At 43.2% G+C, this 72,089-nt stretch overlaps 2 protein-coding genes across 2 annotated transcripts; both read right to left on the reverse strand.

Moving 5' to 3' along the window:
* Positions 1-7,437: 7,437 nt before the first annotated feature.
* LOC311135848 (POU domain, class 2, transcription factor 3L-like) lies at positions 7,438-31,814 on the reverse strand (the record flags this gene model as incomplete). The annotated part of the gene is made up of 8 exons (XM_084169876.1): positions 7,438-7,446; positions 7,657-7,821; positions 8,417-8,550; positions 8,710-8,851; positions 10,245-10,421; positions 12,983-13,071; positions 13,323-13,434; positions 31,803-31,814. The coding sequence occupies 8 exons, from the start codon at positions 31,812-31,814 to the stop codon at positions 7,438-7,440; spliced, it is 840 nt and encodes a 279-aa protein (XP_084026002.1).
* Positions 31,815-41,641: 9,827 nt separating this feature from the next.
* On the reverse strand, positions 41,642-51,727 carry LOC311135526 (out at first protein homolog). Its single transcript, XM_084169536.1, has 4 exons — positions 51,446-51,727; positions 44,990-45,124; positions 43,552-43,732; positions 41,642-43,347 (listed from the first exon to the last, which is right to left on the reverse strand). Exons 1-4 carry the CDS (start codon positions 51,674-51,676, stop codon positions 43,070-43,072), a joined length of 825 nt encoding a protein of 274 aa, XP_084025662.1. The 5' UTR covers positions 51,677-51,727; the 3' UTR covers positions 41,642-43,069.
* Positions 51,728-72,089: the final 20,362 nt, after the last annotated feature.

Consider the following 72,089-nt stretch of genomic DNA (forward strand, 5'->3'; position numbering starts at 1 on the left):
TAAAAATCATACAATGTGATTTTCTGGATTTTTGTTTTAGATTCCGTCTCTCACAGTTGAAGTGTACATATGATAAAAATTATAGACCTCTACATGCTTTGTAAGTAGGAAAACCTGCAAAATTGGCAGTGTATCAAATACTTGTTCTCCCCACTGTATATATTTAGACCTGTTGTGACATATATTGCGTTATTTTATGGCTGGTTATGGCACCTACATAAGTGTCAAAACCCACAAAAAGGCAAAACATTCCATTACACCATAGCCTACTTGTTTATGTTATATAACATTTTCTGAAATGTACCATATTCAATTATTATTGTAATTGCGCACACATTGATGTCGGACATGCACCTACCCCAATGCTGTTTCTGATGACTAGGATGAACACAGAAACAGATTACAGGAGCATGACAAGACACTGTCTTTTTGACTGATGACTGACGTAAGGGCGTGTACGTGATAGGCCTATCTTGCTTATATGATTATGATGGTCATAATGCTTCTTGACAGTGTCATAAAGTGTATTTTCTCAGTCCAAGTAAAGTGACACAGGATGGTCCTCCCGAGTGGCGCAGTAGTCTTAACTGTGTCACTAGAGATCCTGGTTCGAATCCAGGCTCTGTCGTAGCCGGCCGCGACCGGGAGACCCATGGGGCGGCGCATAATTGGTCCAGGGGAGGGAATGGCCGGCAGGGATGTAGAGCATGGTGTTTGCAACGCCAGGCTTGTGGGTTCGATTCCCATGGGGGGCCAGTATGTATGCACTCACTAACTGTAAGTCGCTCTGGATAAGAGCGTCTGGTAATTGTCATAATGCTTTATGACGGTGTCATAAAGTGTATTTTCTACAAGTTATTTAAAATATGATGGGGAAAAAAACATGACTGTAAATAATTCATTACAACAACAACAACAAATAACTCAATATATGCCACAGCAGGTGTTTATATATGGGTCATGAAAGTATTATGACCATATTATGACAGGTTATGACAAGTTATGGCAGGTGTTATGACAAATTATGATATGGTTATGACCGTGTCATAACTTGCTATGACACTGGGTGTCAAGTAAAGTGTTTGTTGTTACCAAACAAAACATAATGTACATGGGCAGCTCAATTCAATCTCATCTCATCTCAACACATACAGCTGTATAGGCTACATGCAGTAGTGGCATAGACATTTTCCGGTGTTCAAATAAAATTGCAGTGGTTTAGACTAAAGGCTCAACTTTAGAACTTTAGAGTACAGTACTGTAAAATACCAGGTAAAGTCCCTTTAGGCTATATGCGCCCAGTTTTCTGAATAAGTCACTTATGCGTGGGCAGTAGTTTAACAGTTGCTGAATAAACATATTGTAAGGGCAGGTTTAACTGAATCCAGCCTTCATAAACACTACATAAATGTGTTACAAATCATCTATAACCGTATGTCATGCTTTATAAAGGCTTCATAAATGTGGCATAACTGTGTGACATAACCACCAATGGCAAATTCCGTTTTCTTGGTTTTGTTTTTTCAGGTTTCCCCCATTTTTTCTGCTTTATCCCAGTTTTTTTCACACTTTTGTAATAGGAAAACAAAAAAAATGATTTTCTGTGTTCACAACAATGCTTAAACCACATTAGGGGATGACTTTTGAGGTCTGGAAAAATCTAAGAAACGTAGATTTTTTTGTGTAGTTGCCCTTTAATTCAGTGAGCATGCCCTGCAGTGTTGTTTGGTGAGCAGAGTTTCTGTAGTGCAGTAAGCACATATGTAATGTGATTTGGCCGCCAATGGAATGGGTGGAGTAAAAGGCCAGCAACACTCTGTATTATTCAGAGCCCCATGAAATTCTACAGCTCCTACTGAGTATTCCCTACAATACTTTAACTGCTGCACCCAGAATAGCCAATATGTATTTCATATAAAGTGATTCGCATTGGGGGCAATTATTTTACCTTGGAACATGTTTTAAAACCCAAATGTAATGCAAATGTTTTCCCTGCAAAAGTGCTTTATTACAGACAGAAATACTCCTCAGTTTCATCAACTGTCCGGGTGGCTGGTCTCAGACAATCCCACAGGTGAAGAAGCCGGATGTGGAGGTCCTGGGATGGCGTGGTTACATGTGGTCTGCGGTTGTGAGGCCAGTTGGATGTACTGCCAAATTCTCTAAAACAATGTTGAAGGCGGCTTATGGTAGAGAAATGGACATTAAATTATCTGGCAACAGTTCTGGTGGACATTCCTGCAGTCAGCATGCTATTTGCAAAACTTGAGACATCTGTTTTGTGTGACAAAACAGCACATTTCACAGTGGCCTTTTATTGTCCCCAGCACAAGGTGTACCTGTGTAATGATCATGCTGTTTAATCAGCTTCTTGATATGCCACACCTGTCAGGTGGATGGATTATCTTGGCAAATGAGAAATGCTCACTAACAGGGATGTAAACAAATCTGTGCACAAAATTTGAGAGAAATAAGATTTTTATGCATGTGGAACATTTCTGGGATCTTTTATTTCAGCTCATGAAACATGGGACCAACACTTCACATGTTGCGTTTATATTTTTGTTCAGTATAATAATACGAATTGAATGGAGTTTACCACCTTTCCATTTAGAGTTTCTGGCACAGCACAGAAATGCCCTTATCTAGATGGTGTGACAAAGGCATTTCCTAACAGACCTGCTAACTTTCTTTGTTGTTACTTTAAGGTTGGAACCAACATGCAGTACCTCCAGCAGGAAGAGAGGCAAGAACCATTCGTCCGCCAGCTCAGGGACAAGCTACACTATTCACAGTCCTGTGTAATGTTCAATGCAATTGCGTTGCTGGACTTTTTGAAACTTTATGTATTTGTATTGTTTTAAACATTTACAAATAAAAGGAAATGTATGGTTTAAACATGTCTTTAATGTTTAGTTGTTTTAGCTGTTAGTAATAATTCTCTAAGTGTTAATACGTTTGCGTTTAGATCATTAAGCCTTTATGTATGTGTTATGAATGACCAAAAGGGTCTGACTTTAAATTAAGTACAGCGTCATGAGATATAGAGTCTTTATGGATGTGTTATGAATGTCCGAAGGTGTCTCACTTCAAACTAAGTATTACAGGACACTACATAAAGTGTCAATAAATAGGTTATTAATGTTCTTCTTTATGAAGGTTCTCTCATGATCCACAGGTTACTGTCGGGTGTGAGAGGTATTTAAATAGGTTGATGGACCTGCAAAACTTGCATTTGTGTGCGTGTGTGTGTGTGAGTGTGTCAGAACCAAGATGATTTGGAGTAGTCCAACCTGAGACTACTGCACCAGGTATTCATATTCTGTTCCCATGCTGGAGACCAGGGCTTGATTACAACCTGTTACAATAATGGAAACATTTTGTGGCTGATATTTCAGCGGGGAGTGGGTGAATGTGTCAAAGACCTGGCTGGGCCCAGTACTGCACGGTATGGCTAGTTTTTGTTGTGTGCGTGTTTGTGTACTGAGGAACGTGTAACTTGGTTCCAGAAGAAAGACACTTTCAAGTTCTTTAGGTTGGGGGCTTCATCAAGGTAAGTGTTTCTTGGTGTAACATCGTCCCCAGGCTATTGCACACACAGCACATATAAGCCTGGGATATCAACCATTCAAAGTTGGCCTTAGTGGGAGTGACCATAGAATTCTATAGGAGTGACCTTACTGAGTAAAGTATTTGTCATTTTCACTACTTAACACAGTCAAAAAGTCATAATTATTGCTAAACTCTGCCTATTTCCACAACGTATCTTCTTAGAATTTGATTTGAAACCTAACCCTAACTAAAAAGGCCAAGTTTGATGCGTTGGTCCACCAGAATTTCCGCGCATTTGGGCAGAAGTGTCTGAGATTAGGAGTAATGTGACTAACATGACATCACTTTAGAGCGTATGCCATCCTTCAGCACAACATGTCACCCTTTATAAAGCACATGTTTATATCATATTCGACATAGTGGGTTATGTCACATTTGACATCGGTGATTATGTCACACAGTTAGGACACATTTATGAACCCTTTATAAACCATGACATACGGTTATAGATGCTTTGTAACTCATGTATGTAGTGCTTATGAAGGCATTATGAAGCGTTTATAATTTGAACATAATTTAAAGCGGGACCAAATATTGCATATGACATTTGACATTATGTGTGTCTGATGGTTTGTATCCATTTCTGTTTCCCTTCATTGACATCGGTAGTTTTAGTTCTCTTCCACAACAGGCAGGATTTCTCAGTGGTGATAGGGCATAGGGTTCCATGTGTGATACCACGACCTGAAACACAAACATAACAGGTTCATCGCTCATCTGTACAATGCCATGTTGCCATTACAGCATTAGACTCATCTTCTGGGTGTCTCTCAAATGGCACCCTATTCCCTACCTTTGACCAGGCCATAGGGCTCTAGTCAAAAGTAGTGCACTATATAAAGTAGGTATTGGGGTGGAATTTGTTCAGATGTGCTTGGCTGTGGTGGGGGGTGAGTCCCTTACCCTGGTGAGCTGAAGGATTGGTTGACCTGGGAGGTCAGAGCAGTGGAGCCAGACGAGAGTGTGCCGGGCGACGGCCCACGACTAGGACTATTAGGAGAGGAACTCGATGACACTAGAGCACAAATGAATACACTCAATTTAACATGCACACTCACTTCACGAGAAAGCTTGAGACTTCATACAGTGCGTTTCGTATGGATGAAGGTTTTATAGGTTTGATTTCTCAGACAGTGTGGATTTCACACAAATGTATCTATGCCCTTTACTTTTTATTAAATACAGGTCTTAAGTACTACAGACTACAGTGGGTTCCAAAATTATTGACACCCTTGATAAAGATGAGCAATAATGACTGTATAAAATATATTATTCAAATACTGAGCTATATTGTATGCTAAAAAACATTTATACTAATACAATTGCTCAGAGAAAGAGATTTTGTTTAACAAGTTATTTTAAAAAATCTTGACACCCATAATGATTCTTGTAAATAAAGTAGTCAAAAGTGTAGTATTTGGTTCCATATTCCTATCACGCAATGACTACATCAAGCTTGTGACTCTAAAAACTTGTTGGATGCATTTGCAGTTCGTTTTGATTGTGTTTCAGATGATTTTGTACCCAATAAATATGAATGGTAAATAATGTATTATGTCATTTTGGAGTCACTTTTATTGTAAATAAGAATATGATATGTTTTTAAACACTTATACATTAATGTGGATGCTACCATGAGTATGGATAATCCTAAATTAATCATTAACCTCTACGGGATCGGTGTCCCGTATACAGGATGGTTGAGCTAACGTGCACTAATGTGATTAGCATGACAGTTGTAAGTATCAACAAACTTTCCAGGACACAGACATGTCTTATATGGGCAGAAAGCTTAAATCCTTGTTAATCTAACTGCACTGTCCAATTTACAGTAGATATTACAGTGAAAAAATACCATGCTATTGTTTGAGGAGAGTGCACATCAACAAAAAACGTATCACTGCAACTGGTTTGATACATTCACCTCTGAAGGTAAATAATGTACTTACATTCAGTAATCTTGCTCTGATTTGTCATCCTAAGGGTCCCAGAGATAAAATGTAGCATAGTTTTGTTTGATAAAATCCATTTTTATATTCAAATGTAGGCACTGGGTTCTACAGTTTGAACCCCTGCTGTCTCTGGCTCCACACCCACCCCGCCCGGCCATCTAGATGTGTGAAAGTTAGTGTATAAGCTAATGATCCATCATGTATGACATTCCCGGGAGTGTGTAAACTTACATTTTGTATTACCATATAATTTTTGTATGTTCTCTATAGTTATGTAGTTGAAAATGTATCAATTGACCAATTGGGCATATTTGGGCAGACTTGATACAAAATAGTCCAGTATTGACATGCTACACTGGATCAATCTGAAACTTTGTACACACTGCTGCCATCTAATGGCCAAAATCTAAATTGCACCTAAACTGCAATATTATATTGTGGCCTTTCTCTTGCATTTCAAAGACGATGGAACAAAAAAATAAATAGAAAACGCATGTTTTTTTGTTTGTATTATCTTTTACCAGATCTAATATGTTATATTCTCCTACATTAATTCACATTTCCACAAACTTCAAAGTATTTCCTTTCAGGTCCTGAGCTACAGGCAGTTAGACTTGGGTATGTCATTTTAGGCGAAAATTGAAAAAAAGGGTTCGATCCTTAAGATGTTAATCATGGAGAGTGAAAAAGTTAGAGAGTCAAAGTTCTTACCCTCAAGACATGCTAGCCTCCCCTGTCATTGGTCATGGTGAGAGGTTAGCATGTCTTGGGGGTATGAACTTTCTCACTTGATGTAATCATTGCGTTCTAGGAATATGGGACCAAATAATAAACTTTATTTACGACAATCTTTAGGGGTGTCAATCGTTTTCACCCCTACCTTTTTGAGAAAAAAGTGTTACTTGTTAAACAAAAGCTCTTTCTCTGAGAAATTGTATTAGTATAAAATAATATAATCTCTTCATTTGTTGGAGCATACAATATAGCATTCAAATTATTTATTTGATACAATCATTATTGCTCATCTTTATCAAGGGTGTCAATAATTTCGGACCCCACTGTATATGAAGTAGTCTTAAATACAGATTATATGAAGTACATATGGTTACACTTGCCTCCTCCTGAAGCAAAAGGGCTGTATGATCTGGATGTGGAGGCCTGAAACAGGGTGTTACATAAAGGCTAGTGAAAAAAACCACAAGACAATGTACTGAAAATGTTGTAGTGCACATAATGCTTTACTATTACACTACTCTTTTATTACACAAATCTTTTAATATACCAAAACGTATTGTTTTGAAAACGGCCTATGTGCTATCAATAGGATTCAGAAACATTTATTCTAGTGTCAAAATTGACTACAAAGTGTAAATATTACGATTTTGGTCATCAAGTCAGTCTCATCCAAAACTGATATTTGCGAGATTATAGGAACAAATGGAATGTCACGGAATGATGGGTACCGTAACAGTTTTTATTGGGTTGGGTTTATTTCAACCCTGCCCACATGCCCACAGCTGGAAGCACCCAAGTAATCATCAATTTGGAGTGCAGCTGCACGTGACCCAATCATAATGCCCATGATATCCCTATGGGGCTTGTTAGGGACCATCAGTAAATTACACAATGTACATGAGACAATATTTTAAAAGGTCAATAGCTCTGAATTTCAATGACTTAAAAACCTCAAACCAAATATTAACTGTAGAAATTCATATAAAAATATTGAAAGCATTTACAACTAAAAGATGGGCAACATGAAAATATTGTCCCATTTACATTGTGTAATTTATTGACGGTCCCTAACTAAAATCGACTTTGCCACAGTCGCACAACAGCCGCCTGAAGCAAATTGGCGAAAGCACTAGCTAGCCTATGCTACCTAAAGACACAAGACCTGGTTAGACTGTTTCAAGTTATCTAGAAGGGTGTGTGACTGTAACTGTGTAGTGTTTTGGCAGAGTGTATAGGCTTTCAAACTGACTTGAAAATATAGAGCTACTGTACATATTCAGAGCTGGCCACTTTAACATCAGGAAAAAAACATACAACATTTCCCCAAAACATTATAACTGAGAGATTTAAGGCTAACCATTCTGGAGTGGAAGTTATGTGGTTTCATTGGTGAGGTGGACATGGGGCAGTAGATCCTCTTCTCCTTCTGTCTGCGGTTACAGAACCACACACGCACCACCTCCTTCTCCATAGACAGCTGCTCTGAGATCAGCATGATCTCCTCTGAGTTAGGCTTGGGGTTCTGAATAGAAACATTTGTATATTGGTATTACTGTAGGTGCTATAAGCATGAATGAACCTTTATAATGTCTTATAATAGGGCATATAATATGTAGCTGCTCTGAGATCATTGTGATCTTCTCTGAGTTGGGCTTGGCGTTCTGAAAATAAACCTTGGTAGCTAACTATAAAGCCTGCAGGTATAATGCTTATTACTTATTATAAGCATGCATGAGCTTCTATAATGTCTTAAAATAAGCCATATCATATGTATCACCATTGCAACTAACTAAAAATGGCTGCTATGTAGTCACTCAAGTGTCACAACAATGTGCATGATGGAGAATTGTTTTGCTCCCTGCATGGAAAAGCATTTTATTTTTTTCTACCCAATTTCGTGAAATCCAATTACGATCCAATTACGATCTTCTCTCATCGCTGCAACTCCCCAACAGACTCAGGAGAGGCAAAGGTCGAGTCATACCTCCTTCGAAACATGATCCCCCAAACCGCGCTCCTTAACACCCAAATACGACTTATATCAACAGTTCCTAAATTATGTATTTATGGTTGGAAGTGCAGGGGACAACATTAGGTGATGGACAGAGTTAACTCACGTTAAGGAAGCGTTTCTCCAGGGTGAGCTTGATGTTGGTTTCAATGCTTGTTCTCTTTTTCCTTTTCCTTCCATAGCCTTCGATCAGGGGTGGTAGAGAGGCAACGTTGGCCATAGAGTCAGAGGGAGAATTCTCTGATGTGGAAAGAGATAGTGAACATGATTTACCAACATACATTTTATCTAAAAGGAATTTCTAGCCAATACAATTAAATAAATATCCTCTTGACGTAGAAATATACTGTACAAGTGTGTAAAGACATCTACAAAATATATTGTTATACACTATAATACCTGCGTCGCTCAGCCACTTCTCCAGTAGCGGCTTCAACTTGCACATGTTCTTGAAGCTCAGGTTGAGTGCCTCGAAGCGGGAGATGGTAGTCTGGCTGAAGTCATTCCCATACAGCTTCCCCATAGCCAGGCCTACATCACCCTGGAACACACACGCACACACACACACACACACACACACACACACACACACACACACACACACACACACACACAGACAGGATATATTTGAATCTGATTACGGCAAACCTTCAAATAATAATGTTATTGATCTCCTTTAAGTATTTTGACTACAGAAAACGTAAGTCACTTCAGTACTGTCTTTGAACTGTGTGTGTTTCAATAGTTGATTATTTCAAAGTGAGCAGGTACACCAAGTACAGAAGTTAGGTGGCATATCAGTAATCAGAGTGAGGCAGTAGCTTCAAATCCCAGGGCTGACAGGAAAATATCTGGTGGGAGTGAGAATCGGAATATCAAATCAAATCAAATTGTATTTGCCACATGCGCCGAATACAACAGGTGTAGACATTACAGTGAAATGCTTACTTACAAGCCCTTAACCAACAATGCATTTTTTAAAGAAGTGTTTAAAAAAAAGTGTTAAGTAAAAAAATAAAAGCAAATAACTAAAGAGCAGCAGTAAAATAAAATAACAGTAGGGAGGCTATATTCAGGGGGTACTGGTACAGAGTCAATGTGCGGGGGCACCGGCTAGTCTAGGTAATTTAGGTAATATGTACATCTGGGTAGAGTTAAAGTGACTATGCATAGATAATAAACAGAGTAGCAGCAGCGTAAAAGAGGGGGGTGGGGGTGGGGGGGCAGTGCAAATAGTCCGGGTAGCAATGATTAGCTGTTCAGGAGTCTTATGGCTTGGGGGTAGAAGCTGTTGAGAAGCCTTTTGGACCTAGACTTGGCGCTCCGGTACCGCTTGCCGTGCGGTAGCAGAGAGAACAGTCTATGACTAGGGTGGCTGGAGTCTTTGACAATTTTGAGGGCCTTCCTCAGGTGCTGCATATTGCCATTGTGCCCTTGAGCAAGACATTTAACCCCTAACCTGCTCCAGGGGTGCTGTTCTGTGGCTTCTAGCCACCTGTGTTAGTGTACTGGTATGCAGGGCCGTTTCTAGCATTTTGGGGGCCCTAAGCGAGATTTGATTGCTAGACTAACTTACCTAGCAATCTATCAAATGTTAGCTGACAAGGATTTATTGAGTGACTGTCAGTGACTGACATAACAAGAGGAAAACTGCTGATGCACTACCAAATTTCGAAATTGCACGTTGTGTATTCTACTATCCTAACTAACAATAAGTTGAGACCCCCACTGACTTCCTAAAAATAAAAATAAAACTATCTTTATTGAATTTTTTGGGGGTTCGGCTGCGGGGCCCTAAGAGGCTGCTTATTTCACTAATGCCTAGAAACGGCACTGCCGGTATGTGTGGTATCCAGGGGTTAGGGAAAAAACAAAACAGCAAAAAGACAAATAAAGCTGTATTGTATTTTGAGCCGGTGGCCCTCAGTCTGTACCTGGGTGAAGCCCAGTTTGATGCGTCTCTGTTTGAAGGCCTTGGCAAACTGTTCCAGCTGCTCTAGGTCACTGGGATCGTCCTGCTGGGGGGCCCCGATGTGTTTGGGGACCTGCAGGTGGGACATGTCCAGGTGTCCTTCCATGACCGACGACGTCAGGCCCGACCGACTCATGGCCTTTAAGGAACACAGTGGTGAGGAGAAATATGGTTAAATGGATGATAAAAAGTGTGAAAATTATAGCAGTGTTAGAAACCTTGTTCATACGGAAATTGAACATGTTATTGTGTTATGCAAATGTTCTCTTCATTTTTCCTCATTAATACACTGAGTTTACAAAACATTAAGAACACCTGCTCTTTCCATGACATAGACTGACCAGGTGAATCCAGGTGAAAGCTATGATCCCTTATTGTTGTAACCTTTTAAATCCACTTCAATCAGTGTAGATGAAGGGGAGGAGACAGGTTAAAGAAGGATTTTTTATCCTTGAGACATTTGAGACATAGATTGTGTATGTGTGCCATTCAGAGGGTGAATGGGCAAGACAAAATATTTAAGTGCCTTTGAACGGGTTATGGTAGTAGGTGCCAGGCGCACAGGTTTGATTGTGTCAAGAACTGCAATGCTGCTGGGTTTTTCACACTCAACAGTTTCCCGTGTGTATCAAGAATGGTCCACCACCCAAAATGACATCCAGCCAACTTGACACAAATGTGGGAAGCATTGGAGTCAACATGGGCCAGCATCCCTGTGGAACGCTTTCGACACCTTATAGAGTCCATGCCCTGACTAATTGAGGCTATTCTAAGGGCAAAAGGGGTGTGGGGGGCAACTTATTCACGGCCGGCTCGCTCATTAGGCAGGATTAGGTGTCCGCCTATGGCGGCAGATTGACGAGGGCGGCATTTTCAAAGTTAAACTGACCAAGACGCACCTCCAACAACACATAAAACCTCACATAGGCCTAATTTTGTTCCCAATCAATGGCTATTTCTCTCAACCAGCGGCATAAGGGCTTTTTGGTGAGCGTTGATGCCGCCATGTGATAAGCAGTGCCCACTGTCAAAGGCAGGGGCGCAAAATATTTTGCTTGTCCATTCACAGCGCGCCTCTCCAGGGTGCTGTTGGAGAGACACATCACTGCGGCACTCCACCAACGTTCTGTCAATAAAATCATGTAACATAAATCATGTAGCACGTATAGGATATGGTAGAACGAGTATGTGGCCTTTTCTGTAGCCTACAGGCTGGAGATAAAATGTATGACAATGTAATGAGACTGACACTTTTTACATCATGCAGGTTTCTCCGATCAAATAGCCTAACCTAAATGGCACCCAATCAAATAAAAAATGCACTGTCATGTTAACAAACAACATATCCCAAAACTAGGACAGGACAAAGTAAAATGGAAAATATGGACAATCACAAATGAAGTACAGGACTTTCACATCATTTTCATGATCAGTTGTTTCAAGTTTGTATCCGTAAATTTTTAACAAGCTGATCATAGCGAAAAAGAACACATTGCAAATAGGCTCACCATAACTCCTGATAAAGTTGAGTAGCTGATATTCAGAGCTTAAATAGCCAAATTGATTAGTCACAGGAATCAGGAATAATAAAGCCAATGCAACGACCTGTTTTACAAATGGTGGGCCTATCACATGGATGGGCATTCATAAAATTCCATTGCGGGCAGACATGGTAGTCTACACCCCAGTAAGCACGAGCCAACGTCTTTTCTTGGTCCTGTCCAGACCTGACATCATTTTTTTGTGTTTTTTTTACAAACGGTAGGCTTACCACATAGATGGGCATTCATAAAATTCAATTTCAGGCAACACTGTAGGCTACACCTCAGTAAGCACGGACCGAAGCCGACTCCTTTTTGGCATCTTTTTTTGGTGCAGTCCGGACCGGCCTTTATTTCCACATCCACGGACATTGGTCTTTTGTCCGGTCTGGACCAAATCTGACCAATCATAGACATCTATGTTTGGTTCAGATTTTGTCCTGTCTGGACCAGCCTTGATTTGGCCCAAACATAGATGTCTATAAATGACGACTTTTCAACTTTTATTCAGAACCAAAAATTAGCTTGATTTCAACATCCGAAAAAGACATATTTTCAACATCTGGAAAATGCGTATTTTCAACAACCGGAAAATAAGTATTTTCAACTTTCATTCAGAACTGAAAATGAACATGATTTCAACGTCCGGAAAATACGTATTTTTCAACATCCGGAAAAGATGCCTTTTCAACTTCCTGTAAAATATGTATTTTAAACGTGCGGAAAATACGTATTTTCACCTTTCATTGAGAACCTAAATTGAACCTAACTTCACCGTCTGGAAAATACGTATTTTAAACGTATTTTCAATGTAAATTTGCTTACTGGGACTATTCTAGTTTTGCGGGGTCTCGCCTAGGGCGGCAGAACGGCAAGGACCGGCTCTGAACTCAATATTAGGAAGGTGTTCTTAATATTTTCTACACTCAGTGTATATCTGACTGATGTCAGTGAAAGTTCTATGATACTGTAAATCCTTATCCCTCTCATGGTATGTCCTGTAAACGGTTAATTCGGTTATCAAGTTTAAGGATCCGGATGCATGACCTGTATTGTTGTCCTTTAATCTTCTCAGCAAATGTGGTCACTTGACTTACATCTCTTTGTCTCTTCCATACAGCTAATAATGTCAACTGGTGAAAGAGGTGTGATTTTTTACCTGAGGTGTCAGTGCTAACCCAGGCTGGTGTTGCAGGAGACCTGACTGGCTCTGGGTGGGAAAGTTGTGGAGGTTCTGCTGCAGAAGTGCTACACGGGGAAAAAAACAGTTATTGATACAATTTGTTTAGAGAAGTATCATAGATATTGTAACTTTCCCAAACTTCCCAGATTTTTCAGAAACCCTGGTTGAAGGATTCCCAGTTGGAGGATTCCCTCCCTGCTTATTCTCTCCTGGTTTTTTGAGTCCTCAAACTGGTATACTGTATCTAGAAAAACCTGTGAACTTTGGGAAGGTTTACGTAATATTGCAACCCTTTCATTTGGATGTTCATGTGTACCTTGGTGCCCTGTGTGTTGTGTCTGAGAGAGGAGGAAGGAGGAGGGCGATGAGAGGTGGTGAGAGGCTGGCATAAGCACCAGCTGCTGCATGGTGTGGAGGGAGGGGAGTTCCTGTGGAAACAGAAAAACTATCTTAGATTTTTCATTTTTTAATCTTTCTTTATTCCAGGTGAGTCTCGTTGAGAGACCTGGATGTAAACCAAAAAACAACCAAACAAATGCCTTGCTTACAGAATGACCGTTCCCTCCTATTCTTAGAAAATGATAAATAATCATAGCTTTACGTGATTTTAAACATTGGGCCTGGGGCTGTACAATGAGGGAAAAAAGTATTTGATCCCCTGCTGATTTTGTACGTTTGCCCACTGACAAAGAAATTATCAGTCTATAATTTTTAATGGTAGGTTTATTTGAACAGTGAGAGACAGAATAACAACAAAAAAATCCAGAAAAACGCATGTCAAATATTTTATGAATTGATTTGCATTTTAATGAGGGAAATAAATATTTGACCCCTCTGCAAAACATGACTTAGTACTTGGTGGCAAAACCCTTGTTGGCAAAACCCTTGTTGGCAATCACAGAGGTCAGACGTTTCTTGTAGTTGGCCACCAGGTTTGCACACATCTCAGGAGGGATTTTGTCCCACTCCTCTTTGCAGATATTCTTCAAGTCATTAAGGTTTTGAGATTGACGTTTGGCAACTCAAACCTTCAGCTCCCTCAACAGATTTTCTATGGTATTAAGGTCTGGAGACTGGCTAGGCCACTCCAGGACCTTAATGTTCTTCTTCTTGAGCCACTCCTTTGTTGCTTTGGCCGTGTGTTTTGGGTCATTGTCATGCTGGAATACCCATCCACGACCCATTTTCAATGCCCTGGCTGAGGGAAGGAGGTTCTCACCCAAGATTTGACGGTACATGGCCCCGTCCATCGTCCCTTTGATGTGGTGAAGTTGTCCTGTCCCCTTAGCAGAAAAACACCCCCAAAGCATAATGTTTCCACCTCCATGTTTGACGGTGGGGATGGTGTTCTTGGGGTCATAGGCAGCATTCCTCCTCCTCCAAACACGGCGAGATGAGTTGATGCCAAAGAGCTCCATTTTGGTCTCATCTGACCACAACACTTTCACCCAGTTCTCCTCTGAATTATTCAGATGTTCATTGGCAAACTTCAGACGGGCATGTACAGTGGGGAGAACAAGTATTTGATACACTGCCGATTTTGCAGGTTTTCCTACCTACAAAGCATGTAGAGGTCTGTAATTTTTATCATAGGTACACTTCAACTGTGAGAGACGGAATCTAAAACAAAAATCCAGAAAATCACATCGTATGATTTTTAAGTAATTAATTAGCATTTTATTGCATGACATAAGTATTTGATACATCAGAAAAGCAGAACTTAATATTTGGTACAGAAACCTTTGTTTGCAATTACAGAGATCATACATTTCCTGTGGGTCTTGACCAGGTTTGCACGCACTGCAGCAGGGATTTTGGCCCACTCCTCCATACAGAACTTCTCCAGATCCTTCAGGTTTCGGGGCTGTCGTTGGGCAATACGGACTTTTAGCTCCCTCCAAAGATTTTCTATTGGGTTCAGGTCTGGAGACTGGCTAGGCCACTCCAGGACCTTGAGATGCTTCTTACGGAGCCACTCCTTTGTTGCCCTGGCTGTGTGTTTCGGGTCGTTGTCATGCTGGAAGACCCAGCCACGACCCATCTTCAATGCTCTTACTGAGGGAAGGAGGTTGTTGGCCAAGATCTCGTGATACATGGCCCCATCCATCCTCCCCTCAATACAGTCATCCTGTCCCCTTTGCAGAAAAGCATCTCCAAAGAATGATGTTTCCACCTCCATGCTTCACGGTTGGGATGGTGTTCTTGGGGTTGTACTCATCCTTCTTCTTCCTCCAAACACGGCGAGTGGAGTTTAGACCAAAAAGCTCTATTTTTGTCTCATCAGACCACATGACCTTCTCCCATTCCTCCTCTGGATCATCCAGATGGTCATTGGCAAACTTCAGACGGGCCTGGACATGCGCTGGCTTGAGCAGGGGGACCTTGCATGCGCTGCAGGATTTTAATCCATGACGGCGTAGTGTGTTACTAATGGTTTTCTTTGAGACTGTGGTCCCAGCTCTCTTCAGGTCATTGACCAGGTCCTGCCATGTAGTTCTGGGCTGATCCCTCACCTTCCTCATGATCATTAATGCCCCATGAGGTGAGATCTTGCATGGAGCCCCAGACCGAGGGTGATTGACCGTCATCTTGAACTTCTTCCATTTTCTAATAATTGCGCCAACAGTTGTTGCCTTCTCACCAAGCTGCTTGCCTATTGTCCTGTAGCCCATCCCAGCCTTGTGCAGGTCTACAATTGTATCCCTGATGTCCTTACACAGCTCTCTGGTCTTGGCCAATGTGGAGAGGTTGGAGTCTGTTTGATTGAGTGTGTGGACAGGTGTCTTTTATACAGGTAACGAGTTCAAACAGGTGCAGTTAATACAGGTAATGAGTGGAGAACAGGAGGGCTTCTTAAAGAAAAACTAACAGGTCTGTGAGAGCCGGAATTCTTACTGGGTGGTAGGTGATCAAATACTAATGTCATGCAATAAAATGCAAATTAATTACTTAAAAATCATACAATGTTATTTTCTGGATGTCACGCCCTGGCTCTGGGGACTCTTATATGTTGAGCCAGGGTGTGGATTTTCTATGTGTGATTTTCTATGTTGTGTTCTAGTTCGTGTTTTCTATGTTGGCCAGGGTGGTTCCCAATCAGAGGCAGCTGATTCTCGTTGTCTCTGATTGGGAACCATACTTAGGCAGCCTGTTGGCACTAGTTATTTGTGGGATCTTGTTCCGTAAGGTTTCTTTTGGTGTATTAACCTAGGACTTCACGTATCGTTTGGTTTGTTGTTTTGTTTTGATCGTGTGTCAAGTACGTTAATTGAATAAAGTATGTACGCTTACCACTCTGCGCCTTGGTCCGCTGTTTATAACGATCGTGACAGAAGATCCCACCAAAGGAGGACCAAGCAGCGTGTCCAGGAACAGACAGCCTGGACTTGGGAGGAGATCCTGGACGGGAAGGGATCCTGGACTTGGGACGAGATTCAGGCCGGAATGGATCGCCGTCCTTGGGAGGAGACTGTGGAGGCGCGCTACAAAGAGGAGCAGCGGCAACGCAGAGGGTACCGGCCGAGGAGGAAGCCCGAGAGACAGCCCCAATAAATTTTTTTTTGGGGGGGGGCTAAAAGGGTGGTTGGCGGAGCCTAGAGTTAGAGCTGAGCCAACTCCCCGTACTCAGGCTAGAAAGCGTGAGACTGGGCAGGCTCCGTGTTATGCGGAGCCACGTACTGTGCCGCGAGTGTTCCGGCACAGTCCTGTACGTCCTGTGCTAGCACCACGCACGTGTCGTGCTAAGGTGGGCATGCAGCCAGGACGGAGTGTGCCGGCTCAACGCTCGTGGCCTCCAGTACCCCTCCTCGGTCCTGTATATCCTGCGCCTGTGCCACGTGCTGTAACGCCAGTACGAGTACACAGCCCTGTACGTCCTGTGCTGATGCTTCGCACATATTGTGTGGAAGTAGGCATTCAGCCAGGACGGGTTGTGTCAGCTCTCCGCTCCAGACCTCCAGTCCGCCTCCACAGTCCGGCCCGGCCCGTTCCGGCTCCCCGCACCAAGCCTATGGTGCGTGTTCCCAGTCCAGCCCGGTCCGTTCCGGCTCCCCGCACCAAGCCTATGGTGCGTGTTCCCAGTCCAGCCCGGCCTGTTCCTGCTCCCTGCACCAAGCCAGTGGTGCGCGTCGTCAGCCCGGTCCGGCCCGTTCCTGCTCCCCGCACCAAGCCAGTGGTGCGTGTCGTCAGCCCGGTCCGGCCCGTTCCTGCTCCCCGCACCAAGCCAGTGGTGCGCGTCGTCAGCCCGGTCCGGCCCGTTCCTGCTCCCCGCACCAAGCCAGTGGTGCGCGTCGTCAGTCCGGCACGGTCCGTGCCTGTTCCACCGGTGCCTGGTCCGGCACCGGTCAGCTGCTCCACACCGGAGCCAGAGCAATCCGTTCCACCGATGTCCAGTCCAGCTCCGGCCAGCAGGGCCAGACCAGACCAGGGGCGCTATGGGGGGGTAGAGAGAGAGTGGTGGTCACGCCCGGAGCCGGATCCGCCTCTGAGGCGGAATGCCCACCCGGCTCCTACCCTCTTGTGTTTGGTTGGCGTGGTCGCAGTCCGCGCCTTTGGGGGGGGGGGGGGGGGGGGGGGGGTGGGGGGTACTGTCACGCCCTGGCTCTGGGGACTCTTAATTGTTGAGCCAGGGTGTGGATTTTCTATGGTTAGTTGTTCTATGTTCTCATTCTAGATCGTTTAGATCTATGTTGGCCAGGGTGGTTCCCAATCAGAGGCAGCTGTAGCTCGTTGTCTCTGATTGGGAACCATACTTAGGCAGCCTGTTTTCACTAGTCATTGTGGGATCTTGTTCCGGAAGGTTTGTGTTCAACCCAGGACTTCACGTATCGTTTGTTTTGTTGTTTTGTTCGTGTGGTGTACTTAAATAAAAGTATGTACGCTTACCACGCTGCGCCTTGGTCCGCATCTATCGACGTTCGTGACACTGGATTTTTGTTTTAGATTCCGTCTCTCACAGTTGAAGTGTACCTATGATAAAAATGACAGACCTCTACATGCTTTGTAAGTAGGAAAACCTGCAAAATCGGCAGTGTATCAAATACTTCTTCTCCCCACTGTATATGTGCATTCTTGAGCAGGGGGACCTTGCGGGCACTGCAGGATTTCAGTCCTTCACGGCGTAGTGTGTTACCAATTGTTTTCTTGGTGACTATGGTCCCAGCTGCCTTGTGATCGTTGACAAGATCCTCCCGTGTAGTTCTGGGCTGATTCCTCACCATTCTCATGATCATTGCAACTACACGAGGTGAGATCTTGCATGGAGCCCCAGGCTGAGGGAGATTGACAGTTATTTTGTGTTTCTTCCATTTGCGAATAATCGCACCAACTGTTGTCACCTTCTCACCAAGCTGCTTGGCGATGGTCTTGTAGCCCATTCCAGCCTTGTGTAGGTCTACAATTGTCACGGTTTCGGCCGAGGCTGCCTCTCTTCCTTGTTCGGGCAGGCTTCGGCGTTCGTTGTCTCCGGAATACTAGCTGCCACCGTTGTATGTTTCATGTTCGTTTGCTTTTGTCTGTTTGTTGTGACACCTGTTTCTCGTTTAGCGTAATTAGTGTCCTATAAGTTTCTCGTTGTGTTTGTCTAGTGTTGTGTGTTATTGTATTATTTGCTGTCGTTGTGTTGCTTGTTTGTTGCATTCTCGCTCGGTTGAGCTTCACTCCACTACGTTGGAGCATTTTCGCACATGTTTCGTGCGCCGTTATTTTGTCGCCTTCGTGCGTAATTTCGCCTTCGGGCAAGTGTGTTCATATTTTCCTTGTTGGAAATATTACTAAAGTCTTTTGGACTATACTTCGGTGTCCTGCGCTTGATTCCACCACTACACCCACCTACAGCACTCTTGACAGAATAACACACCTTTAAGAATGGAATCAGCAGGAGCCGCAGCAGCCCAGGCGACGCTGGAGGACAAGGTCCGGGAACAAAGTGACCAGATCCTGCAGATGGGGACCGCACTGCAGGAGGTGATCACCACCATCCGAGGCTGGGGGACGCCTCCACCGCCATCCTCCCTGCCAGCACCATCGGCCAGTCAGCCCATTCCCGCACCGGAACCCCGAGGAGTCCGACTCTCGCTCCCGAGGGCCTACGATGGGACCGCGGCCGGGTGTCAGGGATTCCTTCTCCAGGTGGAGCTGTACCTGGCCACCGTGCACCCGGCGCCCTCGGGACATGAGAGCGTGTCCGCCCTGATCTCCTGCCTTTCCGGGAAGGCGTTGGAATGGGCCAACGCGGAGTGGAGGAGGATCGACGCGGACACCATCACATACGACGAGTTCTCCCGCCGCTTCAGGGCGGTGTTTGACCATCCCCCGGAGGGGAAAGCGGCGGGGGAGCGTCTGGTCTTCCTCCGGCAGGGGAGGAGGAGTGCCCAGGAGTTCGCCCTAGAATTCCGGACTCTAGCGGCAGATGCAGGGTGGAATGAGCGGGCTCTCGTCGATCACTACAGATGTAGTCTACGAGAGGACGTCCGTCGGGAGCTGGCCTGTAGGGACACCAGCCTCTCGTTCGACCAGTTGGTCGACATGTCCATCAGGCTGGATAACCTGCTAGCTACCCGCGGACGTCCCGAGGGGGGTCCGTCCATTTCACCCTCCAGCGCCTCCGAGCCGTGCCCCATGGAGCTCGGGGGCGCTGGCGCTAGAGAGAGGAGGGGTCGGCTTTCTAGGGGGTCTATCTCCTGCACCAACTGTGGTCGGGGAGGACACACCGCGGCTAGGTGCTGGGGATGGCCTCCTAGGGGAGAGGACGACAGGTCCCGCACTGGGGATTCCTTCCAGGTGAGTAGGCGCCCCACTCACCCAGAGCTCTCTGTTGCACATTTCTGTATACCTGTGAGTTTTCCACAGGTAGCACCTCATTCCCAGCATAAGGCGCTGGTAGATTCAGGCGCGGCTGGGAATTTTGTTGATAAGAAGTTTTGCTTAGCGTTAGGGATTCCCCTTCTTCCTGTTGATGTCCCTTTCCCCGTTCATGCCCTAGATAGCCGTCCGTTGGGTGCGGGCTTGATCAGGGAAGTCACTGCGCCACTTAGGATGTGTGCGCAGGGGGGTCATCAGGAGATGATTCAGCTATTTCTGATTGACTCGCCTGCGTATCCGGTGGTGCTGGGCATGCCCTGGTTGAGTACCCATAACCCATTTATTTCATGGCAGGAGAGGGCTCTGATGGAGTGGTCTGCCCAGTGTGTGGGTCGATGTTTGGGCGTTTCCGTAGGGGCTACCTCGGTGGAGAGTCCAAACCAGGTGCCCGCATTGCACGTTCCCCCTGAGTATGGGGATTTGGCTATTGCGTTTAGTAAGTCGAGGGCGACGCAGTTGCCGCCCCATAGGCAGGGAGATTGTGCGATAGACCTCCAGGCAGGAGCTGCGCTCCCACGGAGCCATGTGTATCCTCTGTCTCAGGAGGAGAAGAAAGCTATGGAGACTTACATAGACGAATCTCTGAGACAAGGATACATACGGCCTTCCACTTCCCCTGCGTCCTCGAGTTTCTTTTTTGTGAAGAAAAAGGATGGTGGTTTACGCCCGTGCATCGATTATCGTGGTCTCAATCAGATCACGGTGAAGTACAGTTATCCACTCCCGCTGATTGCGACCATGACTGAGTCATTGCATGGGGCGCGTTTCTTCACTAAATTAGATCTCAGGAGCGCGTACAACTTGGTGCGCATCAGGGAGGGCGATGAATGGAAGACAGCCTTTAGTACCACCTCGGGCCATTACGAGTATCTTGTCATGCCATACGGGTTGATGAACGCTCCGTCAGTTTTCCAATCATTCGTGGATGAGATCTTCAGGGACATGCAGGGGCAGGGGGTGGTTGTGTACATAGATGACATTCTCGTGTACTCGCCTACCCGTGTCGAGCATGTGGCCCTGGTGCGCAGAGTGTTGCGGAGGCTGGTGGAGCACGACCTGTATGTTAAGGCAGAGAAGTGTCTGTTTTTCCAGGAGTCGGTCTCCTTTTTGGGGTATCAGTTGTCTGCGTCAGGGGTGAAGATGGAGGTAGACCGGGTGTCAGCCGTGCGTAATTGGCAAACACCAACCACTGTGAAGGAGGTGCAGCAGTTTTTGGGGTTTGCGAATTACTACCGGAGGTTTATCCGGGGTTTTGGACAGGTGGCAGCTCCCATCACGTCTCTTTTGAAGGGGGGTCCGGTGCGTCTGCGGTGGTCTGCCGAGGCGGACAGGGCGTTTGGGAGGCTGAAGGACCTGTTTACCTCGGCCCCGGTGCTGGCGCATCCGGATCCCTCTTTGCCATTTCAGGTAGAGGTGGACGCGTCTGAGGCCGGTATAGGAGCCGTGCTTTCACAACGGTCAGGCGCGCCACCTAAACTCCGCCCCTGTGCTTTTTATTCCAAGAAGCTCAGTCCGGCGGAGCGAAACTATGACGTAGGGGACAGGGAGCTGTTAGCCGTGGTACAGGCCCTAAAGGTGTGGAGGCACTGGCTTGAGGGGGCTCAACACCCTTTCCTCATTTTGACGGACCACCGTAACCTGCAGTACATCCGGGCAGCGAGGAGGCTGAACCCTCGCCAGGCGAGATGGAATATGTTTTTGACCCGGTTTACATTTAAGATCACGTACATCCCTGGGTCACAGAACGGTAAGGCAGATGCACTGTCTCGGCGGTATGACACGGAGGAGAGGTCCGTGGAGCCCACTCCCATACTGCCGGAGTCGTGTCTGGTGGCACCGGTAGTGTGGGAGGTCGATGCTGAGCTCGAGCGGGCGTTACGCACCGACCCTAGTCCACCGCAATGCCCGGAGGGTCGGAAGTACGTTCCGCTCGAGGTTCGGGATCGATTGATCTATTGGGCTCACACGTCACCCTCCTCTGGACACCCTGGTATCGGCCGGACAGTGCACTGTCTTAGTGCCAAGTACTGGTGGCCCACGTTGGCAAGGGATGTGAGGGTTTATGTTTCCTCCTGCTCGGTGTGCGCCCAGTGTTACGCGCCTAGACATCTGCCTAGGGGTAAGTTACTACCCCTGCCCGTTCCACAACGACCATGGTCTCACCTCTCGGTGGATTTCCTTACTGACCTTCCTCCTTTTCAGGGGAATACCACTATACTGGTCGTTGTGGACCGGTTTTCTAAGGCCTGTCGTTTGCTCCCCATGCCGGGCCTTCCTACCGCCCTGCAAACTGCCGAGGCACTATTCACCCATGTGTTCCGGCACTACGGGGTACCCGAGGATATTGTGTCTGATCGAGGTCCCCAATTTACCTCCAGGGTCTGGAGAGCCTTTATGGAGCGGTTGGGGGTCTCGGTGAGTCTCACCTCGGGTTACCACCCGGAGAGTAATGGGCAGGTGGAACGCGGGAACCAGGATGTGGGTAGGTTTCTTAGGACATACTGCCAGGACCGGCCGGAGGAGTGGGCAAGGTACGTTCCCTGGGCCGAGATGGCCCAGAATTCCCTACGCCATTCCTCCACTAACCTAACCCCTTTCCAATGTGTGTTAGGTTACCAGCCGGTTCTGGCACCTTGGCAGCAGAGCCAGATCGAGGCTCCTGCGGTGGATGAGTGGGCACGGCGCTCGGAGGAGACATGGAACGCTGCACACGTCCACCTGCAGCGGGCCCTCCGACGTCATAAGGCGAGCGCCGATCTCCACCGCAGTGAGGGACCGGTGTACGCACCTGGTGATCGAGTCTGGCTCTCTACCAGAAACCTGCCCCTCCGCCTGCCCTGTCGGAAACTGGGTCGGCGGTTTGTAGGGCCATTTAAAGTCCTGAGAAGGTTGAACGAGGTGTGTTACAAATTACAACTACCTGTTGAATATAAAAGTATTAACCCCTCGTTCCATGTGTCTCTTCTCAGGCCGGTGGTAGCTGGCCCACTCCTAGAAAGTGAGATCAGGGAGACTCCTCCGCCCCCATTGGACATCGAGGGGGCACCGGCGTACTCCGTGAAGTCCATCTTGGATTCGAGACGTCGGATGGGGGGTCTCCAATATCTAGTGGAGTGGGAGGGGTACGGTCCGGAGGAACGGTGCTGGGTGCCGAGGAGAGACATTTTGGACCCGTCTCTCCTGACGGAATTCCATCGTGGGCACCCGACGCACCCTGCTCCGCGTCCTCCTGGTCGTCCCCGAGGCCGGAGTCGGCGCACGTCTGGAGCCGCGCGTCAAGGGGGGGGTACTGTCACGGTTTCGGCCGAGGTTGCCTCTCTTCCTTGTTCGGGCAGGCTTCGGCGTTCGTTGTCTCCGGAATACTAGCTGCCACCGTTGTATGTTTCATGTTCGTTTGCTTTTGTCTGTTTGTTGTGACACCTGTTTCTCGTTTAGCGTAATTAGTGTCCTATAAGTTACTCGTTGTGTTTGTCTAGTGTTGTGTGTTATTGTATTATTTGCTGTCGTTGTGTTGCTTGTTTGTTGCATTCTCGCTCGGTTGAGCTTCACTCCACTACGTTGGAGCATTTTCGCACATGTTTCGTGCGCCGTTATTTTGTCGCCTTCGTGCGTAATTTCGCCTTCGGGCAAGTGTGTTCATATTTTCCTTGTTGGAAATATTACTCAAGTCTTTTGGACTATACTTCGGTGTCCTGCGCTTGATTCCACCACTACACCCACCTACAGCACTCTTGACAACAATCTTGTCCCTGACATCCTTGGAGAGCTCTTTGGTCCTGGCCATGGTGGAGAGTTTGGAATCTGATTGATTAATTGCTTCTGTGGACAGGTGTCTTTTATACAGGTAACAAGCTGAGATTAGGAGCACTCCCTTTAAGAGTGTGCTCCTAATCTCAGCTCGTTACCTGTATAAAAGACACCTTGGAGCTAGAAATCTTTCTGATTGAGAGGGGGTCAAATACTTATTTCCCTCATTAAAAAGCAAATCAATTTATAACATTTTTGACATGCGTTTTTCTGGATTTTTGTTGTTGTTATTCTGTCTCTCACTGTTCAAATAAACTTACCATTAAAATTATAGACTGATAATTTCTTTGTCAGTGGGCAAACGTACAAAATAAGCAGGGGATCAAATGCTTTTTTCCCTCACTGTATGCCTTCAGAAGGTATTCACGCCCCTTGACTTTTTCTATGTTTTGTTGTTTTACAAAGTGGGAATCAAATGGATTTAATTGTTATCTACACAAAATACTATGTAATGTCAAAGTGGAAGAAAAATTCAACCATTTGTAAAACATTAATGAAAATAAAACACTAATATATCTTGATTAGATAAGTATTCAAACCCCTGAGTCAATACATGCTAAATTCACCTTTGACAGCGATTACAGCTGTGAGTCTTTCTGGGTAAGTGTCGAAGAGCTTTGCACACCTGGATTGTATAATATTTGCTCATTATAATTGTTTTAATTCTTCAATCAAACCGATTTAACTCAAAACTGTAACTAGGCCTCTCAGGAACATTCAATGTCATCTTGGTAAGCAACTCCAGTGTGTATTTGGCCTTGTGTTTTAGGTTATTGTCCTGCTGAAAGGTGAATTTGTCTCCCAGTGTCTGCTGAAAAGAAAACTGAAACAGCTTTTCCTCTAGGACTTTGCCTGTGCTTAGCTCTATTCTGTTTCTTTTTATCATTAAAAAACTCCCTAGTCCTTGCCGATGGCAAGAATACCCATAACATGATGCAGCCACCACCATGGCTGAAAATATGAAAAGTGGTACTCGGTAATGTGTTGTATTTGATTTGCCCCAAACATAACGCTTTGTAATCAAGACATAAAGTAAATTTCTTTGCTGATTGTTTTTGCAGTTTTACTTTAGTACCTTATTGCAAACAGGATGCATGTTTTGGAATATTTTCACTCTGTCAGTTAGGTTAGTATTGTGGAGTAACTAAAATGTTGTTGATCCATCCTCAGTTTTCTCTTATCACAGCCATTAAACTCAGTAACTGTTTTAAAATCACCATTGGCCTCATTGTGAAATCCCTGAGCGGTTTCCTTCCTCTCAGGCACCTGAGTTAGGAAGTACATATCTTTGTAGTGACTGGGTGTATTGATACACCATCGAAAGTGTAATTAAAACTTCACCATGCTCAAAGTGATATTCAATGTCTGCTTTTCATTTTATTTATACCCATCTACCAATAGGTGCCCTTCTTTGCGAGGCAATGGAAAACTTCCCTGGTCTTTGTGGTTGAATCTGTGTTTGAAATTCACTGCTCGACTGATGGACCTTACAGATAATTGTATGTATGGGGTACAGAGATGAGGTAGTCATTCAAAAATCATGTTAAACACTCATATTGCACACAGAGTGAGTACAGGCAACTTATTATGTGACTTGAAGGGGTTGAACACTTATTGACTCAAGACATTTCAGCTTTTCATTTTTTATTAATTTGTAAAAATGTAGAAAAACATAATTCCACATTCGACATTATGGGGTATTGTGTGTAGGTCAATGACAAAAAATCTCACTTTAATCCATTTAAAATTCAGGCTGTAACACTACAAACTGTGGAAAAAGTAAAGGGGTGTGAATACTTTCTGAAGGCACTGTATCAAGCGTAATAGAGTAGGAGTGCTGATCTAGGATCAGGTCCCGCCTGTCCATATAATCGTATACATTATGATTTAAAATGTCAAACTGATCCTAGGACAGCACTCCTATTTTAACCCTCCCGTTGTCCTAGGGTCAAAATGACCCGCCACTGTGTTGAACCAACTTTATTTAATTTTTATATTTTTGGGATCATTTGTGAGAAGGAGTCAGTGAGACTTTAAAGAAAGTATCACTGCCTCCTTCTCACAAATGATCCAAAAAATATAAAAATTAAATAAAGTTGGTTCAACACAGTGGCGGGTCATTTTGACCCTAGGACAACGGGAGGGTTGATCTATTGAGACAGAAGATGCGTGACCTACCACTGATAGCTGGCCAGCCTGGCCACCAGGTATTGGGGATCCTTGTGTCAGGTGACATGTTTTTTGTGATGAGACCGCATGGGGAGAGTCATTGAGGTCCTCTGTCTTGATCTGAGAACCAATCACATGACAGTATTACTCACTTTCCTACTTCCTGCTGTTTGATGTTGACATTGTCTTTAGAAGAATAACAGTCCATTAACACTCTCTTGTCCTTTTCAACGGAAATCGGGATATCAATTGGGTGTGAATAATTGACATGGAACAACCAGGCTGACATTTGGCCTATGTTGTCATAGATCACAGTGTCTGTGTGTGTGTGCGTGTGTATATATCTGTCTGTCTGTCTGTCTGTCTGTGTCTGTGTCTGTGTCTGTGTCTGTGTGTGTGTGTGTGTGTGTGTGTGTGTGTGTGTGTGTGTGTGGGGGGGGGGGGGGGGGGGGGGGGGGACCGGTTGGGTTAGGCTGCTGCACTTGTTAAACAAGATACAAACTGTGATAAACACAATTCCCATCGGGCAGTGCAGTATGCAAATGTCTCAGCCGGGGCTCAAGGCAGTTTCTGTAACCCCCAGGACTACAACAATAAACCTCTAACAATCTCCCAATGCCAAATGGATAGACATAGTTTAGGAATAACTTATAGGTAATAGGTTATAATAATAGGTGGACATTTTGAGGTATATAAACAGTTGTGTGAAAAATTTAATGATCTTAGTTTAACTGTCCAGCAGTCTATTCAGTTCATGTAATATGATAGCAGATGTTATTATTACATTATTTAAACAGACTATAGTACATTACTTTCAGTATTGACGGACATCACAATCAATGTTTTTGTTACGAAATCTTACAAGTACCAATTGTCTCGAGACATATGGCATGAAGTAAAAACCTTTCAAGTTTTTCTATATCTAATAAATTATAAACATGGTTTTCCTGTAATGTCCTACTATTAATCTGTTCTCAGACGGAAAGCTGCTCCCACTTTAATTCATTCCCACTTATGGAAAGTTAATCTGAAGTTAGAATTAAATGTGTTTTCTATACTCACTTGTCTTTGTTCAATGTCTGCAGGAGAAAGAAATATAAAATATTAGACAGTCAAATATTACAATGTCCTACCTGTCACCAAGCATATTAGGGCTCCACTGGGTTAAACTACTTTCTGTTTCTAAGAATAGGCCTACACATGAAGTAGCGCTCTGGATAACAGTATGGCTCAGGGATGGGCAACTGGCGGCCCCATGTTTCTCTCCGCCCCATGGAAAAATGAGTTGAATTCCTTAAAATGTGTTATAAAATTGCAAGATCTTCTCTCCGCCCCATGGCAAAAATGTGTAGAATTGCAGTAAACTTGCTTTAAAAGTACAACATTTTCTCTTCTTTCCATGGCAAAATTGCAGGAAAAGAACTCTAAAACTTAGGGCTAGGGCCGGCTCTGACTGCATGTGTGGGTATGGATGTGGGTACGCAGAGCGCGAGCCACTGCGGCCCCTCATGATGAGTTCAGATTTTTTGTGGCCCCCACCCCCATCAAAGTTGCCCATCACTGGTATGGAGGGTTTTTGATAATTAAGCTACAAGAGGGAATAATAAGAAAATCATTAATCCCTTTATAATAACTTTCATGAATAAGACATTATAAAAGCTTTTAAATGTTCATAAATGCATTATAAATGATCATACTTTTTATAAATGTTTATAAATTGATACGCTCGTAACACTTATCATTATTGATAAATGTTTACAAATTATGAAATATTTGTTTATGAATAGTTTATAAATAGTTTATAAATGTTATTTCATGACATTTATTATAACGTGTTATAATAAACAACATACAGAGAAACTAGTGCCTCGCAAGTGCGCCCTCAATTTTATCAATATGTAGGATAATAATACACAAGATAGAGTTTATTTTAGACATTTTCTTGGCACTATTCATATCTATCCTCATCAGGGGTATAATGTAAAAAATTCAACACAGCCATATGGATGACTAACCACCATATGGAGTGATTAAGAAGGTTATGATCATATGAACCCTACACTGGCACCCTCCCTTCAATACAACAATGCCATATGACAGACAGAGAGTGCAAAGGTCTACTGTGCCAGGTAATCTTCCCTCATTTGAATTTCAAATGGGACCTCTGGGAGTTTGTGGCGAGCGATGTGCCTGCTCGACCCACAGTATGGAAATCTCCCCCCTACCACCATGTTCGGAGGCCAAACTTCCAGTATGGAAATCATCAAGCTATGCAAATCAGCTGCGTAGCCGTGGCAACCTTTTCAGGCCCTTCCATTGTAATGTTTACAGACCCCCAGGTGCACTACACACACTGACTAAGGGCTCTATTCAATCCGAGTTGCGGAAATTCATTTTTACAGCGTGATTGAAATTTAAAGGCAATGTTCCTTGTTTAGCAAAGACTGCATTCATGGTAAACGCTGCATATGTTGGCTCAATCAGAAATTACCTTTAAAGCTGTAATATGTAACTTTTTGGGCAACCCGACAAAATTCACATAGATCTGTCATTCTCATTGAAAGCAAGTCTAAGAAGCGGTGGATCTGTTCTATGTGGCTATTTCTATGCTTCAGGTTCTTAAGTTTCGTTTTTGCGTCTTTTACTTTCGGTTTTGTACACCATCTTCAAACAGCTGAAAATACAATATTTTGGGTTATGGAAAATATATTTCACAGCGGTTTAGATGGTAAAATGATTCTCTACACTATACTTGCTTGGCGAACTATTAGAATTAGCAACCAGGAAATGGTGGAGCAATTTCTGCATAGTGCATCTTTAAATTTATATTGCAGAATCAGGAACGTTTCAGCTTTACAGATTGAATAGAGCACTAACTCCAGACCCAGAACTATAATGGAACTGGGTTTAATTCCATATAATTGTCACGGATTCAGCAGAGGCTGCTCCTCCTCCTTGCTCGGGCAGGCTTCGGCGTTCGTCGTCCCCGGAGTACTAGCTGCTGCCGATCGATGTTTCGGTGTTTGTCTTGTTTAGTCTTTATTGTGTACACCTGTTTCCCATTATGTTTGATTGTGTTCCCTTTAATACCCTCTGTGTCTCATTGTGTATTGTGCGTTATTGTTTTGGTCTTTGCGGCAGTTGCCCTTGTGTGCGGGTGTTGTTATTTTCCCTTGCTGTTCGAGGTTGCCAGTGTACTTTGTTTTGTTGCACTGAATCTAGTAAAAGTTCTGCCAGTAGCTCGGTGTCCTGCTCTTGACTTCGCCTACCGCATACGCGTCGCCTTGACAGAATAACGCACCTATTAGACATGGAGTCAGCAGGAGCGGCGGTGCCAGCTGGATCAATAGAAGAGCGCGTAGAACAACAAGCGGCTATGATCCAGGCTCTCGGCACCGCCATGGAACAGGTGGTGAAAACCGTGGAGCGATGGGAAAGAAGAAGTTGGTCTACACCTCCTCTGACGATACCACCACCATCAGCTATGCCCATCGCTTCATCTCCGGGGTCCAGTGGGATTCGGCTCTCGCTCCCGAGCGCTTATGATGGCACAGCTGCCGGGTGTCAGGGTTTCCTGCTCCAGGTGGAACTCTACCTGGCAACCATCCACCCGGCGCCCTCGGGATACGAGAGCGTGTCCGCCCTCATCTCCTGTCTGTCCGGCAAGGCGCTGGAGTGGGCCAATGCCGAGTGGGGGGGAATAGACGGCGACACAGTCAACTATGCAGAGTTCACCCGCCGCTTCAGGGCAGTATTCGATCATCCACCAGAGGGTAAGGCGGCGGGTGAACGTCTATTCCACCTTCGACAGGGGAGGAGGAGCGCGCAGGAGTTCGCACTGGACTTCCGGACACTGGCTGCCAACGCGGGATGGAATGAGAGGGCCCTCATCGACCACTACAGATGTAGCCTGAGGGAGGACGTGCGTCGGGAATTGGCCTGCAGGGACACCAACCTAACCTTTGATCAACTGGTGGACATGTCGATTCGCCTGGACACCCTGTTGGCTACCTGCGGACGTCCGGACTTAAATATCTCTGGAGAGAACAATTTAATTCATTTTAGAATAAGACTGTAACATAACAAAATGTGGAAAAAGTCAAGGGGTCTGAATACTTTCCGAATGCACTGTACATTGTTATTAATCACTACATTGTTGGGTTTAGAGCTCGCAAGGAAGGCATTTTACTGTACTTGTGCATGTGACATTAACACTTGAAACAGATAAAAGGTCTCCATGCTGTAGTATATTATACAATAACTATTCAAGTATTTGCTTAGGGGACATCCTCTCAAAGGTATAATTAACACACAGAGAACTATTTTACTGATTTATACTTCCTACAGACCTTTTTTTTTAAAAATCAATTAGGGAGTCAATTTGTTTGATTAATTCGGGTTAATTTGTGTTGAAAAATAACACAATAAAACAATTAACTGTAAGCTGTGTGAAAGGATTCATGATAACATTGCTATCAGGGTAAAATTATAGTGATATTTTCCTCTCTGACCTGATGGTCTTGCGTAGTGTTGTGGCTATTAGTGTTAGATGATATGAAATTAATATCGGGTGTGATCCTGATGTGATCCTATGAGGTGAAGTTGATTCAACTTGAAAGGTTAACGCAACCAGCTGGTGCTGCACACTGATTTCAAGGTTACTCAACCTTGGGGCAGGAAAGTTCTACTAACATTCATTCTTGAGTTGTCTCAACACATTTGCCAGTGTTTTTACTCATAATGTCTTCAAATGATCCCAATTGTATTACAGTGATTTGCTTGAATAATAGGAATGAAGCTGAGGCAACATCATGATGGAACTTGATTAAAAGCAGATTTTGTCAGATTATGTCCAAAAATTAAAACAATGAATTCACTTCCATACACTCTGCAGCTCTCTCTGAATCCAAGTTCCACATTTTCATTGAGTTTGTTCCGTATTTCACCACCTCTTCCATGTCACCTAATAGCCTGGGGCTGTGGCAGCTTCTCTGCAAACAGCTTGAGGTACAGACAGCACATCCTGGTAGAGCCTCCAACTGACAGAATCAACACATCCTATTTTAGAAACACTTGTTCATAGTAAAGTGTAATTGGGGGAGATGTTTTCTGTTGATAAGGTTCTTTCAACCAGAAAGATTATACTGAGAAATAGTAATTCACAGTGTGGTTATCAACGCACCCTAATGCCCCACTTATCAGTAAAGGATTGTAGAAGAAATGCTGAGACACATTTACAGTGTTTTTGATAAATACTAGAGAGTTTGGGGAAAATATAGCTTAAAGCTAATAAAACAAATGTCCAGATACGCCATAACTTCAGAAATAAGGTTTTAGGATTAAATAACAATCATGCTCAGCCTGGAAGCTCCACATACCCTTGCATCCAAAATCCATGACAAAATGTTTGTAAAAAAAAGACACAAAAACATTTTCTGTACTATTCAGTGTTATTGGGGGTGTTATGTTTCAGTAAATAATGTGTCTGTTTCAATTACACATTTTCATTAAAAAGCTAAATGAGACACTTTTCAGTACAAATATGTATGAAAGTATGTATCACCCATCCAGGAACACTAAGCACAAAATGATTCCTCAGAGATATTTTGTAATTACAAATTATTAATATTCAATAATAACAAAGTAATTCAATTAATATCCACGTCTTCCCAAAATCATATTGTTATACTAAAAGTGATCAAATAAGTGTTGAAGTGAAATGTTTGTAGGACAGTCTAAACATACGAATAAGCAGAAATGTACTTTCTTTCTGTAAGGCTATTTTGTTTTAAACACCACCATCACAAAGAAGAAAGTTTAGTAGGTGCAATGGAGGAGAAATGTTTACATCATAACTTACCAAGATATATTTCATCATAATTTGTTCAGATACACCTGACAAGGGATAGCGACAAACAAATTGAAAATAAACATCGAAAATCAGGTGAAACAGCCTTACCTGCTTGTTCATGGTGAGCCTCCGAGTGTTCTACACCATCTGTGCTCATCTTAATATCTGTAATGATAAATACTGCTGATTTTCCTAAAGGATTGTAACTTCGCTGGGACAGTGCAGCACACAGCTCTACCAGTAAAATTATATGGAGGTTATTCTAATGCAGCGTACTTTCAAATTTTCTCCCACATGTCATTGCTGTTATAATATTCATAAGTTGGTGGGTATCCCCATTCACTATTCACCACAGTTACTCCAGCTCTCCTCCCTATCTGAACTCAGTCAAAACCATATGAATCAAGTCAACAGACACTCAAAGTTTGTTGAAATGGCTCATTTTTTTTTGCTTTATATTACATTGAATATAAGTATGTAAAACTTGAACAGGTAATGTATACATTTTGAATACAAAATAAATAAATACAAATTACCTGGGTTGAAGAATTGTTCCACTCACTGGTTTAGATAGCACTATGTGAATATGTCCTTTTTCTCTCAAAAAATATGCTGGTATTGGGATAGAAATTTCACAAACCAACTACTGCTCATCTGCATTTGCCTAAGTGCGTTAGTGGAGGAACATTTACCTTTTTTAGTACCCCACACAGGCAGATCGAGTCATTTGCATAAGTCTCTCGGTGTGTCCTATCCAGTCTCAGTTATTTTGCATAAAACAACAATGGGTTGACTGCAAACTTAGAAAAGTTGCTCTTCAGTGTATGTGTGTATGTGTTTGTATAAAGGGATGGATATGTGGACAGCATGTCGCAATGACATAACTTAGCATCAAAGCAAGGCAAATTCTGGGGAGAATTATAAACTTGACATCATAGTTATTTGTCACTGTGGAACGAGATTGAAATCGACCAATGGGATGACAAAATGGGCAGACTGCCAAAATGTGGGTGTCACGCCCTGGCTCTGGCGACTCTTATATGTTGAGCTAGGGTGTGGATTGTCTATGTTGAATTTTCTTTGTCAGGTTCTAGATCATGTATTTCTATGTTGGCCGGGGTGGTTCCCAATCAGAGGCAGCTGTGGCTTGTTGTCTCTGATTGGGAACCATACTTAGGCAGCCTGTTTTGCACTTGTGATTTGTGGGATCTTGTTCCGGAGAGGTTTGTGTTTGTTAACCTTAGGACTTCATGTATCATTTTGTTGTTTTGTTGTAGTGTTTAAAGTACTCATTAAAAGATGTATGCATTTCACGCTGTGCCTTGGTCCGTTTCTCACGACGATCAGGACAGAAGATCCCACCAATTAAGGACCAAGCAGCGTGTCCAGGAGCAAACGCCGGAGGTAACGCTAGTGGATGTCCTCCTCGGTTGGGGAAAGATCACCGAGGAGGAGGCCGTCCGCTACCGGAGGGCGATGAGGGAGGATGTCCAGGCAGGAGAGGAGAAGCGGCGCCAACCGGGCCGTCGTCGGACAGGCGAGAGGCAACCCCAATCATTTTTTTGGGGGGGGGCACACGGCATGGACGACGGGGCTGCTGGAGGCAGCTACAGGGCGAGTTTGTGGACTAGGAGAGGAGGCCACCAGGTTACGGGGGCCATTGGTCAGGAGGGAGAAGGAGAGTGTGGAGGCACGGCGAGAGGAACTGAGTAGGCAGCAGAGGGAGCGGAGGTTTATGAGGAAACCCAGTCCCGCTCCTCGCACCAAGCAAGTGGTGTGTGTCACCAGTCCGGTCCGGCCCGTTCCTGCTTCCCGCACAAGGCCAGTGGTGTGTGTCACCAGTCCGGTCCGGCCCGTTCCTGCTTCCCGCACAAGGCCAGTGGTGTGTGTTCCCAGTACGGTCAGGCCCGTTCCTGCTCCCCGCACTAAGTTAGTGGTGCGTGTTCCCAGTCCGGCCCGACCCGTTCCTGCTCCCCGCACTAAGTTAGTGGTGCGTGTTCCCAGTACGGCCCAACCCGTTCCTGCTCCCCGCACTAAGTTAGTGGTGCGTGTTCCCAGTACGGCCCGGCCCGTTCCTGCCCCTCGCACCAAGGCAGTTGTGCGCGTCGCCAGCCCGGCCCGGCCTGTTCCTGCCCCTCGCACCAAGCCAGTGGTGCGCGTCGCCAGCCCGGCCCGGCCTGTTCCTCACCTCGCACCAAGCCTGTGGTGCGCATCGCCAGCCCGGCCCGGCCTGTTCCTGCCCCTCGCACCAAGCCTGTGGTGCGCGTCGCCAGCCCGGCCCGGCCTGTTCCTGCCCCTCGCAACAAGCCTGTGGTGCGCGTCGCCAGCCCGGCCTGATCCTGCTCCCTGCACCAAGCCAGTGGTGCGCGTCGCCAGCCCGGCCCGGCCTGTTCCTGCTCCCCGCACCAAGACAGTGGTGCACGTCGCCAGCCCGGTCCGGCCTGTTCCTGCTCCCCGCACCAGGCCAGTGGTGCGCGTCGTCAGTCCGGCACGGTCTGTGCCTGTTCCACCGGTGCCTAGTCCGGCACCGGTCAGCGGCTCCACACCGGAGCCTGAGCAATCCGCTCCACCGGTGTCCAGTCCAGCTCCGGCCAGCGGGTCCAGACCAGACCAGGTGCGCTACGGGGGGGTAGCGAGAGAGTGGTGGTCACGCCCGGAGCGGGATCCGCCTCCGAGGCGGAATGCCCACCCGGCCCCTCCCCTGTTGGGTTTAGTTGCCGCGCCTTTGGGGGAGGGGGGTACTGTCACGCCCTGGCTCTGGGGACTCTTATATGTTGAGCCAGGGTGTGGATTGTCTATGTTGAATTTTCTTTGTCAGGTTCTAGATCATGTATTTCTATGTTGGCCGGGGTGGTTCCCAATCAGAGGCAGCTGTGGCTTGTTGTCTCTGATTGGGAACCATACTTAGGCAGCCTGTTTTGCACTTGTGATTTGTGGGATCTTGTTCTGGAGAGGTTTGTGTTTGTTAACCTTAGGACTTCACGTATTGTTTTGTTGTTTTGTTGTAGTGTTTAAAGTACTCATTAAAAGATGTACGCATATCATGCTGCGCCTTGGTCCGTTTCTCACGACGATCGTGACAATGGGTAACACTTTATAATACATTTCATGAATAAGCTGTATTTAATAATCAATAAATGTGTATTTCATTATTTGTAAACATTTATAAACATGTGCATTTACAGGCATTGTAGGCATTACAGTTCATTAGCATTCATAACATTTTATAAATGTATAAAATAGTGCCAGGATAACAACCTCTCCCTCAACATGATCAAGACAAAGGAGATGATTGTGGACTACAGGAAAAGAAGGACTGAGCACGCCCCCATTGGTGTCACATCACCAACAAACTATCATGGTCCAAACACACCAAGACAGTCGTTAAGAGGGCACAACAAAGCCTATTTCCCCTCAGGAGACTGAAAAGATTTGGCATGGGTCCTCAGATCCGCAAAAAGTTCTACAGCTGCACCATCGAGAGCATCCTGACTGGTTGCATCACTGCCTGGTATGGCAACTGCTCGGCCTCCGACCGCAAGGCACTTCAGAGAGTAACGCGTACGGCCCAATACATCACTGGGGCCAAGCTTCCTGCCATCCAGGACCTCTATACCAGGTGGTGTCATAGGAAGGCCATAAAAATTGTCAAAGACTCCAGCCACCCTAGTCATAGACTGTTCTCTCTGCTACCGCACGGCAAGTGGTACCGGAGTGCCAAGTCTAGGTCCAAAAGGCTTCTTCCAAACAGCTTCTATCCCCAAGCCATAAGACTCCTGACCAGCTAATCAAATGGCTACCTGGACTATATGCATTGTCCCACCCCAACCCCCTCTTTTACGCTGCTGCTACTCTGTTTATTATCTATGCATAGTCACTTTAACTATACCTACATGTACATATTACCTCAATTACCTCGACTAACCGGTGCCCCCGCACAATGACTCTGTACAGGTACCCCCTGTACTGTATATAGCCTCGCTACTGTTATTTTTACTGCTTTTATTTTTTAATTATCTATTGTTAACTTAACACTTATTTCTCTTAAAACTGCATTGTTGGTTAAAGGCTTGTAAGTAAGCATTTCACTGTAAGGTTGTACTCGGCGCATGTGACAAATACAATTTGATTTTATTTGATATAAAGCGTTATGACAGGTTTGGTTCAAAGTGCATTATCATCTGCTTCTTTTCACTACAAGACAACATTGTGCTAATATGTTATGAGAGGATGCAACAACCACAGGTCTGTCTGCCTGAATGACATAAAGAAAAGAAGGCATACAAAGACCTTTATGCAAATTGATTTGGTCAAATTTAAGACACATAAAGAGAGTATTTATGTCCAGTGGGAGAATGGCACTGATGACTGAATAAACAGCTGCCTTGCTCCTCTCTTTTGTTGGCTTGTTGAAATAGCATCTTCAACAGTCTTTCATGCCATTGGATACGCTCCTTCACACATTGCTCCTACAGAAAGACAAATGCACACACACACACACACACACACACACACACACACACATCATAGGGAAATGTACCATATATTGTGAGGGGGACATGCCCCCCACCATCATAATACCTAAATAAAAGCGTATTTTGTCCGGAACAATGATCATCCTTGAATCCATGTAAACTTGCCATCTCCTAGACACATGTATTCAACAAATTCAACACACTTCTCCAATTAATACACATATTCTGACAGGTTAGAGATTTAGCCAGCCCTAGGACCAACAGACGTAGGCGAGTGTAGTGATAGCAGTAGGCTAACTAATCGGCTTTGGAACACTACGCGTATCTCATGAATTCAATTGTTGGCTTGTTTCATGAAACGTTATAATCTGCCACACCAAATTACATCACCAATCAGTTAGACTATGTTTTTATGGAAATTGATGAATGAATGAATGAATGAATGATAATTTATTCACTTTGCAGATAATGTAGTTTTTCTATATGTGGATCAAATGTGGTTATAGGCAACTCTGGTCAAATGGTGCTTTTAATCAAGACTGCTGGATATTAAATGTTTGTTTGATGCAGTTTAACAGCAAAGTTTCTAAAAACTATGACTTGTAATTTAGCTACAGGCTAAGGCTATCATAAAGCTGTCAACTCTCCTAAATTTATTTTGTCAGGCAACCTTCAGTCCAGTCGTCACCAGAGGGCAGTCAAACTCCACAATGGATATCTGAACAGTATGTAAGGTACATACAGTGCCTTGGGAAAATATTCAGACCCCTTACCTTTTTCCACATTGTTACGTTACAGCCTTATTCTAAAATGTATTAAATACTTTTTTCCCCTCATCAATCTACACACAATACCCCATAATGACAAAGCAAAAACAGGTTTTTAGAAATTACATTTACATAAGTATTCAGACCCTTTACTCAGTATTTTGCTGAAGCACCTTTGGCAGCGATTACAGCATCAAGTCTTCTTGGGTAGGACACTACAAGCTTGGCACACCGGTATTTGGGGAGTTTCTCCCATTCTTCTCTGCAGATCCTCTCAAGCTATGTCAGGATGGATGGGAAGCGTTGCTGCACAGCTATTCTCAGGTCTCTCCAGAGATGTTAGATCGGGTTCAAGTCCAGGATCTGGCTGGGCCACTCAAGGTCATTCAGAGATATGTCCCGAAGCCACTCCTGCGTTGTCTTGGCTGTGTGCTTAGGGTCGTTGTCCTGTTGGAAGGTGAACCTTCGCCCCATTCTGAGGTCCTGAGCGCTCTGGAGCAGGTTTTCATCATGGATCTCTCTGTACTTTGCTCAGTTCATCTTTGCCTCGATCCTGACTAGTCTCCCAGTCCCTGCCACTGAAAAACATCCCCACAAGCATGAAGCTGCCACCACCATGCTTCCTCGTAGAGATGGTGCCAGGTTTCCTCCAGACGTGACGCTTGGCATTCAGGCCAAAGAGTTCAATCTTGGTTTCATCAGACCAAAGAATCTTGTTTCTCATGGTCTGAGAGACTCATGGTCTGAGAGTGAACATCATGTTCTTGGTCACCTCCCTGACCAAGGCCCTTCTCCCCCGATAGCTCAGTTTGGCCGGGCGGCCAGCTCTAGGAAGAGTCTTGGTGGTTCCAAACTTCTTCTATTTAAGAATGATGGAGGCCACTGTGTTCTTGGGGACCTTCAATTCTGCAGTAATGTTTTGTTACCCTTTCCCAGATCTGTGCTTGCTCTACGGACAATTATTTCGACCTCATGGCTTGGTTCTTGCTCTGACATACAGTGTAAACTGTGGGACCTTATATAGACAGGTGTGTGCCTTTCCAAATCATGTCCAATCAATTGAATTTACCACAGGTGGACTCTAATCAAGTTGTAGAAACATCTCAAGGATGATCAATGGAAACAGGATGCACCTGAGATCAATTTCGAGTCTCATAGCAAATGGTCTGAATACTTATGTAAATAAGGTATTGCAAACATTTCTAAAAAAATGTTTTCACTTTGTCATTATGGGGTATTGTGTGTAGATTGCTGAGGATATATATATTTTTTAATCCATTTTAGAACAAGACTGTAACGTAACAAAATGTGGAAAAAGTCAAGGGGTCTGAATACTTTTCAAAGGCACTGTAGGTTGGATAAGTGGATGTATAGATGAGGAGAAGTTTTCAAAACATGGTTTTAGATGTCTAGATTGTGCATTATGATGTTAATATGCCCACAAATCTAGCTTTGCAAATATGATACCCAACAGAAGAAGCATTAGGCCAAGTATGGAGACAAATTAGGATTTTAATTTGTCAAAGTTAGACACACTTTTAGGAAACATTTTTGAGTTTCAACTGCAAATGTTTTACATAAAACATGTTAAACCATACAGTGAGAAGTTAAGGCACTTATCATCAACCAATAATTTACATATTTAAAAAATAAAGATTTATGTTTTGATCCTGGACATATGTTTAGGTACATTTTTGAAAAATCACTTTTGTTTGTAACAGCTCCTCCCTCAGAGATATGAGCAATTATCATAATGTACCAATGACACGCAGAACAGCAATCTCCAGCTTAATCACTGGCACTTTGGACATTACGTTTGAAAAGTTGAATAAATATATACAGTGAGGGAAAAAAGTATTTCATCCACTGCTGATTTTGTACGTTTGCCCACTGACAAAGAAATGATCAGTCTATAATTTTAATGGTAGGTTTATTTGAACAGTGAGAGACAGAATAAGAACAGAAAAACGCATGTCAAAACGCATGTCAAAAATATTATAAATTGATTTGCATTTTAATGAGGGAAATAAGTATTTGACCCCCCTCTCAATCAGAAAGATTTCTGGCTCCCAGGTGTCTTTTATACAGGTAACGAGCTGAGATTAGGAGCACACTCTTAAAGGGAGTGCTCCTAATCTCAGTTTGTTAAATGTATAAACGACAACTGTCCACAGAAGCAATCAATCAATCAGATTCCAAACTCTCCACCATGGCCAAGACCAAAGAGCTCTCCAAGGATGTCAGGGACAAGATTGTAGACCTACACAAGGCTGGAATGGGCTACAAGACCATCGCCAAGCAGCTTGGTGAGAAGGTGACAACAGTTGGTGCGATTATTCGCAAATGGAAGAAACACAAAATAACTGTCAATCTCCCTCAGCATGGGGCTCCATGCAAGATCTCACCTCGTGGAGTTGCAATGATCATGAGAACGGTGAGGAATCAGCCCAGAACTACACGGGAGGATCTTGTCAATGATCTCAAGGCAGCTGGGACCATAGTCACCAAGAAAACAATTGGCAACACACTACGCTGTGAAGGACTGAAATCTTGCAGTGCCCGCAAGGTCCCCCTGCTCAAGAAAGCACATATACAGGCCCGTCTGTAGTTTGCCAATGAACATCTGAATGATTCAGAGGAGAACTGGGTGACAGTGTTGTGGTCAGATGAGACCAAAATCGAGCTCTTTGGCATCAACTCAATTCGCCGTGTTTGGAGGAGGAGGAATGCTGCCTATGACCCCAAGAACACCATCCCCACCGTCAAACATGGAGGTGGAAACATTATGCTTTGGGGGGGGGGGGGGTTCTGCTAAGGGGACAGGACATCTTCACCTCATCAAAGGGACGATGGACGGGGCCATGTACCTGTCAAATCTTGGGTGAGAACCTCCTTCCCTCAGCCAGGGCATTGAAAATGGGTTGTGGATGGGTATTCCAGCATGACAATGTCCCAAAACACATGGCCAAGGCAACAAAGGAGTGGCTCAAGAAGAAGCACATTAAGGTCCTGGAGTGGCCTAGCCAGTCTCCAGACCTTAATCCCATAGAAAATATGTGGAGGGAGCTGAAGGTTCGAGTTGCCAAACGTCAATCTCAAAACCTTAATGACTTGGAGAAGATCTGCAATGAGGAGTGGGACAAAATCCCTCCTGAGATGTGTGCAAACCAGGTGGCCAACTACAAGAAATGTCTGACCTCTGTGATTGCCAACAAGGGGTTTGCCACCAAGTACTAAGTCATGTTTTGCAGAGGGGTCAAATACTTATTTCCCTCATTAAAATGCAAATCAATTTCTAACATCTTTAACATGCGTTTTTCTGGATTTTTGTTGTTGTTATTCTGTCTCTTACTGTTCAAATAAACCTACCATTAAAATTATAGACTGATCATTTCTTTGTCAGTGGGCAAACGTACAAAATCAGCAGGGGATCAAATACTTTTTCCCCTCACTGTAAGGGACATATAGACCATAGAAAGTTTTCAGTCCACTAGTTTGTGTCTTCAGTCTATCACAACAAGATAGTAAACCTGAGAATATATTGTTGATCACAGAGGTAAAAAAAAAAAGTATTGACAAAAAGTGGAACTGAAAAGTTCCCACATGTAAGTTGCCTGATTAAAATCTCATACCACCATGAATATGGCAGTACAATACTCACAGTTAATCACTTTATTCCATATACCTACACTACCAGTCAAAAGTTTAACACCTACTCATTCAAGGGTTTTTCTTTATTTGTACTATTTTCTACATTGTATAATAATAGTGAAGACATCAAAACTATGAAATAACACAAATGTTATTTATATTTGAGATTCTTCAAATAGCCACCCTTTGCCTTGATGACAGCTTTGTACACTTTTGGCACTTCATCACTCTCCTTCTTGGTAAAATAGCCCTTACACAGCCTGGAGGTGTGTTGGGTCATTGTCCTGTTGAAAAACAAATGATAGTCCCACTAAGCCCAAACCAGATGGTATGGCGTATCGCTGCAGAATGCTGTGGTAACCATGCTGGTTAAGTGTGCCTTGAATTCTAAATAAATCACAGACAGTGTCACCAGCAAAGCACCCCTACCCATACCATTACACCACCTCCTCCATGCTTTACGGTGGGAAATACACATGCAGAGATCCTCTGTTCACCCACACTGTGTCTCACAAAGACATGGCGGTTGGAACCAAAAATCTCAAATTTGGACTACAGACCAAAGGACACATTTCCACCGGTCTAATGTCCATTGCTCATGTTTCTTGGCCCAAGCAAGTCTCTTCTTATTATTGGTGTCCTTTAATAGTGCAATTCGACCATGAAAGCCTGATTCAAACAGTCTCCTCCGAACAGTTGATGTTGAGATGTGTCTGTTACTTGAACAGGGCTGCAATTTCTGAGGCTGGTAACTCTAATGAACTTATCCTCTGCAGCAGAGGTAACTCTGGGTCTTCCATTCCTGTGGCGGTCCTCATGAGAGCCAGTTTCATCATAGTGCTTGATGGTTTTTGCGACTGCACTTGGAGAAACGTTCAAAGTTCTTGAAATGTTCCGGATTGACTGACCTTCATGTCTTAAAGTAATGATGGACTGTCGTTTCTCTTTGCCTATTTGAGCTGTTCTTGCTATAATATGGACTTGGTCTTTTACCAAACAGGGCTATCTTCTGTATACCCCCACCCCCCCCTCCTCCTCCACAAATTAACTTTTAAGAAGGAACACCTGTTAATTGAAATGCATTCCAGGTGACTACCTCATGAAGCTGGTTGAGAGAATGACAAGCGTGTGCAATGCTGTCATCAAGGCAAAGGGTGGCTATTTGAAGAATCTCAAACATATTTTCATTTGTTTAACACTTTTTGGGCTACTACATGATTCCATATGTGTTATTTCATAGTTTTGATGTCTTCACTATTATTCTACTTTGAAGAAAATTGTAAAAATAAAGAAAAACCCTTGAATGAGTAGGTGTTCTAAAACTTTTGACCGGTAGTGTATAGTAAAACCTGACTTAAGTCAGTTTCTGCATTTGAAGTTACAATGAGATCAAGCTACATGCTGGCAGAGAGATCAGGCAGAGAGATGCTGATGCATTTGACAGCAATGACAAAACCCTTCCAGCCAGCCCAAAATTGGTCCATATAGTTCAAGGTAAGAGTGTGGATATTGGTTACAGACTGTACTGTTTCAATATCCTAGTTCTTTTAACAGAATGTCAATAAATGTAAATCTAAACTGCATCAGCATTAGCCCGTGTGGCTCAGTTGGTAGAGCATGGCGCTTGCAACGCCAGGGTTGTGGGTTCGATTCCCACGGGGGACCAGTACGAAAAAAGTATGAAAATGTATGAGCTCACTACTGCAAGTCGTTCTGGATAAGAGCGTCTGCTAAATGACAAAAATGTAAAATTCATTCACTACCATGGATGAATGTTTTCTCTGAGCAGATCTACCATTCAGTTTTACCCCTAGGGAGCACTGAACAGCACTTTGACCGATGGCATCAAGTCAAAACATGAATCCATGGTAGCATGGGCACTTCCTTTTAGGTTGGACGATATTAAAATTTTCATATTGTCGATTTGCCCCCATTAGGCTTCTGTCTAGCTGCCCTAATACAGACACTTGCATGCTTACAAAAATAATTGTTATATATGGACAACACTTGACACACCGCTGTAGGAAACATCCAACATTAAAAACACTTGGTTACAGTACATATGCTACTGTCTGGTTGAATCCAAACACCTTGGTGGTGAGTCAGAGACACTCTTCTGTCCGAAAATAGGTTAGACTTACACTAAGTGTACAAAACATTCAGAACACCTGCTCTTTCCATGACATGGACTGACCAGGTGAACCCCGGTGAAAGCTATGATCCCATATTGATGTTAAATCCACTTAAATCAGTGTAGATGAAGGGGAGGAGACAGGTTAAAGAAGGATTTTTAAGTCTTGAGACAATTGAGACATGGATAGTGTATGTGTGCCATTCAGAAGGTGAATGGGCAAGACAAAATTAGACCGGTCCGTTCCTTCACTTCAAGGTCTCTTACGTAAATCTCCTGCCATGCTCAGTCCAGACGTGCCCGGAAGGCTAAATGTCTTCTAGGAAAGAACTAGGAGCAAAACCAGCTGCTTTAGGTCTCCTCGTCCCATGGGCAGAGCTGTTTATGGGGGACGTAGTAGTCAAAGCGGTAGCCCTTGCTGCAGCTCCTGATGCCACACTTGTAGGGGTTGGCCTTTCCAGCCGCGCCCCGGCGGCTGCGGCAGTATTTGAGCAGGCAGGGGAGCCACTCCAGACGCAGGTGATAGCTGCAGACGCATGGCTGCCACAGGTCCAGAGTGGAGGGGCATCGCTGCAGACCAGAAACGTCCGCTGTCTGGGGCAGGGGCTCAAACTCAATGGCCTCTATTCCTGGAGAGACATTTTTACTTTTGATCAAAGAATGTCTGTTGAAATGTATGGCAATGAACTTAATGGCTATGCAGACAAACATCCAAAAGCTTATGGACACTTAGGCAACAATATGGAAAAGAAAGCTAGGATAGATAGAATGAAGACGTTCCTTTAAACACTCAAACAACACTAACAGAGAATCTGAATGGAAGCCAAACTCACCTTTATCCAGCCAATGCTTGGTGTCAGCTGTCCGGGTATAAAACCCCTCATGTGCCTCCTTACACACGTTGTGGATGAGCATGTTGAGGTGCCCTACATGACTCGCGTTCACCGCCATGTCCATGTGGAGGTGTTCCACCCCACGCCTCTCCTCTGCCGTGCGGACCAAGTGGGGGTTCTTCTGTAGAATCACAACACAACAGCTACATTTTAAAATGCGAAGAAGTTCAAACAAGGACTAGTTGTGCTGGTAGAATAAATTGAGCAATGGAAGTAAGCTCCACCACTTTAGTGTGAGGATTAAAACAGTTTGGTGGGACACGTATAAGTCAGATAACATTTTGCAGGAAAATGAAAATTGCCTACAATAACATTTCTACATTATGGGCTAGTGATGACGATACTCTATTGAAGGTCCAGGACGAGGCTTATTCTGTGTCTGGGAAACCAGCCCTATAACATTATAACACAATATGGGTCGTTCCACCAATCCGGTGCCTTTTGAGAAGTAACAAAATAAAGTTGGATTTCACCTCATTTTAACATTCTGTCGTAAAGAGCACATGTTCAACTTCATAAAAACACGTTTTCCCATGAAGAGGTTAAATTTAAAAAGTACTATATCAAGTGCCTATTAAGTGCCACATAAAGTAACAGGGTTGACTGCATAATAGGGTTGACAATAAATCCCTTTGTGACAGGGGGAATGGAAGATTGCTGTGTGCAAACATTTAAATTGTTAAAAAATGTCTAGCCTGTCTATCTATGGGTAACAGGGTTGACATGTTACGCTCAATCCATTCAGTTTTCCCCCACAAAACACCAGAAAATGGCCAAAAGGAGTAGAGCCAGTTCACCTGCTTTTAAACTATGATATATTCAATGTAAAAAAATAAGGAATAGTTTCACTATATTGAAAAGACAGTTCGGTTCACGTAACAGGGTTGATTTAAAATGAGGGACAGACGTAAATGAATCACTAATCACAAGAAATAAATAATAATCTTCAGAAATGACTTTCTCAAAGCAACAAAATAACTAGGGCTTTACAATGATGGTGAAAACTTGGAGAAATGTTGGTGTTAAGTCTTCCTAGAAGTCACAGAGGGTACACGGAGAGACATGTCAAAATGCTGCATTTTGGCACTTTAGCAAGTCTTTATTCATATTAAAAAGAGATGTATTGAATTATCCATGTGGTCTATATTAAAGGGCACTTAATGTAATATAACAAGCTTTTAAAAATCAATATTGGTGCACAATTTATACTTAAAATATCAAAGGCACTCTTTCGCGGAAGGACCCATCTCTTATAATAACACAATCGGTACCGTTCCTCCACATCCAAAACATGTCCCTAGTTACCTCTCCCTATGCCCTGTATGGGAATGATGGCCCAGATTATAAGGGAAGGTGGTGGTTTGATACAGCAGCTCACCTGTCTGAGGCGGGCCATGGACTCAGTGGGGATGATCTCGTGGTGATCAAGGCGCGAGACAAAGCAGAGCACCTGGTATTGGTTCTGGCCTCGCTCCGGCTCCCCCAGGATCAGCGCTCGGACGATCCTCACATCCTGAAAAAAGAGAGAGACAGGAGAGAAATATGAAATATAAACAGAATATACATTCACATATTAGTGAAACAATATACATTGAGTGTACAAAACATTAAGAACACCTTCCTAATATTGAGTTGCACTCCCCGATTTTGCCCTCAGAACAGCCTCAATTCATCGGGGCATGGACTCTACTAGGTGTCGAAAGCGTTCCACAACTGAGTAATTTCATTCAGATAAAGAAACAACATACATACTGCATGGCATAAGGGACCCTTCATGTTTGGCATAAGGATAATCCATAAATAAGTAACTATTATATCAAGTGTCATGTCTGTTATGAGGGCTGACCTGACCTGACCTGACCTGACCTGACCTTCACTGGGAACATGAGACCTGAATCCAACCCTATACCCACATCTGTCACAATGCTCCTCTGACTTCATTTTCATCTCAATGGCTATCCCAACATGCACACAATACTATGATTATTGTGAATACTCATATTAATATAATACTAAGATTAAACCGTTTACATGATTTACAAGAAGAACGTTTAACCTTATAATGTGGTTTACATGGACATATCTGATAATCAGGCTACAGTGCCTTCAGAAAGTATTCACAACCCTTTACTTTGTCCACATTTAGTTGTGTTACAAAATGGGATTAAAATGGATGTGATTGTAATTTTTTGTCCAATTTCTACACAAAATACTCTTTAATGTCAAAGTGGGAGAAAATAAAAAATTAATATGAAAAATAAAACACTAATGTATCGTGATTAGATAAGTATTCAAACCCCTAAGTAAATACATGTTAAAATCACCTTTGGTGGCGATTACAGCTTTGAGTCTTTCTGGGTAAGTCTCTAATAGCTTTGCACACCTGGATTGTACAATATTTGCACATTATTCTTTTTAAATTCTTCAAGCTCTGTCAACTTGGTTGTTGATCATTGCTAAACAGCCATTTGCAAGTCTTGCCATCGATTTTAAAGTCGATTTAAGTCAAAACTGTAACTAGGCCACTCAGGAGCACTCAACGTCATGTTGGTAGGTAACTCCAGTGTATATTTGGCCTTGCGTTTAGGTTATTGTCCTGCTGAAAGGTTAATTTGTCTTCCAGTGTCTGTTGGAAAGTAGATTGAACCAGGTTTTCCTCTAGGATGTTGCCTGTGCTTAGCTCTATTCCATTTATTTTTCTCATAAAAAGAACCCCCTAGTCCCTGCTGATGACAAGCATACCCATAGCATGATTCAGCCCCCACCATGCTTGAAAATGTTAAGAGTGGTACTCAGTGATATTTGTATTGGATTTGCCCCAAACATAACGCTTTGTATTCAAGACATAAAGTTTAATGTCTTTGCCACATTTTTTGCAGTTTTACTTTAGTGCCTTATTGCCAACAGGATGCATGTTTGGGACAGGCTTCCTTCTTTTCACTCTGTCAATTACATTAGTATTGTGGAGTAACTCAATTGTTGTTGATCCATCCTCAGTTTTCTCCTATCACAGCCATTAAACTCTGTAATGGTTTTAAAGTCACCATTGGCCTCATGGTGAAATCTCTGAGCAGTTTCCTTCCTCTCCGGCAACTGAGTTAGGAAGGATGCCTCTTTCTTTGTAGTGACTGGGTGTATTGACGCACCATCCAAAGTGTAACGAAATAACTTCATCATGCTCAAAGGGATAGTCAATCTCTATCTATCTTTTTTTTTTCATCTACCAATAGGTGCCCTTCTTTGCGAGGCGTTGGGAAACAGATAATTGTATGTGTGGGGTACAGAGATGAGGTAGTCTTTCAAAAAGAATGTTAAACACTATTATTGCACACAGAGTGAGTCCATGCACCTTATTATGTGAGTTGTTAAACAGATGGATTTTGATGGGGATTTTTTTATTATGTTAATTTGATTTCCAGAAATAGAGCTAACCACAGGCAAAATCCTAGACGAAAGCCTGGTTCAGTCTACTTTCCAACTGACGCTGGGAGACAAATTCACCTTTCAGCAGGACCAAAAAAATCTAAAACACAAGACCAAATATACACTGGAGTTCCTTGCCAAGACGACATTGAGTTAGGAAGGACGCCTCTTTCTTTGTAGTGACTGGGTGTATATTCAATGTCTGCTTTTATTTATATTTTATCAAGCTACCAATAGGTGTCATTCTTTGCGAGCCATTGTAAATGAGAAAATTTGAAATTCACAGTTCGACAGAGACCTTACAGATAATTGTATGTGTGGGGTACAGAGATGATGCAGTAATTCAAAAATCATGCTAACCCTCAGAAAACTGAATACATGAATGTTCTTGCAACGTTCCATAAAACGCATCTAGAACATTAACACTATTATTGCACACAATGTGAGTCCATACTATGTGACTTGTTAAGCACATTTTTACTCTTGAACTTATTTAGGCTTGACATAACAAAGGGGTTGAATATTTATTGACTCAAGACATTTCAGCTTTTCCTTTTTAATTTATTTGTAAAACATAATTCCACTTTGACATTATGGGGTATCGTGTGTAGGCCAGTGACCCAAAAAACTACATTTAATATATTTTAAATTCAGGCTGTAACACAACAACATTTGGAAAAAGTCAAGGGGTGTGAACAATTTCTGAAGGCACTGTACCTGATGAGACTTTGAAAAATGCAGAAAATCGGCAATCAAAATAATCCTTATATTTACATTTACATTTTAGTCATTTAGCAGACGCTCTTATCCAGAGCGACTTACAGTTAGTGAGTGCATACATTATTTTTAATTTTTTTTAAATTTTTCACACTGGCCCCCCGTGGGAATTGAACCCACAACCCTGGCGTTGCAAACGCCATGCTCTACCAACTGAGCTACATCCCTGCCGGCCATTCCCTCCCCATACCCTGGACGACACTGGGCCAATTGTGCGCCGCCCCATGGGTCTCCCGGTCGCGGCCGGCTACGACAGAGCCTGGATTCGAACCAGGATCTCTAGTGGCACAGCTAGCACTGCGTTGCAGTGCCTTAGACCACTGTGCCACTATATCACAGCGATCATATTATTTTTGGGAAGCTTATTTGATTCTGAGTTCAGACATATACCGTTTGTATGTGAAAACTATTTCTAAGAAAGATAGTCTACTATCATTTCCGAACACACTTCACTCGCACCAAAGAGGGAGGCTTGTGAAAGCACATGCGCAGATCAAATACACTACATGAACTCTGATTAAGGTGTTTACATGTTCTAATAATTCAAAAGATAGCAAAAAAAAAAAGGATTTTCATTCCGTTGACGCTTACTTCGCTTATGACCTTACCCTGATTAGGATAATGCCAAACTCAGAGTATTGTCATAATCAGTTTAATATATTAATATAATATTGAATAATTATTGTGCATGTAAACATACTAATTCTTAAAACGCCCAGTAGAACACAAAGCCGAGGTAAACATCCCAGTTGGCTGAGTAGACAAAGGAAGACAAGGCTATCTGAACAAGGAACAAGTCCTTTTCTTCTCTTCTCTTCATTTAACCATCCCATTGGGTTGACCTCCCTCTGAGTAAACAAGTACCATGATTCAAAAAACACTCTGGTCCTCAAGGTGGAGATGCCGATAATGAGGTCAGGGAAACTGTGGAGTGGTTGAGGTAAAAAAGACAAGAAGAAGGAGGAGGGGGAACTCTTGTTCCCCCACTGTGACGGTAGAACATCCAGAGGAGCAGATGGACGGGGTACACAGAGTGGGGGAGGGGATGAGAGCATTCCTGGAGGGGCCTGTGTACGACTCGACTCAAGGCAGGTTTCTTATGGTCGAACTCCAGGCCAGCTACAGGACTCTACACAGTCTACGCAACGAATCCGCAATGGATCCGACGGAGGTTAGTTTGCATAGCTCTCTACGTAGTTCTATGTACTTTTGTGAGGCTGAATTTTTGGAACGTGACGCAAACGGAGCTCCGTAGCTCCGTTTGCGTAGACTGTGAAATCACTGGGGGGGTGGGGGGGGCCTTAACCTATTAAGTGAGACATGATTTGGGGACTCACCCGACAAGATAGGAGGGATTCACACCGGCAGAGGATACAGAAACAAAGCTATGTAAATAGTGATAAGGCCGCATGTTGAGAATATCACTACAGTCTATGAACCAAAGCATCAAATGTCTTTATATAAATCCTTGAACAAAGTACCCTATAACATAACTTGACTAAAATGCTTACTGAACACACCAACACTGATAAAATCATCATGAACAAAAAACAATGTAAAATTTTACTTTCTCAAAGGATTGTATTTTACCAATAACTGCACTGACCTAACCTGTAGAAAACTGAAATCCAACCTAACAAGCTTCCATGGGGCAGCCAATAGCTGGAGGTGAGGGTGTGGAGATGAATGCGTAGTTGGCTCATCATGCATACAATCTGATAAGACCTGCATGGGTTGCTGCCGCCCTGGTTCTTCATGGGGACTGGGTTGGCATGGTAAATACCTCTCACTAACAGACAGAAGAAATGCACCACAAAGCCTCCGATGACAGGTCAAACTGCAGCTCCCATAGGGATGAAGTGAGAGGTGACCCGTTCCCTTCATCTTATCCCCATGCCATCACAACCTGGGACCAAACAAATGACAGATGGCTTGGGAATTGCACCGATGGTTGAACTGAGATGAATTCAACAGGAGATGTGTGTATGGTGGTGTATGGGGGAGATTTACATTTCTCAACTAGGGTTGAGGCAGAGGGATATTTTCCTGTTTTAAAAACGTAGGTTTCTTAAGGTCATGCTGTAATAGCGTTCAATGTATGAAGTGGATGTAACTTGTGGGCCACATGATCACCATTACAGTAGTATGCAACTGTCTACAATCCTGGGCACCTTTAACGTCACTCCAGCTGGGCAGACCTCTCACAACTGGATACAGATTGTTTCCTGTCTGGTAAAAAATTGAATATGGCTTGAAATGTCATGGTATTGACATTAAGGTCTGAAAGGCAGGAGTATTTTGTGGTTGCCCAAAAAGTTGAATAATCTGTTCACATGCAGAGGGAAGGGGAGGCATAGGGGAGGAACCAGAAACAAACAACAAAGCTGCAAAAAACACTTGAAAAATAATACCAAAATGCATCTGGAATTTTCAGCCATTGATGCTGGATTCTCTGAATATTGCACAGCTCATTTACTTCTTAAACAATAATGATGTTATTCTCTAGTTAGACTCTTTCCCCTTTCTTCACCCCCACTACACACCATAGGAAGCCAAATATTCCCTTCATTTTTTATTGCACCTTTTCAACAGGTTCCTCTACAAGATGAGCTGTCTCGCCTGTCTGTACAGTAACTCCAGTCTGGCAGCTGGCCTTCAGACCGATTCCAACTTTCCATAAATCTGTGTAATGCTGACAGGAGTAGATTGGAAGAACATGCATGGAGTGAGGGAAAGCTGCTGTCCAAATTGACTTGATCCAGACAGAAGAAAATATGTCCTGTTCCCCTGCCTGTTAACTGTAACCAGATAAGCCCACTGGGACTTCAGGAAAGTTTTCCAACAGCAGTAAAAAAGGCCTAATCACTGTAAGTCTGAGTGATGCCAATGGGGGACAATAGTTGTATGACTCCTTGATTGCTCTACAAGTCAATAAGACGTTGAATGTGTCTGTAATGTCAGGATATTCTTGGTCATTGTAGGGAGTTCAGTAGCCAGGGCAATATCAAATGCCTGCTCAATCAGGGGTAGTTCACCACAAATCCTCATTAACAAACACTTGTATTGATTGTAATAATGGACAATCCAAAAAGATAAATGGGCCTATGTTCACAGACAATAACAATTACGATATAATTCCAAAAGTCTGTCCAAGAGGACTATTTTTCTTTGCTATTTCATCCCTTACAAAAAATGATTGGAGTAAAAGGGCAGTAACTGCAGTCGAATGTGGTATTTTGGAGGCAGTAACTGCAGAATAACGGCAGTGTACTGCAGTTATACTGCACTCTAACAGCAGTAAAAAAAACTTATTTTGGATGCAGTATTTGCAGCATACTGTAGTTATACTGCACTCTGACTGCAGTTATACTGCACTCTGACTGCAATCTTTTTTCGTAAGGGATATGAAAATATTTGTCTGTAGGGCAACACAGCAGCATATAGATAAATAGATATACAGTAAGTCTATAGAAAATGAATAGGCCTTTATAATATAATGTCCAGGATATCTATATAATAGACCGCCTAATGGTGTGTGTGTGGATATATATTGGTAGTAACATAATGCAGCATATTACATAGTTTTTAAAAACTGTTGTAAATATTTACATTGAAGAATATTGACTTAACTCACCCGTTTGAAATCAAATACCACAGTAATATGAGTACCATCTCCTTGCTTGAACTCGACTGTAATTGCATCATTCTCACCGTTGGCGTCCAAAATCTCCTCCCCAATTAGTCCATCACTTAAACGCACTCGTACTTTTAATTCTGAACAAATCCCAAGCGATAGAAGAGTTACCACTAGCAGAGAAATCCGAACTGGTGGCGATATCTCCCTTGCATACATGCTGAAACTCATGGAAGAACTTGAACTATTTAAAATCTGTCGACTACCCTCGGGGTAAATAATCTTGAATCTTCCAAATCCACGAAAAGTCTGCATGAAGTTCAATCCACAGATTTAATTCAGTATTGTGAAATCTCTGCAATGGTGGGTGGGCTACCATCCCGCATTGCTCGTTGTGTAGCCGGAGTACGTTCTATATTCTGATACATTGTAGCGTTTCTGAAGTCTGTGAAGATAACGTTTTTGCGCACAATCATTAGGCTACTGTAACATTTGCGCTCTTCGTTCAGACGACCTTAAGCAGACTTCTATTTTGGCAGCCTGCATAAAAAGTTGAAGTCCTCTTTTGAGTTTACTATCCCGTTCCCGTCACTTCCTCCGACGAACCAGTGCGAACCAGTGCGACGAACCTACTGCACTGTAGGCCTATTGTGGTCAATTGCGGGCTCTCAAACCTAAAGAAATATCACTCCCCGAACAATAATTCCCAAGAGGCGCCAATGACATCTGTTGCAGAATAAATTAACTAATGTTCCATTGATCCAATAGTTTGCACAATAATACACTTAAGTGCATCAATGATGGTTGTGCTGCAGGTATTCTATTGACCATCCGCTTCGGTGGCGATTTTAGCATGTAAATCTTGGTGGGGCAAAAAAATAAATGTGTGGGAAGCGTGCCAGCAACGCCACTACACAACACAACACTAAACAATACATTAATTGCAATATAACGGTGACAAACGGTTGCGAACTCCTGAGTGGCGCAGTGGTCTAAGGCACTGCATCGCAGTGCTAACTGTGCCACTAGAGATCCTGGTTCGAATCCAGGCTCTGTCGCAGCTGGCCGCAACCGGGAGACTCATGGGCGGCGCACAATTGGCCCAGCGTCGTCTAGGGTAGGGGAGGGAATGGCCGGCAGGGATGTAGCTCAGTTGATAGAGCATGGCGTTTGCAACGCCAGGGTTGTGGGTTCGATTCCCACGGGGGGCCAGTATAAAAAAAAAATATGTAATCACTAACTGTAAGTCGCTCTGCTAAATGACTTTTTAAAAAAAAACCTGCCCACAAACTGTTAGGCCCTACATAAAGCTGTCCCAACACCTTACCACTGCTACACCTGGCTATCAGGGGAGTCTTGTCTGGCAGCCAAACAGTTAATTCAGCCTCATTTACTGCCTTAAAAAAACATAGCTGATATGGCTGACTTGCTTAAACAAATGTGCTTTCTGCTGGCAACTGAGGTGTACAACTATGGCATAAGGGGACGACAAAGAACACCGGGGCATATAAGCAGACAATGAAAGCTCTTACAATATTCGATGATCACATTTCTCAAAAACAGGTTATAGGCTACATGTGCACCATCGAGTCAGAACAGTAGGCAAAATTAAGAGGTGAAAATAGACCAAATTATTAGGGTGAGGCACATGGGCTACTAACAGCTTACTACACTTAGTATTACATTCTTAGCTACAGTATACATATCTCCCTGGCATATTACATCATTTGTCCAGCAGCATATAAGACATTTTTGGACTCACCTTGTTGTGATGTGCTCACTTGAACAGGAAGGACAACTTTTGTAATCAAAGAAATAATATGCCATTTAGCAGACGCTTTTATCCAAAGCGACTTACAGTCATGCGTGCATACATTTTTGTGTATGGGTGGTCCCGGGGATCGAACCCACTACCTTGGCGTTACAAGCGCCGTGCTCTACCAGCTGAGCTACAGAGGACCGAAAGAGAAAGAGAAAGAGAAAGAGGCCAGATTGTTGGATGACCATTCAAAGCGTATTTTCCCAGTCTGAGCTCATTTATTCCCGACTTCCCAGTTGCAATGCTTGCAGTTAGCCACTGTCACCGATTCCTTCCAAACCACTCATTGTTGAATTTGCGATTTCTAACTTGTTGTGTAATGTTTATGTCCAATTGCCGATGAGCACAGATATGTTTTATCTATAATTTCTCTTCATTATTTCTCTTCATATGACAAGGATTAAAAAGGATTTGCCAGTAGATTGTCGACTTGATTCATGATGATGACTGCTAGCTAAGATTTTGAAAGTAAGATGTTGACATGATCAGTCCAATCAAAGCTACTGTACATATAACTTGATTTGACATCATTTTATCTGTGGCCAATGACCATGAGCCTTCTTGGAAGGGCACTTCTAATGTAACTCTATGGCAGGACCCAAAGGGCTTGAATTTTTGATGTCTACCCTTACTAAGGACTTAGACTTGGCGGTGACGTAGTGTCCCCATGAGTGACAAAACACTGAGCCAATCACGGCGCAACGCTCCGTATTTTCTGCTGGCTTGCCCCACCACCACCACAGAAAGCACTGAGCAAGGCTGAAACACCTGCATTTTGGAGCTGCCTTACTCAAGAAAATAAAAAAGAGACCATGTTTGTATGCGGCTTTATTAACTCAATGATATATATATATATATATATATATATATATATATCATTATATATCATTACATTGTTTGCAAACTGATATGTGCCACGTATTAATGCCAACATAACATGCAAACAGGCAAGCCCCCCCCCCCCCAAAAAAAAAAAAAAAAATCTTTTTTTTTTGCTAAAAATGTGGGACTCTGCCCCACCTGCCCTGAATGACGGGTCGCCACTGATAAGCTTGATCAAATATCCCAATGATCTGTTCTTAGACCAAATGGCCCAATTATTATCCTAAGCCTAGGGAAAGTTAATATTGAGCTTGACCAAACTTTTCTAGGACATACAGATAGATCCCATGCCAAGCAAAGGATTGGTCAACTTCAAATCCGCCCCGTCTCTGTCCCCCAAAAAACAACACCATTAGATTGATTGGGTAAGACATGTCTTCTAATAAGTGTTATTAAACAGGTTTAACAGCAACTTAATGTAAACTGTGGGTCCTTGGGAGGTTGGAGGCAGTAGTGGCCAAGCCAGGAAAAAATAGCCATATTACAACCTATGTGTTGTGATAATTGCCTTGTTTGCTCTATAACCTGTTAGTTCATATGCCTTGCCACCGTGATAAATAGGCCTAAGGCCAAGACAATAAAAAGACAGTGGCAGAACAAATTCAACTACACCTGCGTTTTATCACAAAACCGGAGAGAAACATTTGTCCGGTGAAGTCCACAAAGTATATTGCATGTAACAAACAGTTACATGACCTACTACAGCATGGTCAATCAAGTTAATGTTTCTGATATTTTCTGACTACTAAACAACTATTGAAGTCGCAAAGAAAACAGGAGCTGCCGCAACTATTCCAGCACCATTTCAACTTCATCAAATCACCTACAGTATGCTTAGTCTAATACAGTTACAACTAAAAGATACCAAACACAATTTAGTCCAATCAAGGTAAGCTACATTTGATGTGGCTGTCCATGGTTCTGATTTCTGTGTGTGTGCGTTCATGCAAGTAGAAAAAACATGTTGACTCACCCTACTTAGAGAAATGCCAATGCCATCCTCCTCTCTTTCATGTTGACAAAACAGTCTATGACTCTGTCATACAGTACAGGCTTTTCGTTTTTGTTGTCTTAGGCTACCTGGCTAAAATGCTTGCTCCCTAGAATTTATGAATTTATGGTTGGATCAGAATTGCCATTTAAATAATTGGCCAGTACGGAGAATAAAGTAAAACCACAAGTCCAAATCCCTATCTCCATCCATGGCTAATTTAGGAAAGGGCCAATTTTAGCTATCTAGCTAGCCACTGGAGGAAAACATCACAACTAGATGCAACATTTCAAGTTTTTTCTGTCAATTATTTTTGGTTTTTGATGTGATGTGATTGGTGTGAAGCTGAAACCCAACTGGTTTCCCTTGACACTTTATTTTGGTGTGCCAGGACCATTCACAGTTGAAATTGCTCAGTTTAGCTCAACGCTCATTGGCTATTATTATTATTTATTTTTTATCAAGGAGTCCAAATGCTTGCTGGCTTCCCTTGCATTCAATGCTATTGGTGGCAACATATCATACTCATAGTTATAATTGTAATTGCTTAGCAGATCATAAAAAAATATACATTTTTACATGGCTAAAAGAGAAAGAATTTAATATCTGTTGTTTACAGGAAACTCACTGTACAACTAAAGATGAGGTTGGGTGTAAAAAGGACTGGAAGTGATAAATATATTTTTGTCATGGGCAAAGAAACTCAAAAGGAGTGATTATATTAATTAACAACCATTTTTATCCGATTGTGCAAACTGTGCAAACAGATCCTCAAGGAAGATTGATCCTTTTAAATATGCTATTGAACCAAATACAGATTTAGCTAATTAATCTATATAATCCAAATAATGGTGATCCACACTTCTTTGGAAATATATAAAGTAATCTATTGAGCTCACAAGTACCAAATTAATCTATCATTATGGTGGGAGATTATAATACGGTTTTAAGTACCTCAATGGATCATAAAGGAAATCACATAACAAACTATCACCCTCATGCATATTCGCTGGTTGAGAGAATGCCAAGAGTGTGCAAAGCTGTCATCAAGGCAAAGGGTGGCTACTTTGAAGAATCTAAAATATAAAATATATTTTGATTTGTTTAACACTTCTTTGGTTACTATGTGTTATTTCATAGTTTTGATGTCTTCACTAGTATTCTACAATGTAAAAAATAAAGAAAAACCCTGGAATGAGTATGTGTGTCCAAACTTTTGACTGGTACTGTATATAAATGTATTTTATGTGTGTATGTATGCATGTGTGTATACAGTTGAAGTCGGAAGTTTACATACACTTAGGTTGGAGTCATTAAAACTTGTTTTTCAACCACTCAACACATTTCTTGTTAACAAACTATAGTTTTGGCAAGTCGGTTGGACATCTACTTTGTGCATGACACAAGTAATTTTTCCAACAATTGTTTACAGACAGATTATTTCACTTATAATTCACTGTATCACAATTCCAGTGGGTCGGAAGTTTACATACACTAAGTTGACTGTGCCTTTTTAACATCTTGGAAAATTCCAGAAAATGATGTCATTGCTTTAGAAGCTTCTGATAGGCTAATTGACATCATTTGACTCAAATGGAGGTGTACCTGTGGATGTATTTCCACAGAGCGAAATAGCGCCCCTCTGTCTCTGTATGTGTAGCCCATCTATCTGATGCTGTCTGGTCAAAAATAACATATGTTTTTTTATTTTGTATTGTTTTTATTATTATTAACCCATCCGTCTTCGGAGGACAAATATAGCTTTTTCTTTTGTTACATATAAATTCATTTTACATATAACATTTTACATACATGGTACTGTTATATACAGCATTCACATGATAATAAACAATACATATATACTGTACCTTCCTATACTCATAATGATGAAATGTTACAAGAATTGTCAGTCTGTGAGAAAAAGAAGCCTGCACACAGTTTGATTTTCCCAGCACCAGTACACTTTTTGGATGTGTATATCATTGCCTTGTTTTTAAAGACTTAAATCTATCTAATCTACAGTATTTGCTCATTGAGCTTATAGATGGTGTGTGGTGCCCGAGTGGTTTTCAGCACAACTGTGTAAGGGGCCTCTGACGAGACAGAGTATAGGGCCCCTTTGGCTCCTATTGTGTGGTTGATTTACAGGCACTGGTCAGAGCTATGGATAAGGGGTGTTTAGTCTCTGTAAATACAGGGGCCACAATTACATATTTGTTGGGTTGTGTATATCAGCATTACATAAATTACCAAAGCAAAGAGAACATCAACATGTGGAGGAATGCACATTATTTGCTTGCTTCCTTCCCAGGGTTGCTCCCATCTGTTTCTGTTATACATTAGGAGACTGTGCTAGAGATCTTCCTCAGTGTTTTCAAGTTGAAAGATACGTTTCTGTTCTATTGTCAGTGAGGACTTTCATCTGTGTTACTTCATATTATATCATCATTTTTAGTAGCAGTTGATTAGCTTGAAAGAAATGAGTATTGCCAAAAGAAGGCGTAGCCTATTGCCAAATCTTCCATAGGGTACTTGGATTTCACTTTAACACCCTATACCAAAGTAAGGTACAGTATATATGTAGTGTATATTATCATGTGAATGGTGTATATAACAGTACCATGTATGTATATGTAACAAAAAAGCTAAAAAAATAAAACTATATTTGTCCTCCAAAGAGGGATGGGTTAATAATAATAAAAATAATAATAATACAAAATACAAAATAGAAAAACATAACTTCAACACCCTATAACACCTTTTCAACTCAGTATATGTCTCTATGTGTAACAGTGACAGAAACTGGAAAACAAATCCTATAAAAGATTGCCTTTAATATATCAGCAACTCCTCTTAATTTGAGCCTGTTTTATGTAAGACATCTAGCAACATAGAGATTACCATTGCACAAAGATTGGCCAAGATCACATTTTCCCATTGTACAAAAGGAACAAAATGTAGCATCTTCTCCCTGTTGCGGATCCTTTATGGCGACTATACTCTCACCACAACCTCTGCTGACATCCGGGTTCCTCATTCTTGCTCAGTGATTTCATGTGTATACTTAGTGTCGCAGACTCGGCGGAGTCTCTACAAATACAGTATACTTCTCCTCAGAGGGGAGACGTACCAGCATAGCATAGATGAGCAGTCTGTCTACCCCCCGCCCCCCTTCCACTGCCCACTCCGCAAAGTGCAAAGTCTGGGGCATTCTGCTCAACACACGTCTCTCTGTGTTTTGGTATTCCTCAATTCAGCAGATTGTGTTCTAATGAGCTGTCTAAACCTGGTTAATTGTGGCAAGTGTGGCATGGTGATATCCATAGCTCAAAACTGTCTCACCTCTATGTGTGTGACATACCGTTTAGTAATGGGGGAAATCGATACAATTACATATCGCTATTTGACTCCAAGTATCGATTAGTAAAAAAAGTTATAGATATTTGCTAATGTAGGTAGTGTTAGCTAGCGCTAGTCGACTGTACCTGCGCCAAAACTCCGGTATTTTTCTTCGTATAGCTTGTTCCCCATTTTCTTTTTAAATAGTGACCAACATGTTTTCGGCACTTTTATTTCCCTAACTAATCAAAACTAGTTTTATCATGCTCTCTTTTGTCTGTCTGCAGCAGACATAGTGAGCAATATGTTTGGAACATCAAGTTGCAATAAAATCGCAATACATACAGAATTGCAATATATATCGTATCGGCACGTTAGTATCATAATAATTGTGTAACGTGAGGTCCCTGGCAATTCCCAGCCCTACCATTAAGGGTGGTAGTTGTTTCTCTCACAAAAGCCTAGGTACGGTAGGGTGAATAATACCTATGAATCATTCCCACTATGAAGATTTTGATGTGTTTGCATCTAAAAGCTGTATTGCTATAGTATATTACGTGGTTTAGGCTGAAATCAATAAACAACAGTGTTCAAAAGAACAGAAAATATTGGATTATTAATTTATCCAACAACGTTTAGGCAGTCTTGTAAAGGACAAAACTATATCAATTTTACTAGATGGTTACATTTTTAGTTGGAGATCTAGCCAATATCCTTTCTTTTTCTCAAGTTTTTGGCCCTAAACCACCAAGTGAGTCTTTAGCTTCTGTAAGAGGAAACCATGTGGGAGAACTGGATGACTTGATCTTAGCTCCAGACCAGACAGATGTTAAAAGGGCAGTGGCCACCCATCATTCAGGGCAGGTGGGGCAGTGCCCCACCTTTTTTGAGCCCCACATTTTTAGCAATAATAATAATAATAATAAATATATACAGTACCAGTCAAAAGTTTGGACACACCTACTCATTCAAGGGTTTCTCTTTATTTTTACTATTTTCTACATTGTAGAATAATAATGAATACATCAAAACTATGAAATAACACATATGGAATCATGTAGTAAGCAAAGAAGTGTAAAACAAATCAAAATATATTTTATATTTGAGATTCTTCAAAGTAGCCACCCTTTGCCTTAATGACAGCTTTGTACATTCTTGGCATTCTCTCAACCAGCTTCATGAGGAATGCTTTTCCAACATTCTTGAAGGAGTTCCCACATATGATGAGCACTTGTTGGCTGCTTTTCCTTCACCCTGCGGTCCAACTCATCCCAAACCATCTCAATTGGGTTGAGATTGGGTGATTGTGGAGGCCAGGTCATCTAATGCAGCACTCCATCACTCTCCTTCTTGGTCAAATAGCCCTTACATAGCCTGGAGGTGTGTTTTGGGTCATTGTCCTGTTGAAAAACAAATTATAGTCCCACCAAGCCCAAACCAGATGGGATGGCGTATCGCTGCAGAATGCTGTGGTAGCCATGCTGGTTAAGTGTGCCTTGAATTCTAAATAAATCACAGCCAGTGTCACCAGCAAAGCACCCTCACACCATCACACCTCCTCCTCAAGCTTCACGGTGGGAACCACACATGCAGAGATCATCCGTTCACCTACTCCGCATCCCAAAAATATCACATTTCGACTCAGACCAAAGGACAGATTTCCACTGGTCTAATGTCCATTGTTCGTGTTTCTTGGCCCAAGAATGTCTCTTCTTATTATTGATGTCCTTTAGTAGTGGTTTCTTTGCAGCAATTCGACCATGAAGGCCTGATTCATGCAGTCTCCTCTGAACAGTTGATGTTGAGATCTGTCTGTTACTTGAACTCTTTGAAGCATTTATTTGGGCTGCAATCTGAGGTGCAGTTAACTCTAATGAACTTATCTTCTGCAGCAGAGGTAACTCTGGGTCTTCCTTTCCTCTGGTGGTCCTCACAAGAGCCAGTTTTATCATAGCGCTTGATGGTTTTTGTCTTAAAGTAATGATCGACTGTCGTTTCTCTTTGCTTATTTGAGCTGTTCTTGCCATAATATGGACTTGGTCTTTTACCAAATAGGGCTTTCTTCTGTATACCACACCTACCTTGTCACAACACAACTGATTGGCTCAAATGCATTAAGAAGGTAAGAAATTCCACAAATTAACTTTTAAGAAGGCACACCTGTTAATTGAAATGCATTCCAGGTGACTACCTCATGAAGCTGGTTGAGAGAATGCCAAGAGTGTGCAAAGCTGTCATCAAGACAAAGGGTGGCTATTTGAAGAATCTCAAATATAAAATATATTTTGATTTGTTTAACACTTCTTTGCTTACTACATGATTCCATATGTGTTATTTCATAGTTTTGATGTCTTTGCTATTATTCTACAATGTAGAGAATAGTAAAAAATTAAGAAAAACCCTGGAATGAGTAGGTGCGTCCAAACTTTTGACTGTATATATATATATATATATATATATATATATATATATATATATATATATATATATATACACAGTGGGGAGAACAAGTATTTGATACACTGCCGATTTTGCAGGTTTTCCTACTTACAAAGCATGTAGAGGTCTGTAATTTTTATCATAGGTACACTTCAACTGTGAGAGACGGAATCTAAAACAAAAATCCAGAGAATCACATTGTATGATTTTTAAGTAATTAATTTGCATTTTATTGCATGACATAAGTATTTGATCACCTACCAACCAGTAAGAATTCCGGCTCTCACAGACCTGTTAGTTTTTCTTTAAGAAGCCCTCCTGTTCTCCACTCATTACCTCTATTAACTGCACCTGTTTGAACTCGTTACCTGTATAAAAGACACCTGTCCACACACTCAATCAAACAGACTCCAACCTCTCCACAATGGCCAAGACCAGAGAGCTGTGTAAGGACATCAGAGATAAAACTGTAGACCTGTACAAGGCTGGGGTGGGCTACAGGACAATAGGCAAGCAGCTTGGTGAGAAGGCAACAACTGTTGGCGCATATTATTAGAAAATGGAAGAAGTTCAAGATGACGGTCAATCACCCTCGGTCTGGGGCTCCATGCAAGATCTCACCTCGTGGGGCATCAATGATCATGAGGAACGTGAGGGATCAGCCCAGAACTACACGGCAGGACCTGGTCAATGACCTGAAGAGAGCTGGGACCACAGTCTCAAAGAAAACCATTAGTAACACACTACGCCGTCATGGATTAAAATCCTGCAGCGCACGCAAGGTCCCCCTGCTCAAGCCAGCGCATGTCCAGGCCTGTCTGAAGTTTGTCAATGACCATCTGGATGATCCAGAGGAGGAATGGGAGAAGGTAATGTGGTCTGATGAGACAAAAATAGAGCTTTTTGGTCTAAACTCCACTCGTCGTGTTTGGAGGAAGAAGAAGGAATGAATACAACCCCAAGAACACCATCCCAACCGTGAAGCATGGAGGTGGGAACATCATTCTTTGGGGATGCTTTTCTGCAAAGGGGACAGGACGACTGCACCGTATTGAGGGGAGGATGGATGGGGCCATGTATCGCGAGATCTTGGCCAACAACCTCCTTCCCTCAGTAAGAGCATTGAAGATGGGTCGTGGCTGGGTCTTCCTGCATGACAACGACCCGAAACACACAGCCAGGACAACTAAGGAGTGGCTCCGTAAGAAGCATCTCAAGGTCCTGGAGTGGCCTAGCCAGTCTCCAGACCTGAACCCAATAGAAAACCTTTGGAGGGAGCTGAAAGTCCGTATTGCCCAGCGACAACCACGAAACCTGAAGGATCTGGAGAAGGTCTGTATGGAGGAGTGGGCCAAAATCCCTGCTGCAGTGTGTGCAAACCTGGTCAAGACCTACAGGAAACGTATGATCTCTGTAATTGCAAACAAAGGTTTCTGTACCAAATATTAAGTTCTGCTTTTCTAATGTATCAAATACTTATGTCATGCAATAAAATGCAAATTAATTACTTAAAAATCATACAATGTGATTTTCTGGATTTTTGTTTTAGATTCCGTCTCTCACAGTTGAAGTGTACCTATGATAAAAATTACAGACCTCTACATGCTTTGTAAGTAGGAAAACCTGCAAAATCGGCAGTGTATCAAATACTTGTTCTCCCCACTGTATATATATATATATATATATATATATATATATATATATATATATATATATAGGGCTTGCCTGTTTTGCATGTTATTTTGGCATTAATACGTGTCACAACATTTTTATTTATTATTGAGTTAATAAAGCCGCATACAAACATGGTCTCTTCTTTTCTTGTTTTCTTGAGTAAGGCATCTCCAAAATGCAGGTGTTTCAGCCTAGCTCAGTGCTTTCTGTGGTAGTGGGGCAAGCCAGCAGAAAATACGGAGCATTGCACCGTGATTGGATCAGCGTTCTGTCACTCATGGGGACACTAGGTCACCGCCAAGTCTAAGGATAGAGCTAGAAAACTCAAGCCCCCTGGGTTCTGCCATATAGTTACATTAGAAGTGCCCATCCAAGAAGGCTCAAGGTCATTGGCCACAGATAAAATTACGTAAATCACGTTATATGTACAGTAGCTTTGATTGGACTGATCATGTCAACATCATACTTTCACCATTTTAGCTAGCAGTCATCATCATGAGTCAAGTCGATGATCTACTGGCAAATCCTTTTTAATCCTTGTCATATGAAGATAAATTATGGATAAAACGTATCAGTGCTCATTGGCCATTGGACATAAACATTACACAAGTTGGAAATCGCAAATTCAACAATGAGTGGTTTGGAAGGAATCGGTGACAGTGGCTAACTGCAAGCATTGCAAAGCAATCACTACCCTGCTATTCAGTGGAGTGGCCGTGTGGTCCCAAATCTGGGATTAAGGGGCTCTTTCCTAAATTTAAAATGATAAACATTCAACATTGGCCATGCTGTCAATGAAACATGATTTGTGCCACGCTCAAAACAACTGTTAACTCGGAACTGCGAAAACTTGACTTCAGTGAGTTCAAGACAACTGGGAAGTCGGGAATAAATGAGCTCAGACTGGGAAAATACGCTTTGAATGGTCATCCAACTCGGAATTGTAAATCTGTCATCTTTCTCTTTCTTTGATGACATAATTTGCCCACGAAGGACCGCCGCGCCACCTTTCTGTTCAAGTGAGCACAGCACAACAAGGTCCAAAAATGTATTGTATGCTGCTGCATAAATGATGTAATATGCCAGGGAGATATGTATACTGTAGCTAAGAAAGTAATACTAAGTGTATGTTGTGGAGTAAGATGTTAGTAGCCCATGTGCCTCACCCTAATAATGTGGTCTATTTATCCCTCTTAATTTCGCCTACTGTTCAGACTTTTTGGTACCTGTTTTAAAGAAATGTAATCAATGAATATTGTAAGAGCTTTCATTGTCTGCTTATATGCCCCCTTTATTTATCCTGCGGTTCTGACTTGGTGTACAGGTAGAACACTGTAAGAACGGCCCATGTTCTGAATTCTGTCGCTGTACATTTCAAAAGTGCTGAACAAATAGTTATATTGACTACGTCCATCTTAGCTTGCTCATTAATGTCTTAATCGAAATTATGGATTGCCTCCTATCCATTCATCGTTCCCTTATGCCATAGTTTGTACATATCAATTGTCAGTAGAAACCACATTTGTTTAAGCAAGTCAGCCATATCAGCTATGTTTTTTTTTAAAGGCAGTAAATGAGGATAAATTAACTGTTTCGCTGCCAGACAAGACTTCGCTGATAGCCAGGTGTAGCGGTGGTAAGGATTCACTCCATGGTGCTGAAAAGAAAGCTCTCCTGTTGGGACAGCTTTATGAACGCCCTAACAGTTTGTGGGCACCATTTGTCACCGTTACAGTGCAATTAATGTATTGTTTAGTGTTGTGGTTTTGCTGGCATGCATTAAAAAAAAAAGTTTGCCCCACCAATATTTACATGCTAAAATTGCCACTACGTAACTCAGACCTCCGGATTCCGCTGCAAGGCGAACAATTCGCTGCTTGACTTCAAAAAGCTGTGGAGCCGTACAATCATACAGCGAGAGCCGTTGCGGAGTTGACCTGTGCGGTGCGCAATGTTAATCAACTGCATGGGACCCAGCTTCTCCTGCCCGAAAAGTTCATAGAGAAGATTGCTCATGAAGGAAATTGGGCAAAAAAGATTGCTCATGAAGGAAGTTGGGTTGCCCGTATTAATTTGGGTTGATGTTCTTAATTTCAAGTCACTTTTGAATACGGGCTCTATTGCGAGGAATTATATATGATCAATTTACGAATGTCTTTCTCTGGAGAAGGAGTTCCTAGGTAGGGAACTTGGTCAGTATTGAACTCCTGTTCTCCTGATTAGACAGCTGTTCATGTTTTCAGATGTTGCATGGGAGCCTGTGGCAGGGCAGTTGTGTGCTGCTTAACATACTTAGCAGACTGCATACTTCTTCTGAGGTATACACACCAGAGCGATGGCCGCCCTTGCACTGGCAGGACACGGGCGCTGGCCCAAGGGTGGCTACATAATCCTGGCATCTGTCCAACACCCAATGATGGGTAGGCAGGGTAGCCAGTGCTTACCCTGTGAAAATCCCCCCCAAAAAAAGCTGTTATGGAAAGCCAAATAAAAAATACAATTTATGTATATTTAAAAATAAATGTTATACATTTTTCTTCTTAATAATTCGGTTGGATTTTATGCTCAAAATCAAAAAATGCCTTCCTTTCCTCCTACATTTTACATTTTAGTCATTTAGCAGACGCTCTTATCCAGTGAGACTTACAGTTAGTGAGTGCATACATTTTCATACTGGCCCCCCGTGGGAAACGAACCCACAACCCTGGCGTTGCAAGCGCCATGCTCTACCAACTGAGCTACAGGGGACTCCTATAGACAGGTTAGCTGACAACGTCACAAAAACAATGCGTGCAACAATGACAAGAAGCTGCAATGTGTGGAATCGTAGGTGGCTCGTTTCAGCTTGTTGTATCTCATTGACACCATGTCTTGTTTTGAGGTGTTCTGACATTTGCTAGCTAGCTCAGCAACAACTGTGATGATGTATTTGAAAGACAACAAGTTCTCTTCCCGAGCAATGTTCGTTCGGCTCTACCCGAGCAGGGTTCGTTCGTTCGGCTCAACCAGAGCAGGGGTCGTTTGTTCGGCTCTACCCGAGCAGGGGTCGGCTCTTCCTCCCAAGCAGGGGTCGTTAGTCAATGGCTGGTCCAGTAGTCGATGCCTGGTTCGACTATCAATGGCAGGTCACCGGCTGTCCCTTGCTCCGCACCGACCCACCTATGTGGTAGCGTTGGATGTAGCCTCTCGCGGCTGCGTCGGGTGTGTCCCCCATGCCTGTAGTCACGGGGGACAGAAAATATGCAATTAAAGCAAGTACTGGCCAACAATTGGAAATAAGCACCTTCCTATGGTAGTGCTATAGAGAGCCTTGTAGGAGCTGAGCTCTTGGTAGCCTGGCTCGGTTGTTGGTGGCTGCTTGCTGGGCGGTCTTAAAGATGTAATTTATCAAGCTCTCTTCTCCTGGGGGGAAACGTGGAGCAAAAAACGTTGCGGCAAAAGCTAAATGCTACCACAAACTTGATGAAACTGTGATGAAAAGGATACGCTTTAGCCTGGGATCAGGGTTTTAAAGATGGAAGGATTACTGCCAGCACTGGGCCATTGGTTGTGGTAGCAAGAGGGGTCCGGGTGGAGACGGTGGAGGTAGCCGCAGCGCGCGTAGCAGTGGAGGAAGAAGGACCAGCCTGATCGGAGGACAGCCATATGCTCGCATCTTGGAGTTTCCCCACTTGCTGGCGAAGCCGATTTCTGGACCCTTTTCCTCCCTCTAGGAGAACCGACCTCTTCGCCCGAGAAAGGGATGCCGTCGTCTGCGAGTTGCAGAGATGAGCCAAGCACATTAATAGTAGCCAGTTGGGGGAGCACATGGCTGGACATGCCTGGAACCACTGTGATGCCCTTTTTCGGCCAGGACTCCCAGAAGTTGAGCGTCGGAAAATGTCCCACTTGCCTAATGGCCATTCTCTCACTTCTTCTCGGGGAAATCCTAGTCATGGATTCAATCAATCAATCAATCAAATTGTATTTATAAAGCCTGTTTTACATCAGCAGATGTCATAAAGTGCTATACAGAAACCCAGCCTAAAACCCCAAACAGCAAGCAATGCAGATGTAGAAGCACGGTGGCTAGGAAAAGGAAAGGCAGAAACCTAGGAAGAAACCTACAGAGGAACCAGGCTCTGAGGGGTGGCCAGTCCCCTTCTGGCTGTGCCAGGTGGAGATTAGAACAGTACATGGCCATTAAGGCCAGATTTCTCTCCAAGATGTTCATAGATGACCAGCAGGGTCAAATAATAATTACAGTGGTTGTAGAGGTTGCAACAGGTCAGTACATCAGGAGTAAATGTCACTTGGCTTTTCATAGCCAGGCATTTAGAGGTTGAAATAGCAGGTGCGGTAGAGAGAGAGAGTTGAAAACAGCAGGTCTGGCACAAGGTAGCACGTCCGGTGAACAGGTCAGGGTTCCATAGCCGCAGGCAGAAGAGTGGAAACTGGAGCAGCAGCACGACCAGGTGGACTGTGGACAGCAAGGAGTCATCAGGCCAGGTAGTCCTGAGGCATGGTCCTAGGGCTCAGGTCCTCCGGGATGGGAGGGAGCGAGAGACCGAATTAGAGGGAGCATACTTAAATTCACACAGGACACTGGATAAGACAGGAGAATAACACCAGATATAACAGACTGACCCTAGCCCCCCGGCACATAGACTATTGCAGCATAGATACTGGAGGCTGAGACAGGGGTGGTCGGGAGACACTCTGGCCCCATCCTACGATATCCCCAGACAGGGCCAACCAGGCAGGATATAACCCCACCCACTTTGCCAAAGCACAGCCCCCACACCACCAGAGGGAAATCAACAGACCACTAACCTACTACCCTGAGACAAGGCTGAGTATAGCCCATGAAGATCTCCTCCACTGCACGAGCCTGAGGGAGCGACAAACCGGACAAGAAGATCACATCAGTGACTCAACCCACTCAAGTGATGCACCCCTTCTAGGGACGGCATGGAAGAGCACTAGTAAGCCAGTGACTCAGCCCCTGTAATAGGGTCAGAGGCAGAGAATCCCAATGGAGAGACAGGAACCGGCCAGGCAGAGACAGCAAGGGCGGTTTGTTGCTCCAGTGCCTTTCCATTCACCTTCGCACCCCTGGGCCAGACTACACTCAATCATAGGACCTACTGAAGAGATGAGTCTTCAGTAAAGATTTAAAGTCGAGACCGAGTCTGCGTCTCTCACATGGATAGGCAGACCGTTCCATAAAAATTGAGCTCTGTAGGAGAAAGCCCTGCCTCCAGCTGTTTGCTTACAAATTCTAGGGACAATAAGGAGGCCTGCGTCTTGTGATCGTAGCATACGTGTAGGTATGTACGGCAGGACCAAATCGGAGAGATACAGTGGGGAAAAAAAGTATTTAGTCAGCCACCAATTGTGCAAGTTCTCCCACTTAAAAAGATGAGAGAGGCCTGTAATTTTCATCATAGGTACACGTCAACTATGACCGAAAAAATGAGGAAAAAAAATCCAGAAAATCACATTGTAGGATTTTTAATGAATTTATTTGCAAATTATGGTGGAAAATAAGTATTTGGTCAATCACAAAAGTTTCTCAATACTTTGTTATATACCCTTTGTTGGCAATGACACAGGTCAAACGTTTTCTGTAAGTCTTCACAAGGTTTTCACACACTGTTGCTGGTATTTTGGCCCATTCCTCCATTCAGATCTCCTCTAGAGCAGTGATGTTTTGCGGCTGTCGCTGGGCAACACAGACTTTCAACTCCCTCCAAAGATTTTCTATGGGGTTGAGATCTGGAGACAGGCTAGGCCACTCCAGGACCTTGAAATGCTTCTTACGAAGCCACTCCTTCGTTGCCCGGGCAGTGTGTTTGGGATCATTGTCATGCTGAAAGACCCAGACACGTTTCATCTTCAATGCCCTTGCTGATGGAAGGAGGTTTTCACTCAAAATCTCACGATACATGGCCCCATTCATTCTTTCCTTTACACGGATCAGTCGTCCTGGTCCATTTGCAGAAAAACAGCCCCAAAGCATGATGTTTCCACCCCCATGCTTCACAGTAGGTATGGTGTTCTTTGGATGCAACTCAGCATTCTTTGTCCTCCAAACACGACGAGTTGAGTTTTTACCAAAAAGTTATATTTTGGTTTCATATGACATTCTCCCAATCCTCTTCTGGATCATCCAAATGCACTCTAGCAAACTTCAGACGGGCCTGGACATGTACTGGCTTAAGCAGGGGGACACGTCTGGCACTGCAGGATTTTAGTCCCTGGCGGCGTAGTGTGTTACTGATGGTAGGCTTTGTTACTTTGGTCCCAGCTCTCTGCAGGTCATTCACTAGGTCCCCCTGTGTGGTTCGGGATTTTTGCTCACCGTTCTTGTGATCATTTTGACCCCACGGGGTGAGATCTTGCGTGGAGCCCCAGATCGAGGGAGATTATCAGTGGTCTTGTATGTCTTCCATTTCCTAATAATTGCTCCCACAGTTGATTTCTTCAAACCAAGCTGCTTACCTATTGCAGATTCAGTCTTCCCAGCCTGGTGCAGGTCTACAATTTTGTTTCTGGTGTCCTTTGACAGCTCTTTGGTCTTGGCCATAGTGGAGTTTGGAGTGTGACTGTTTGAGGTTGTGGACAGGTGTCTTTTATACTGATAACAAGTTCAAACAGGTGCCATTAATACAGGTAACGAGTGGAGGACAGAGGAGCCTCTTAAGAAGAAGTTACAGGTCTGTGAGAGCCAGAAATCTTGCTTGTTTGTAGGTGACCAAATACTTATTTTCCACCATAATTTGCAAATAAATTCATTAAAAATCCTACAATGTGATTTTCTGGATTTTTTTCTCTCAATTTGTCTGTCATAGTTGACGTGTACCTATGATGAAAATTACAGGCCTCTCTCATCTTTTTAAGTGGGAGAACTTGCACAATTGGTGGCTGACTAAATACTTTTTTTCCCCACTGTAGGTAGGAGCAAGTGCATGTAATGCTTTGTAGGTTAGCAGTAAAACCTTGAAATCAGCTCTGCAGAGACCTGAAAATAGCTGTGCAGCTACGCTCCCCATTCAACCTGACAGAGCTTGAGAGGATCTGCAGAGAAGAATGGGAGAAACTCCCCAAATACAGGTGTGGCAAGCTTGTAGCGTCATACCCAAGAAGACTCAAGGCTGTAATTGCTGCGAAAGGTGCTTCAACAAAGTACTGAGTAAAGGGTCTGAATACTTATATACATGGTTTATTTCAAAGTAAAAAAAAAAAAAAAAAAATTAAGATTTTTTCTAAAAACCTGTTTTTGCTTTGTCATTATGGGTTATTGTGTGTAGATTGAGGAGGGGAAAAAACTATTTAATCAATTTTAGAATAAGGCTGTAATGTAATTTTTGGGGGGAAAAGTTAAGCAGTCTGAATACTTTCCGAATGCACTGTAAATACATCCCAAGATTTACACCCATTGGTTTAGAAAGAGGAAGGTGAAACAGCAAGCGTGAGGAATGGGCATTATTGGTTTGTCCTTATAGGCTATAAGGTAAATAAGTGAATGACATTCCACACATGGCTACAGGGAAAGAGAAGAAACAAGACGCTATGCTGACGATAAAAAGTTGCTATTCATTCCCACTATGCCCGTAGAATAGGAAACAAAGTGAATTATGTATTGCGTAAACGAGCATTCAGACCAGCCTTCCTGATTAAACTTTTGTAAACTTTATTTGTGAATTATTCGAATGAAATGTGTCCATATATTGGTATTTTAGTGCCACCTATCAGTAACTGTTGATCCTACATCAGTCTATGGCTGAGCTTAGTTGAGCAGTGTGTAATTTTGTCGGATGATATGAAATATGCCACCATTGGAGGCTATCGCTTGTGTACCTTGGCTACATTTGTTTTACATTTGGTGAAAATTGTTTGTCAATTTCGGTTAATAGCCTGTCACACTGGTTGTTGGGGCTATGTGTTGTATGGTGAACTTGGCCTTCATCAAGGTTTATTTTGTGAGTAAATCTGGCTTTGATAATAGCCAGTGTGTTATATCTAGCCTAGCTGTAGAAGAACGCACATCTGCACAGTTTCACGTTGTACATCACTCTGTCCTTTAATGACACTCATTCTGACAACCCATTCATCCGTAAAGCAGCACAATGTCGTAAACCATAACAACGTACAGCACGTCTTACCATACATAACATTTCTCCCCCCTTTCCAAAACCAGGGACTGGTATCATATATACAAATGTCCATAGTGCAAGAACCTAGAGTGATACCTGTAAGAAATAAACATTAGCCCTTAAACGGAAGGACTCTCCAAACTAGCCTAGACTTTTTGGTTGCAATGACCAAGTTTGAAATCCAGGGGGCAGCGTTGACTGGCTCCATGATGCCTGCCTCCAACTGTGACTGGAGATCTTTTGTGATGTCATCACGCAGTGCAAAGGGAATGTGCCACAGGGGCTGCATGACTGGGGTCACGTCCGGGTTCACTAGGGGCCTGTGAGTGAAGGCTGTGAGGCAGCCCCTCAAACAGAGTTGGCCAGTTCTGTTGCCATGTGCAGGTAACTTGGTGGATAGCTGACCCACTGTCATCGCTCAGTTTTTTTATTTATTTATTTCACCTTTATTTAACCAGGTAAACCAGTTGAGAACAAGTTCTCATTTACAACTGCGACCTGGCCAAGATAAAGCAAAGCAGTGCGATAAAAACAACAACACAGAGTTACATATGGGGTAAAACAAAACAAAGTCAAAAATACAACAGAAATACATATAATATACAGTGTGCAAATTTAGCAAGTTATGGAGGTAAGGCAATAAAATAGGCTATAGTGCAAAATAATTACAATTAGTATTAACACTGGAATGATAGATGTGCAAGAGATGATGTGCAAATAGAGATACTGGGGTACAAATGAGCAAAATAAATGTGTGAATCCCAAGCCTGTGAAGAGGTCGAGACCCAGGAGGTTGGCAACCCGCTTTGCAACGTGAAATGTGAATGATGGCAGATGCTTGGTACCGTAGTGTACTGGGACCTGGAGGGTGCCTACAATGTCTATCTTGGATCTACCATACCCACACAGGGCAGTGGAGGGCTGTTGGAGTGGTAGGTGACTGAAAAACTTGTAGTAAGTGGCAAGGTTGAGCAACGACACCGCAGCACCAGTTTCCAGTAGCAAAGGCAAACCCACCTCGCCCAGCTGCACAGTGCATGTCCTGAATGACACATGGTTGGTGGAGACGGTTCAGATTTCAGTGTGTTCATGTTGAGAGTGAGATGAAAATAAGGGCCTGTTCTGGGTGGAGCTAGTAGCTGGGGCAGAACGACACACTTTCGCAAAGTGATTGTATTTTGAACAGTTCTTGCATATTTTCCCACGGGCTGGGCAGTTTGAAGCCCTTGAATTGTGAGAGCTAGCCCCACAGTTGCCATAGCTACTTCTGTTTGTTTGTCTGTGTGCCTTCTGCACGGGCATGCAGGTATCTGTGTCCATGCAACTGTCGACGTGGGAGGGCGTGCGCAGCGCGTGATCGTT

The sequence above is a fragment of the Coregonus lavaretus genome (assembly GCF_964263955.1).
Source record: "Coregonus lavaretus genome assembly, chromosome: 10".
Lineage (NCBI taxonomy): Eukaryota > Metazoa > Chordata > Actinopteri > Salmoniformes > Salmonidae > Coregonus > Coregonus lavaretus.

Excerpts from the sequence above, each read along its gene's own strand:
- LOC311135526 (XM_084169536.1), bottom strand. The coding sequence starts at position 51,676 with ATGAGTTTCAGCATGTATGCAAGGGAGATATCGCCACCAGTTCGGATT. Across the intron at positions 45,125-51,445 it reads TGGTATTTGATTTCAAACGG|GATGTGAGGATCGTCCGAGC; the intron begins GTGAGTTAAGTC and ends CTCTTTTTTCAG. Across the intron at positions 43,348-43,551 it reads CAAGCATTGGCTGGATAAAG|GAATAGAGGCCATTGAGTTT; the intron begins GTGAGTTTGGCT and ends ATGTCTCTCCAG.